This window comes from Coffea arabica, chromosome 5e (genome assembly GCF_036785885.1).
Source record: "Coffea arabica cultivar ET-39 chromosome 5e, Coffea Arabica ET-39 HiFi, whole genome shotgun sequence".
NCBI classification, from domain to species: domain Eukaryota; kingdom Viridiplantae; phylum Streptophyta; class Magnoliopsida; order Gentianales; family Rubiaceae; genus Coffea; species Coffea arabica.
In genome coordinates this window covers 52,300,824-52,353,879 of record NC_092318.1, presented here as the reverse complement: position 1 = coordinate 52,353,879, position 53,056 = coordinate 52,300,824, and the positions used below count along the sequence as shown (strand labels likewise).

The window sequence follows — 53,056 nt, the reverse complement described above, 5'->3', positions numbered from 1 at the left end:
GTAACGCGTTATGTGGGTGAATCTAAGATGGTAGAAAAGCAGAAACACGAGAGAATAATTTAACCAACGGCTCAAGGGCTGATGGCCACCACCATTATTTTTAAGGTTTGGTGGGGTGGCCACCAATTGCTTGTTACTGTATTTAAGTGGTTTAAATTATAACTGTCAAATAAATTCATTTAACTAAATTTACCTATAGCCGTCCATGAATAGATGAATATGTGTATCCTAAATTTTTGTATATGGATATAAATAGATTACCCAATAATACACATTTATTAAATGGATAGTATTGGATTACCCATCAAACTCAATTAACCTATTTAGAATTGTCTTCCCACAAACCTCCTCTCTTCCCCCCATCCATTTTTTTTTTCAAAATTTTCATTTTGTCATGATGTTAATTACTTTTGTTTCATTATTATTATTATTATTTGGTATTATCTTATCATTTTATTTTCTCTTAGTTTGTTAATTTGCTCATTTTTCAGTATTACCAATTTATGACAAGTTTTAGCCTCTTTTCTTATTTTTTTTCAAAATAAAATTTTAAATTTACATACGAAAAAATGCTAGAGGTTCAAAATTTTTGGATTAAGTTTTTATGTTAACTTTTATACTATTTAGTTCAAATTTTTATATTCTTGTTGTTTAATTATTAAATAGTACTATATAATTTTGCGACATAGAGTACGAATGGGAAAAAATTGATAAGTAGGCTTATTCAGCATTATAAATAAATATTTAAAACTAATGATGGGTACAAATGATGATATAAATTGATAACTTAGTTTGCAAAAATGAATTTACAAAAAGTTTAAATAAATGGGTTAGAAATGGGTAATTGGGTTACTCAATTCATTTTTTGACTTATCCATTTATATTCATTTAATTAACTGGGTATAAATTGGTTAATTTACTCATACCCATTACCCATTTTACTCAACCCAAACCCGTCCAAATCACCCATTTTGACACCTCTAGTTTAAATTCATACGGATGCATAATCCACTCATTTGATTCGACGATGGTTCAGTTTTCATTGACCAAATTGGGGCATTTCCCTTAAAATAGGTTTTAAAAAAAAAAAAGAAACACGAGAGAATAATTTGGTCATGGTCTTTAACAGGTCCAATACGTTACTTGGTCTGTATATAAATGCATTTTTGCACTTTTCAGTGCTGTCAACGTTCATCCGATTTGAGGCCTTTCTTAGGATAAGATTTTGAGACTTGCTTTCTAGATGGGATTAAAGCTCATCCCACATTACTTACTTTGTACTAGCATATATCATGCATGTGTCAGTGGAACATTATTCAAGAAAGATGACTTCTACTTTTAGTAGTCACTGATCATATCATGACAAAAGGTATATGATTTTAATGAAACTCCGAAATAGAGTCTGAATTTTTTTTTTTCGTACGAGTGAAAAAGAGGCAACATATATAATGCCTTAAGCAAAGCAAGAGCTTTCATATTTCAAATACGCTCACAGGCGAATGCAGATCAGCATTACTCACGAAATCGGACAGGAGAATGCATTCGCCTGTCCAAATCAGTGTGTTTGGACAGGAGATTATTTATCCAAATATATTTACTTATAGTATCATTATAATTTTTTTATTTTGTCAATTATCTTTTTATCTCATATACATCACATCACAAAAAGTGTTACAGTAAAAATATCTCAAATAATTTACAATCCAAACACACTATAATACTTATGTCAATTACTAATCTTGCTATAGAGTTTTTTTTTCATTACTATTTTTATTTTACCACCCAACCCATACATTTGAGTTGATTTTCCTTGTAATTTACCTTTTTCCCCGGGGACTTAGCATGGGTAGTGCTAGTTTTTGGATGGCATACCTATCAGGATAATGCACCTCTACATTAGAATAGTAGATTAATACTAATTCAGCGGTGGCTTATTCAAGCTCTGAAATCAAACCTCCTCCGGAAGAAGTCGAGTAAAGTCTGGAGGCTTCATGAAATTTCAGATCTCATAAATTTTAGAAAAAGCCCTCGAAATTAAGCGACTTTTCCTAACTTCGTTGCAACATCTTGAAAGGATAAATAGAATTAAAGTAGAAGAAAGAAGAATAAATCAAAAGGCAAAAGCTCGTGGAGGAGAAAGCACCGGAAGGATATAGTAGAAAGGTATGTATGTATTATGTTCTTATCCCTATCTTTATATCGATTTGTGAACTTGGAAAGTTCGAAGAAGAAAGGTCAAGACTCCATGTATGCACGAGTACATGAAGTTATTACAGCTAAATAATTCTCCTGGAATGATGAACCATGCATTCTTGCACAAACCAACTTGGCCTTGTTTGGACAGTCATTTTCCGTCGAAAAATTGCATCGTTTTTCGTGATCACATTTTTCTATTACTTTTTTTCATCACATATATTAAATCGATATAGTAATTTTTCTACAAAAAATCTTAAAAAATGCAATCCAACCACACAACTAAACCCCTTCCCCACACCCCACCACCCCCCCCCTCCCCTCCCCAACAACAAAACCACCACAAAAACCAATAAAAGTATAAACATGGCACTTAGCCATGGGAAAAGAGAATCAGATTTCATGCCTCCTGTAAATAAAGATTATTATTCGAAGGTCATGATTTGTATCTTTCCAGATACAAATCATGTTTAAAGTAGACAACCGTGGCATTCCATCATTAAGATAATGGACCTAAACCAAAAAGCCAACCGTTCTTTTCATTCGTACCTATCACTTGTTTAGTCGTCTCAGAGATTTTTGATAAAGGCAAACCAGTCACGTCCACTTCGACCCCGCACGCACATTCATTCTCACGCGTATATACAAATACAATCAATCAAAAAAACTAATTAATATTTTAGTGTTTAGCATCACAGGCATTTTTCAAATTGGGAGGTAGTAGTAGTACTACACTTTCTTTTTTCCCCTGGATATATAAATAAATATAAAAGTCTCTTTAATACGCCAGCCAAGATGATGAGGACATTATTATTATTTCCTTGATAGTAGTACTCCCTCCGTCCCGTTTTATTAGTCTTGTTTTCCTTTTTCGTCTGTCCCAAATTGTAGTCCACTTTCCCATTAAGAAATGTAGTAATCTTTCAAATTGTCTAAAATACCCTTATTAAATATCTTGTTATTAATACATTGTTACTCCCTCCGTCCCGAAAAGTTTGTCACTTTTCGGGACTCCAACTTATTATCAACAGTGCTCAATTTTTGAAAAATTCATCCGTGTTTTCCATATTACCCTTCGTTTAAACACAAAAGCTGCAGAATGGATGGTCAAAATGTGATAGTGGGGGTCCATATGTTTATTGATTGGCATGTGGCTTATTCTAATTTGAAGTAGAGTGTGAAGCCACGGACAGCAATCATTTCACGTTGGTTGGTGCGTGCAAAACCATCAACTAAACTGGAAAAGTTGCAAGTCTTGACGGAAGACTTTTTGGCCATAATAACACCTGCTTTTTAGTCAGGTGAGACAGGGGTAAGTATGGAAATTATTGATAAAGTTTACAACCATTTTTGGTAAGTGACAAATATTTTGGGACAAACCCAAATAGAAAGCATGACACTTTCAATGGGACGGAGGGAGTATTAAATACTAACCCACTACATTGAATATATTGAGCTTTTCCAATACATAGATAAATGAAAAGTCTATCTTTGTTATTTTGGCACTATTGGCGGTAATTGATACAATCAGGGTGCACTATTGGCGGTAACTGATATTTATTGGCACCATTAGTTGTAACTGATATTAATTGGCACTCTTCGTGATTAGCATAAGGGTATTTTAGGAAATTATTAATCTAAATTTATGTTTCCAACCAAATTAATTACACTTTCTTAATCTGTGTGAAAAAAAAACCAAGACTAACAAAACGAGACGGAGGGAGTATTAGTTATTTACAACCAGGCCTAATAATGCTTCTTTTTCGTCTGCTAGAGCTAGACCCACTCAAAATCCATTTTTTTCTGGACGGAATCCCTATCACGCGTTCATGATGATTATGCTTCTTTAAGCGGATCACAGGTGGTTAGCAGTTGATCAAACACTAATTGCCTGTTGCACTAATCATTTCGGTGTCATCACATTCATAGCCCCCTTTTTATCTAGGGAGAGCAACGATGGATATTAATTAATAAAATATCTCTAAGGATTAAGGTTCTGCCTTTAAAGTTAGATACTGGCCTACTTTTTAAATACTTGGCCATCTGATTTTCCTATCCTCTCGCAATAAAAGTGCATGTTGATAAGAGTTTATTTTACGTATTTTTAAGTGCATTTTATTAGTTAATTTTGAGTTGATTATTTAGTTTTATAAATAAAATAAAGAGGTTTTTGGTAAAATTATATATTTTTGGTAAAAGTGGATAATATTGCATTTCTATTGATTTTAATGGTAAAAACTTCATTTTTATGCAGGAATGATGATTCAATCACCAAAGGATGTCAAATGAGGTAAAAAATAGAGATTTGGTGATGAATTCAAGTGGCAACAAGAAGAATGAAGTGAAAAACGTTCAAGTGAGGAAATGCAATACAAGTCAGTTTTGACACTCTTCAGTATTTTGACCATATCTGGAGCTACACTTATCGGATTGAGATGATCTTTATACCATTTTAAAGCTAAGAAAGAGACCTACAATTCATATGAAGACATCGAAATCCATTTCTGCCATCTTCATGGGCAAAACGTTGGAATACAGAAGCTGCATTCTGTGGTCGGAAGTTAAAACAGAGGTTTGAACAGGTGACAGTATTTCGATCATATCTCAGGCTACAAAGCTCCGATTTGGATGATTCTTGAAGCATTGGAAAGCTAACTCAAAGGGCTACAACTTTTGTGTTTTGCACAAAAGCTAGTTTGGCCTTTATCAATGAGAAAATCACAGTTGAAATAAGGCCAGAGTGAAAACGCGAGTATACAAAACGCGAGTTATGCCGCGTTTTGTGTAGGCGCGTTTTATAGCCGAAATTCTGCAATTTGACTCAGCCAATTCTCTTGTGTTCACACCACTTTCCAGCTATAAGATGCAAGGGAATTCGGTGCACATGCTTCAGAAGACAAAAGGGCAAGAAAAGTGGCTTATTTTCAAGTCAAAAATATTGATTTTTGACTATGCTAACAAAGTGGAGATTTGGGAATCAAAGGATAGAATTTGACTTGGAAAAATGGAGCCTTTGAGTAGTTTTTATGCAGAGACATTGAGAGAGGTCTGGACATCCATTCGTAGCTTAGCTTCTTACAGAAGAACATATTCTCTCTACCTAGGACTTGCAAGGGGCAATTGGGATTTGATCTTGTAATCATCTAAGTTCAAGACAAAGGAGATTTTTGGAAGGGTTCACCATATCTTGGCTAAGACTTTCTTTACTCTGTTTGTATTTGTAATTCATGATGATTTACATTAATGAAGTTATGAGTGTTTTATCATTCATGAGTAGCTAATTTTCTTTATCTAGGGAGTAGATGAAACTTATGGCCAAATGATATGAATTGATTGTTATTCATTCTTATTATATGTTGTATTAACTTGTCTACTTGTGTATGCTTGATTACTTGTTGTTGCTTGATCACCAATAGCAGGTTTATAGTTGTTTTTATTCATTAAGAAATGGTAAAAATAATGGAATGACACAAGTAGAACTTGAGTTGTATATTCATGAGAATAGAAATACATTCAAGTGGATGAAATCTGCATTTCATGTGTGAATAAGAACAGATTTAGTATTTACCAAGAAATTAGGACAAACTAATCTGTTTTAACCCATTATTATCATGAGAATGTGATTTTAGTATTTCTGGAAATGAATCCTTGGTTAAACAAGAGCAGTAACAAGTGTTGAATTAATTCATTTTAGATCTTTTGTGTCATAAGTGGAATCTACATCCCTAGATCTTAATATTTAGTGAATTCTACTCCTATTGTGAAATTGCATTTATCTATTTAAGAATTTTTGTAGTTGAATTAAAATCTGAAGTTTCTGCTCAAATTAATTGTGAGTCTAAATAATAGAGTAAATTAGTATCTAATAATTGTTTTAAATTGCTCCTCGTGGGATCGACCCGATACACATCTCGTACTACAATTGCGACCTGTATACTTGCAGTCCAACGGGTGTAAATTCTGAATTAAACTTGCACTTAAAGTAAAAACCCGTCAAGTTTTTGGCGCCGTTGCCGGGGAGCGGCAATATTAGAGCCTAATCAACTCTATTAATTTAGACAGATTTATTTTTATTAGTTGAGCTGATTATATTTAATCTTATATTGTAATCAGTTTTTGATAATTGAAATTGCATAATATCTCTTATTTCTGTTTGTAGTGTATGCACCGGGCGTCTCAGGAAGTTACACCTTTCGATCCAGAAATTGAGAGGACACTACGTAGACAAAGGAGGCACACACAACAGCAGGAGGAGCAAGAGATTTGGCAACCTATAGAGGAAATCTCAATAGATCTACCATTTGAGGAAGAAATGGCTGAAAATGAAGCAAATAGGCGAGTTCTACGAGATTTTGCTCTACCGGGAACACAAGGATCTCAAACGAGCATAGCAAGGCCTACGGTAAATGCTAACAACTTTGAGATTAAGCCATCACTTATCCAAATGGTTCAACAATCTCAATTTGGAGGTAATGCTGTAGAAGATCCTAATACACACTTAGCTACATTCTTGGAAATTTGTGATACAATTAAAATGAATGGAGTTAGTGATGATGCTATAAGGCTAAGATTATTCCCATTTTCATTGAGAGATAAGGCCAAACTTTGGCTACACTCTCATGCTCCTAATACTTTCACCGGATGGGATGATTTATCAAGAGCATTCTTAAATAAGTATTTTCCACCAGGAAAGACTGCTAAGCTTAGAATGGATATCACTAGTTTTAGTCAATTGGAGGGAGAATCATTATATGAGACATGGGAAAGGTTTAGAGATTTGCTCCGGAAATGTCCACACCATGGACTACTTGAATGGCTGATTATACAAACCTTTTATAATGGTTTATCTTTCTCCACTAAAACTATTATTGATGCAGCCGCAGGTGGAGCTTTAATGGGTAAATCACCCCAAGAAGCTCAGAATTTGATAGAAGAAATGGCCGCAAATAACTACCAATGGGCCAATGAAAGAGGTAATACGAGACGTCACGCAGGTATGATCGAAATAGACACTCTCAATATGTTGAGTGCCCAAATGAATAACGTGATGAAGTTATTGAGTAGACAAGGTGGAGTTGGTCCAAATTCATCTAATGCTCACGTAGCTTGTTGCTCTTTCTGTGGAGGTGAACATGATATTAATGAGTGTGTTGATTCTGAGCAGGTACAATTTGTCAATAATTACAACCGAAATACTCCAAATAATCCCTATTCGAATACTTACAATCCGGGGTGGAGAAATCATCCAAACTTTGGATGGAAAGATCAAGGCAATCAACAAAGGCCAACCAATCCGCCGGAATTTCAACCAAGGTAACCACAGGCTGAAACTAAACCAAGTTGGGAGATCGCGGTGGAAAAACTTGCTAAGGTGACTTCGGATAGATTCGGGCGAGTTGAGGGGCGGTTGGACCAATTAGCTGGGTTGTACAGAAACTTGGAGGTTCAAATTGGTCAAATTGCCAATGTGATCAACAATAGAAACCCTGGTGAATTACCAAGTAAGACCGAAGTGAATCCGAGAGAGCATGTCAATGCAATCATTCTTAGAAGCGGTAAAACGGTTGAGGGATTCGATTTTGAAAATTCAGGTGGTGAAAAAGACAAGAAGCAAGCAATTGAAGGGGAGCAAGAAAGTCAAAATGATCATGTTATCATTGATATTGATGCACTTCATCCCAAATTAAATTCTAATGTGATACCTTTTCCTCACAGGTTGAAGAAAGATGGACAGGATCGGGAGTTTGAAAAGTTCTTCAAAATGTTTAAACAATTGCACATTAACATTCCTTTCATTGATGCTATAACACATATTCCCTCTTATGCACGTTTCTTGAAAGACATCATGTCAAAGAAGAGGAAAATTGTAGATAATGAGATGATAGCATTAACGGAAGAGTGTAGTGCATTGATTAAAAATAAACTCCCTCCTAAATTGAAAGATCCGGGAAGTTTTTCTATTCCTTGCACTATTGGTCAATTGCATTTTTCTAATGCTTTATGTGATTTAGGTGCAAGTGTGTCACTTATGCCGTTATCGGTTGCCCGGAGATTGGGACTTCAAGAGCTAAAAGCTACCAATATTACATTGCAATTGACGGATCCGTCAATCACACGTCCCATGGGTATTTTGGAAAATGTGCTCATAAATGTAAGACAATCTATAATACCTGTGGATTTTGTTGTCTTAAATATTGAAGAAGATGTGAGAATGCCAATTATTCTAGGACGACCGTTTTTAGCCACTGCACGAACTATAATTGATTTAGAAAAAGGTAAGCTTATATTACGGGTTAATGGTGAGGAATTGGAATTCAATTTGGATAATAAAGAAGGGAATATAGAGCCTACTGCTCTTGTTTCTAATATGCCATATGATGAAAAGGTTAACCAAGAAAGGACCGAAGAAGTTAAATTTATAAATGTCCTTGGTACTAACTTTCATGGTGTAGGAACAAAGGAGGAGAAGATAAGGATGGAAGTTGGCTTAATAAATTCGCCATTCCATGAAGAAAATGGTGAAAAGTTGAGCCAATTCAGAAAAGGCAAGCAAAATCCACTCCAAGGTGAAGTTGAGCCTCTCTATGACAAGTCTAATATTCCTCCTTGGCATTTGAGGAAATTGGACTATGAAGATCAATGCATGGTTCACCACATGGTGGATTGGCTCGGGAGTTTCGACCCATGGGGAGAAAATCTCTCTCTAATGCTCTAAAGTGATTCAACTTTTTCAGTCGAGCCAACGACTATAAACAAAAGCGCTAATTAGGAGGCAACCCAATATTTAGGTTATATTTGTTAACTTGGTGTGATTTTATGGTTTGAATCAATGTTTTAGCTAAATTGTTGTTTTTGTAATGTAGGGTTGGCAATTGAAGGCAAGGATGACCAATTGAGTACAAAAAAGGCGAACTTTGATCAAACAACTCAACCCCTCGATTTGCGTTAAAGGTGTTTTTGATTCATTATAAAGGGGTAAAATGCATGTTTTTAATGTTTTACATTTGTTCCAGCCATTAAAATTGGCAAACAAATGATCTATGATGCATTTTGAGTCATTGGGGTACCTTTTGTAATTTTTCAAAAGTTGAAATTCTGCTAAAAATCGAAGCAGAAAACGCGTTTTCAAAGAAAACGCGACTACAAGTCGCGTTTCTCGGAATCGCGTTTTCAATTATGCACCTGCAGAACAGAAAACGCGCCTAAAAAACGCGACCTAAAGTCGCGTTTTAATGGAAGTCGCGTTTTAAAGCCTGGATCAAGACTCAAAAACGCGACTTCTGAAACGCGACTCGAAGTCGCGTTTTCCAACACAGTCGCGTTTTCAGTCCTGCAAGATTTGTGCAGGAAACGCGACTTCAAAAACGCGAGTTGAAGGCGCGTTTTTAGTCGCGTTTTCTGTGTCTGAATATAGCATTCAGAAACGCGATTTCAGCTTCAAATTTTTTTCCTCTCAATTTTTCCAGCCGCGTTTTTCCTTCTTCTCTTCTACCCAACTCACAAATCTTCATTTATACTCCATAATCTTGCTAGAAATCATCACCCCAACACCTTTTGAGCTTCATATACCCTTTTTAACCGATTAAAATTCAAGAAAAACACCTCAAATCAGGTTTTTGAGGGATTGAAAGTTAGGGTTCTTAAACTCTAATTTCTTCAATTGGAGGTCAATTGGAGGTTATTTCATAGGGCTTTTTGCATTTTTAGCATCACCAAACATCCTTCTATGTGATTGAGGTAAGTTTCTTCATCAAATCTTTTGATTTTAGAAGTTCATATTTTTTATCCTGAGCTATCTGACATCTTTTAATTTCGAAAATTTGATGAGGTTCATGGCTATTTGTGATTTTATTCATGATTATTATGATTGTTTAAGCATGTTTAAATGTTTAAATGTAGCAATTTATTGGTTTTCAAGTACTTTAAAATTCACAATTGCTATATTTAGATGAAATTGGAAAAAGAAACTAGGATGTTTTTGAGCCATCGGTGATGTTAAATTATGGTTAAAAATGGTAATTTGATGATGTTTAAACATGTGCATTGTGTATAGTGAGTAATTTGGTTGATTTGGTGAGTTAATTGGCTTAATTTTTGCCTAAGCATGATTATAACTAAAAGCATATTATTATTCAAATTCTCAATAGTTATAATCATAATTGTTGCTAATTTCACTGATTGGGTTATAATTATTGCATATCTTGTTTCAATTGGTGATTTTGAGTAATTTTTGGGCATAAATTTTGGTTCTGCTTATTTGGTCTTATATATTAGTTATTGGACGTGTTATCACTTGAAGGAATAAATGGGAGATTATTTGGATCATTTTAGGATATTCATGGCTAAATTTTTAATTGTGTCCAATTACATGTGGTTAATTGCAATATTTTCTAATAGGTACTATGCCAAGGGGAAGACGTGTGATAACCTCGTCCTCTAGTAGTGAGGAGATGGAGGTTAATGAAGAGATGGAGGTGACTGAAGAGGAGAATTCACCTTCTCCTCCACCAATTAACCGTCGACCTGGTGAGGGCACCTCCCGTGGAGCGGAAAAATCGGTATTTGACAGTGCTAGGTTCAACACTCGCAGGAATCAGGAGTGGCATGAGGCGCGTGCTAATTTGGAGTTTTTGTTTGAGATGCACGTCAGTCCACCAGTTGAGATGATGTACAACATCTCAGAGGCTTTTGCTCAGCTAGGATGTGCTCCGATTCTCACCCTTCCAAACCATTACTACCCAGACTTGGTGCGCGAGTTTTACGCCAACATTGAAAGTAAGGCGCGCCATAGTGGAGAAATAGTTGAGTCCTGGGTGCGTGGAAGACGAATCACCTTGTCACGGCAAGATTTGGCTGCTATTTTGGGGTGTATGGATGACGGACGTCCAGTAGACTTGAAGAAGGAGTTTGTTCCCCCGAATAGGAAGTGGGATCCCTCATTGGCCATGGCTAGGTTTGGTCTCGAGTACCAACCTTTTCGCTCTACCAGAAAGGAGACCATATTGGCGAATGTATTCGAACCTCGTCATCGTCTTATCATTTAAATGATGGCTCACAATGTCATCCCAAAGAAGACGGGGCACACGAAGGTCCGCAAGAGCGATATCTACTTCTTGGATTACATGTTCCATAACCGGACATCTCCATATGCTCGGATTTCATTGCCTAACATCATCATCAGCCAAATTAGGTCTACGGCGAGGCGTAAGACAACTTCCTTCAAACTTTCATTTCCTCGTCTACTGACTTTAATCTTCCCCCGTTTTGAAGTTCTGTTGGAAGGCATGCGGCGGGAGTATGTTCCACCACGTGCTGAGATGACTATCACTACTCTTCGCCGCCTTGGTATTGGCATGGGAGACATTCCACGCCCGGTTCAGGAGCGGAGACAAAAGGCTAGACATGGTCGCGATGGAGCTGGACCATCTACTGCAGCACAACCTCCTCCTCCGCCACAAACCAACTGGCAGCGGCTCTTTGATCATTTAGATGACATCGATCATCGCTTAGCCAGAATGGATACTCGCCTGGACCGAATTGAAGATCATTTAGGCACACACCCACCTCCCATCAATGATGATGAAGATGACGATGAAGAGGATGATTGAGGCTGTCCTTTGGCTGGCTTTTCTTTTGTTTGCTTGTTATTTTTATCTTGTGTTTGAAAAAATGTTAACTTACATTCCTTATTTTGAATATTGGAACTTGTGGCAGTAACTAGTAGATCGTTGACTGTAGATGGTTGAGCGGTCGATGACTCATGATTCAAGGCTTCACTGGACCGCAGTCATCTCACTTGGGGAGTCACTTATTCCTTTCTTTTGTTTCTTTTCTTTTCTTTCCTTACACATTGAGGACAATGTGTATTTTAAGTATGGGGGGAGAAATATGTGTAGTATTTGTGGTTTTAGTTGTGTTCGATATAATTCTTGTGCTTAAATTGTGTTTCTTGTGGTTGCTGGCAGGAAGTTTTAGTCCACTTTTAAGGGGAGACTCTGTCAAAATTTTTCCAAAACCTTATACACATATATGTTATTAACTATAATAAATAAATAAAATGTTGTCACTTATCCTTTTAAAATAAATATATGCGGTTTTGATACTTCTTTTCTCATGGAATTTGGAAATGATTTTTATGTGATTATAATTTTTACATCTATAGGAAAGTATATCTAGTAAAGTGGATAAAATTATGCCTACATTTTGTATATTTGATGAAAATTCTTCTTTTTATCTAATTTTATAAGATAAGAAATTAATATGGTTAATAAGTGTCATACTTTTCTCATGATTATTCTTAGAGAGAATTTTATTATATGTATATATATCAAAAAAAAAAGGGTTATTCTACTCCAATAATTCTCATACCGAGTAACCGGGGGTTGGCATCTACAAATGTCGACATTCGCGTAAAAAGGTACTTGAATTAAGAGTATGCAAAGCAACTTGAGTATGTGAAATGTTGAGTAACCGGGGATCTGCATCTAAAAATGTTGATCTTCGCGTCAAAAGGCATTTTTCACAACTTAAGTAATATTTAACCCTTAAAATATATAAATAAATAATAATAATAAATAAATAAATAAAAAGTAAATTAAATCCCTCTTTAAGAAAAATAAGAAGTTGATCATGAGATTAGTTAGCATCTTTATTGACTATAGGAGTTGCTTGCTTGCGAAATTAGATAAAATAAGAAGTTGAGTTGAATTGGTAAAATTATAGTATACTTGGCTCTTCTTTGCTTGATATTATGAGTACTTGAACTTAATGGAAAGATCACATAAGGGTTATTTACCTTGATTCAAGGAAATGGAGTTGAAATACTACATATGTTTATTTTCAATTTTTTTTGGATCATTGATAGTTAGAATTTTATATTGCTTGAGGACAAGCAATGATTCAAGTGTGGGGGTATTTGATAAGAGTTTATTTTACGTATTTTTAAGTGCATTTTATTAGTTAATTTTGAGTCGATTATTTAGTTTTATAAATAAAATAAAGAGGTTTTTGGTAAAATTATATATTTTTGGTAAAAGTGGATAATATTGCATTTCTATTGATTTTAATGGTAAAAACTTCATTTTTATGCAGGAATGATGATTCAATCACCAAAGGATGTCAAATGAGGTAAAAAATAGAGATTTGGTGATGAATTCAAGTGGCAACAAGAAGAATGAAGTGAAAAACGTTCAAGTGAGGAAATGCAATACAAGTCAGTTTTGACACTCTTCAGTATTTTGACCATATCTGGAGCTACACGTATCGGATTGAGGTGATCTTTATACCATTTTAAAGCTAAGAAAGAGACCTACAATTCGTATGAAGACATCGAAATCCATTTCTGCCATCTTCATGGGCAAAACGTTGGAATACAGAAGCTGCATTCTGTGGTCGGAAGTTAAAACAGAGGTTTGAACAGGTGACAGTATTTCGATCATATCTCAGGCTACAAAGCTCCGATTTGAATGATTCTTGAAGCATTGGAAAGCTAACTCAAAGGGCTACAACTTTTGTGTTTTGCACAAAAGCTAGTTTGGCCTTTATCAATGAGAAAATCGCAGTTGAAATAAGGCCAGAGTGAAAACGCGAGTATACAAAACGCGAGTTATGCCGCGTTTTGTGTAGGCGCGTTTTATAGCCGAAATTCTGCAATTTGACTCAGCCAATTCTCTTGTGTTCACACCACTTTCCAGCTATAAGATGCAAGGGAATTCGGTGCACATGCTTCAGAAGACAAAAGGGCAAGAAAAGTGGCTTATTTTCAAGTCAAAAATATTGATTTTTGACTATGCTAACAAAGTGGAGATTTGGGAATCAAAGGATAGAATTTGACTTGGAAAAATGGAGCCTTTGAGTAGTTTTTATGCAGAGACATTGAGAGAGGTCTGGACATCCATTCGTAGCTTAGCTTCTTACAGAAGAACATATTCTCTCTACCTAGGACTTGCAAGGGGCAATTGGGATTTGATCTTGTAATCATCTAAGTTCAAGACAAAGGAGATTTTTGGAAGGGTTCACCATATCTTGGCTAAGACTTTCTTTACTCTGTTTGTATTTGTAATTCATGATGATTTACATTAATGAAGTTATGAGTGTTTTATCATTCATGAGTAGTTAATTTTCTTTATCTAGGGAGTAGATGAAACTTATGGCCAAATGATATGAATTGATTGTTATTCATTCTTATTATATGTTGTATTAACTTGTCTACTTGTGTATGCTTGATTACTTGTTGTTGCTTGATCACCAATAGCAGGTTTATAGTTGTTTTTATTCATTAAGAAATGGTAAAAATAATGGAATGACACAAGTAGAACTTGAGTTGTATATTCATGAGAATAGAAATACATTCAAGTGGATGAAATCTGCATTTCATGTGTGAATAAGAACAGATTTAGTATTTACCAAGAGATTAGGACAAACTAATCTGTTTTAACCCATTATTATCATGAGAATGTGATTTTGGTATTTCTGGAAATGAATCCTTGGTTAAACAAGAGCAGTAACAAGTGTTGAATTAATTCATTTTAGATCTTTTGTGTCATAAGTGGAATCTACATCCCTAGATCTTAATATTTAGTGAATTCTACTCCTATTGTGAAATTGCATTTATCTATTTAAGAATTTTTGTAGTTGAATTAAAATCTGAAGTTTCTGCTCAAATTAATTGTGAGTCTAAATAATAGAGTAAATTAGTATCTAATAATTGTTTTAAATTGCTCCTCGTGGGATCGACCCGATACACATCTCGTACTACAATTGCGACCTGTATACTTGCAGTCCAACGGGTGTAAATTCGGAATTAAACTTGCACTTAAAGTAAAAACCCGTCACATGTTTAATTTTAAAGCCTGGATACTTAATTACAGAACTGAACAGAGAGTCCGATTGGATATGGACGAGTAAATCTCAATTCCTGCGGGACGATACTTGGTTCTTCTTCCCCTGTGTAGATGGCGGTTGAATAGCTCCTGAGTTCTACGCTCCGCCTCACATCTTTTCCCAAGCTGGTTAGTTTGTGAAGTGGATTTGCTATAAAGTTAGCTGAAATTAATGGTAGAGTAGGGTTACTTGCTAATGTCCTGATTTATCTGTGTGTTAGGTAATTTGATCTGAGGCATTAGAGATGTGGTGAAGGATTTTTGTTTTATACTGGTTTCTTTCGCAACGGATCTTCTGTCCCACACTCTATGTCATTTTCTGTCTCACTTTTTATTATATTGCTACATCTCCTATATAAATATCATGTTTTAGTTCTTTTTTGTTTTCTTAAGATCCAATAACTATTAATTTAATATAAAATAAATACAACAGCTTCAAAAAAGCAATATATATAGTAGAAAATTAAAAAATACAGCAGAAATTTCACAAAAAATGTCATTTTTTATAAATTTTGATTTTGTGAGCTTGTCAAATTTTTTATATTACTCAGTTAATAGTTATTGGATCTTAAAGAAACAAAAAAGAACTAAAACATAATATTTATGTAGGATAAATAGCAATATAATAAAAAGTTGGACAGAGAATGACATAAGGTGCAAGACAGAAGATCCGTTAGCTGTTTGGTTTCACATGTAAGAAGGAAGAAGAATGTTGCTGCTCATTTATTGTCACATTTGTCTTTGTCACTTGAGGGAAGCCACGTTTGGTTTGCAAACATCCCAAAAGAGATTATTATGTGCGCTGGAAATGCGGATTTACTTTAATGAAGTTCAGTTTCATTATCAAAAAAAAGAATGAAGAAGTAATAGATCAATGTGATTCTTATTATTCGTGTTACTGCGATTTGCAACACCCTCGTCCTCTTTAGATCAGGAATAATGACTTACGTAATCTTTTTAAAGAAAACATTCTACATGCATTTCACGAGTAAACAAGACGCTCTTTTCCATGCAAACCAGTGGGCCGGGAGGGTGACCACCAGTATACGTGTTTATAATAGAGCTAAAATTTCAATCTGGATTGTTGTATATCCTTACATTTAAATTGTTGTTTTATATTTCCAATTAATATTATACTAGTTGCATTTAAATTTTAAAAAAAAGGTTGAATTTTCTTTTCAGAAATTTGAAGAAGGTGACATGGACAAATGTTCAAACTTTGCAAAGAATCTTCCATGAGGAAGTTACAAAATTATGGGAATAGAGGGTCAGAAAATTGAGAGGGGGGCAAATAAGACGGAAAAATAAAAACAGTATAAAATTACAAGCTCATTCTACAATTTCCTAAAATTTGAGGAGTGCAATTATCCACTCTCTGATTGTATAGCTCTATCGAGTTTTTACTCTCAATTGTACAGTTTTTGTGACGGCTCCACCTCCTCCTAGGGCGTACTCGCCCCACCTCCTCTTAAGGCGAATCAAAGGGTTCGGCGGACCCTTTGGTTCGCCTTAAGAGAATATGGGGCCGTTACAGTTTTGATAATCTATAAAAATTATTTATCGTTTCGAAAAGAAAAAAAAGATACCACGTGGTTCTGTCATTGACTGAAACAAATTTATCCTTTATAGGAGAGCCAAATTTTTATGAACTACTTTCATAGCCAATAAGAATGGAACATGGATAACCTTACAGTGATTAATAATTAAGTTTGCATAATCATATGAACCAGGGGTCCATTGGAAAAATCAACTCGCTCCCACATAAAATTGAAATTGTGTATTGTTAGCCCAAAAGGGCGAAAAAAAAAAGAATAAAGAATGTTGTGGGTACCGCGACTTTGAAAGTCAATTACTCCTAATCACTAATTTTCTAAATTTATCATCGTTTTATCTCACCATTTCTATACTTTAAAATTTTTTAATTCTAATTATTAGACACTTTCAATATTTTTTTAAAAATAGCTATAAAACTATAAATTAATCATTGATAGATTTCTAGATATCTACGTAACTTTCGAAATTACGTCATGGATGTTACAATCGAATTAAGCAATTAATGGGTGGGGATTTTGCTAAGTGGCTTTCCAGCTGGTCAGGGGCCGCTACCCTTTCTATTTCTTTGAAATTGTTTGAATAAAAGCGGCGAGGCAGTAGTCCAGTCAGTCATACAATACCGCGTGACACGGCGTCAGGTCAAAGTAGTCAAAATAGAGGAGATTCTCAACCCCCACGTGTCCGTCTTATTTAATTCCATTCCATTCCTATGTTACTCCTATCTTAGGTTTACCGTCAACAGATCCCGGTTTATTTATCGGATCTAATCCCGACGTCACGTGGTCGTCATCCTCGCGTTTATATTACACGGCTTGGCCTCAGCGCGGCTTTGTTGTCTACCCAGTCACCCCACACATCACCTCCCCGTTCGCAGCAGCCAGCAGCGCGTCCGCTTCTTCTCGATGCAGTAAACTTTTTCATTTTCCCCTCCTTTCTTTTATCTTTTTATTTTCTACTATAAATTCTTTTTTTTTCGCACAATCCTAGGGAGAAGAAAATTATTTAGGGAGATTTTACAGCCCGTTCTTAATATTATACCCTAAAGTGAAGTTCACCGTTGGATGATGAAATTCATTATCATCATTAGAGCTATACTATATTGAGGGAATGATACTGAAAAAGACCATAGAATTTTCTAATTATTCAAAGCAAGAAAAGTGCAAATTAATTTACATTAGAAATGTAGAAATATGCTTACATTTTTTATTAAATTAATTACTTACACAAAGTTACATGATAACTTATAATTTATTAACTTGAAACTTGATAACCTAATGGAACTTTGTTGTATTTACCAATTCCCAAAAAATAAGTTAATTAGATAGGTAATATCGTGCACGTAAGGATGATATTTAACATAAAAGAGTTTTATCAAAACTTTTATATATGTTACTAAATTGAAATTTGAATAACCTGGTTGCCAAAAGGTACCACCACATGCACTGATCATTAAAAAAATGATTGCAAATAACAACAACAGTATTAAAAGATGTCATTATAGTGTTTAGATGCCATCCATATAACAATAATTGTGGAGGCAGAAAATCATACAATAAAAGTTTGAAGATTGTTTTCAAATAATTGCAAGTTAATAAAACTAAAAAAATGTTATTTTATTATCTATATCTATATGTATTGAGGAAGGGGTTTTTATCAGAAACCCTCTCAATGGCTTCTAAATTTCTCATTCTTTTTTCTAAATTTTTGTATTTATTTTAATACATAAAAAGTAGTGGATTATAATCAACCATATCACCAATCAAATTTAAAATTTAAAACATTCCCACTATCTACTTCATAAACCGTTTATACTTTGTTATTTATACTTTAAATCCTTTTTACTCATTAATTAAAAACAAATGCTCATTCGTATGCTATTTTTATACAATGTTACATTTTTATAATTAAGAAATATTTATCCCCAAACTAACCCTATAACATCCCCTATAAATGAGCTTTGCAAATTACAATTACGTTTCAAAAAAATCACAAATGTGCAACTACATGTAAAGTTGAGGGAGTAAAGTGCAACTAAATGTAAAGTTAAGGGGTTTACTATATTTAACCCTACAAAAAATCCCAAGAACGGAACAAGTAGTGGGTTATAGATTTTTGTATTTATTTTAATACATAAAAAGTAGTGGGTTATAACCAACCCTATCACCAATCAAATTTAAAATTTAAAACATTCCCACTATCTACTTCATAAACCCTTTATACTTTGTTATTCTTTTTTCTATATTTTTGTATTTATTTTAATACATAAAAAGTAGTGGATTATAATCAACCATATCACCAATCAAATTTAAAATTTAAAACATTAATACTATCTACTTCATAAACCGTTTATACTTTATTATTTATACTTTAAATCCTTTTTACTCCTTAATTAAAGACAAAGGCTCATTCGTATGCTATTTTAATACAATGTTACATTTTTATAATTAAGAAATATTTATCCTCAAATTAACCCTATAACCACCCATACAAATGAGTTTTGTAAATTACAATTACATTTTTAAAAAATCACAAATGTTCAACTACATGTAAAGTTGAGGGGGTACAGTGGAACTATATGTAAAGTTAAGGGATTTACTATATTTAACCCTAAAAAAAATCTCAAAAAACGGAACAAGTAGTAGGTTATAGATTTTTGTATTTATTTTAATACATAAAAAGTAGTGGGTTATAACCAACCCTATCACCCATCAAATTTAAAATTTAAAACATTCTCACTATCTATTTCATAAACCGTTTATACTTTGTTATTTATATTTTAAATCTTTTTTACTCTTTAATTAAAGACAAATGCTCATTCGTATGCTATTTTAATACAATGTTACATTTTTATAATTAAAAAATATTTATCCCCAAACTAACCCTATAACCACCCCTACAAATGAGCTTTGTAAATTACAATTACGTTTTAAAAAAATCACAAATGTGCAACTACATGTAAAGTTGAGGGGGTACAGTGGAACTATATATAAAGTTAAGGGGTTTACTATATTTAACCCTAAAAAAAAATCTCAAGAACGGAACAAGTAGTGGGTTATAGATTTTTGTATTTATTTTAATACATAAAAAGTAGTGGGTTATAACCAACCCTATCACCAATCAAATTTAAAATTTAAAACATTCTCACTATCCACTTCATAAACCGTTTATACTTTGTTATTTATATTTTAAATCTTTTTTACTCTTTAATTAAAGACAAATGCTCATTCGTATGCTATTTTAATACAATGTTACATTTTTATAATTAAGAAATATTTATCCCCAAACTAACCCTATAACCACCCCTTCAAATGAGCTTTACAAATTACAATCACGTTTCAAAAAAATCACAAACGTGCAACTAAAGGTAAAGTGCAACTAAATGTAAAGTTGAGGGGGAAAGTGCAGCTAAATGTAAAGTTAAGGGATTTACTATATTTAACCATAGAAAAAATCTCAAGAACGGAACAAGTAGTGGATTATAGATTTTTGTATTTATTTTAATACATAAAGAGTAGTGGGTTATAACCAACCCTATCACCAATCAAATTTAAAATTTAAAACATTCCCACTGTCTATTCCATAAACCGTTTATACTTTGTTATTTATACTTTAAATTCTTTTTACTCCTTAATTAAAGACAAATGCTCATTCGTATGCTATTTTAATACAATGTTACATTTTTATAATTAAGAAATATTTATCCCCAAACTAACCCTATAACCATCCCTACAAATGAGCTTTGCAAATTACAATCACGTTTCAAAAAAATCACAAATGTATAACTAAATGTAAAGTTGAGGGGGTAAAGTGCAGCTAAATATAAAATTAAGGGGCTTAATATATTTAACCCTGAAAAAAAATTCCAAGAACGGAACAAGTAGTGAGTTATAGATTTTTGTATTTATCAAATCGAATGCATAATATTTGTAAGTATTTCATTTTAACAACATTCAATTACATTCATTTTTGTTCATATATCATTCATTTTCTAAAATAAATTTCTATTATTTTTTTAGGATCTATTTTCCGAAAAAAGGCAGTTTTTGAATGATATGCACATTCTATCATATTTCAAACTATTGTTAAACAGATATTACATTTTAATTGTGTTGGTACAATTTTTAAACTTTTTTTATTCACCATTTTATTTTTACTTTTTCAATAATGTCAGCACCGTGCGTAGCACGGGTATTCACACTAGTTTAGATGCTATTCATATATCCATGATTATAGGAGCAAAAAGATCATAGGATAAAAAGTCATAACAAATTCATCAACATATATGGTCAACTTTGATAGACAAAAAGAAGATATCAAAGCCCACTGTGATAGGCAAAATTCGGAGGGTAGACATTTGTAATGTACATATTGTTATTGTGATAAAGATTTTTGAATTGTTATAAAGATGTTTTGACTGTAATAAAATAAAAAAATAATATAATGCTCTAAGTAATTAGTACAATGAAATAATTTTTTCCTAAGTGAAATCAACAGCCAAAATCTTCTTTTGATTGGAAATAATTTATTGGACTAACCGTGAACACATTTAAACCGCAAAAAGAAAAAAAAAGAAGGGAAAAAAAATCATGTTTGCATGAGGTTCCTTCTGAAAGATTCTCATATGTTTGGCTGCCGCACACTAGCCATGAGGAGCGCGTGGCTCTATCCAAACCAAAAACCAAAAGGACATGAGTTGCTTGAGGGCGCTGAGAATGTTCGCCAAAGGCGAACGTGTGGTCGGCGTAACTAACGGTTCAATCATCGTCATCAATTCCGTCAAAATTCAACTCCCCTAGTCTCCGTTACCGTTAAAGAGACCGCGGGCCCAGCTCCCTCGTCAGCTAACAGGTCACAGGTCACAACTGCCTCGCAAGTCGCACTTTCCTTTCCTCCTTATATATAAAATCTTCAATCTTCGCTCGTTCTTTCGATACTCTTCAGCTTCCTAAGCCCACAAAAATCCCATCTTTTGACTGCCGAGAAATTTACGTATTCAAAATATTTAAGATCCTATCACCTGAACACCGAGCTAGAGAAGAAGAAGGCTAGAGAAAGAGGTTGACGTCTTCATTTCAAGCCTAAGTAATCCTCAGGTACTTAATTCCGTTTTTTAATTGAAGTCAAGGTTCATTTTGTTGATCTTTTGAGGCGGGCTGTGGTTGAAAGGAATTTCCTGTTTTATATTTGTTGTGTTGATGGTAAAGTTTTGTCTTTTATTTTGTTGTTCTTCAAGGTTGAATGTTGAGCAACATTTAAAACAAAGGGGGAGGGAGGAGGGAGGGGGAGAGAGAGAGAGAGAGATTGAATTCAAAGGGTTGATTATCGTGTTTTCTTTTCTCCTTCATTTACTTGTATAGAAAATTCTTACCAGGGGATTGAGGAGACTTGCTTTTATTAGTCAAGCAGTTGAATTAGGCTTCTTTGAATACATGGTGTTCTCTTCTTCAGCTCAAGTCAATGGGGAAAATTTGCCACTTTAGAATTCCTTCTTTAGTTTCTTGGATATTTCTTTTCGTTTATTGAAGGCAGGGAGTTATAGGGAGGGTAGATGGTTTATAAAGTAGTTGAGAAGAAAAGATATAAATGAAGAGGAAAAAAGCTAGCTTATTTACTTATCTCTGTCTTCATTGTTTTAGTGGAACACCATCAAATTATTAGGAACTCCCAGTTTATTGCTGCTGGTGTCAAAAAGTAGGTTCTTGTTTATGTTATGGGGTTCTTTTTTGTAGTGTAATTGAAAATATTTTCATGAGTATATGCTTGTTCAGATTGTATTCTACGAGCCATGAGGAGTGTTTCTTTCTTTTTAGCTGGTTTTGGTTAATGAAATTCTGTGCATGATTGTTGTTTTCTTTATCCTTTTTCTTGAGATGATGCAGAAGATTGCCAAAAAGGTAATTCTGACCTGCACATCAAACCCATGGAAAAACGTAATCTTAGAAAACTGTATAGTTTGATCTGTGGTGATCTATGAAGACAAGGATTAGGAGCTAAAGGAAGGAAATGATATGTTTTGACTCAGGTCTCTATGTTTTGTTCATGGGGTCAGAGAGATGTGTTAATTTACTTTTGCCATAGATCATTTTGAGGCTAGGATTACTTGAAGGCGTATTGCTTCAACAATTTGGTGCAAGGAATAAATTCTACATTTTTGTTAACTGCCTTTATTTTTTTTTGTAAATCCCTGTGATGAATAGTAATATGGTGATTAAGATTTTATTGTCATCATTCTTATGTTGGTACCAGTTTGGACAGAGCTTTTTAAATTGATTATTGCAATAGATGGGCATGATGTAACAAATTTGTTCAGGCAAAAGGAGAACTGCTGTACTACATGTTGAGCAAATTATTCTGTTTAAATACTTCACTAGTATCAACAACAGTTTAGCTTTATCTGTTAAATAAGGCTATAACAGCAAATTTATTGCTTTTTGTGACTTTGCAGGTCCTTCGCTGTGTGCTAAAGACTGACTCCTTCACCGGACATAATCTGCTGTTCTTTGTCTTTGATAAAGGAACCAGAGAGTTTTCTTGTCCACCGTCCATGTTATTTTAATTGGTAAATAAAACAGCTGATGCCACTTATCTAGTATGGATTCACATCAATTTTTTGGATATAGCGTTGCTGGTGCAGACATATCATACCCTTCTTATTCCACTGCCCCTTCAGTGCCAAATAGACTCTACGGCTCACTGAAATTTGAGTTAAGGAACTCACCTAATTCACCTTTCTTGTCTCATTTTGATTCTGAGACTCTTACCACACAGAGTGACGGTCAAGAACAGCATAGTTCAACAGAAAATCTTTCTGAAGCCAGTCCATCCTGTAATTCTTCATTAAATTATACCAGTAGTTGCTACCAGCAGTTAAGCTCATCTCCGGATTCCAGTCAAGAAAAACCTCAAATCTCTTCTGGTGGAACTACTCTTTTTCAGAATCCAAATAATGGTCATAACATAAAGTACACTTTGCAGCAACTGGAGACTGCTCTAATGGGACCAGATGAAGAAGCAACAACATCAGCTCCCTCTGTAGGGGAAAATAAACGCCCACAAGCATCAGGCCAGAAATCCAGGGCCTGGAGCCAGGAAAATCAACCCCTGGGATCGCAATTAATTCATTCCCAGCCGTCTTATGCCTTGCACCTGGGGAAATCAGGAAATGAACTTCCTATGGAGAAGCGTCTGAGAGCGATTGAAGAATTGTCCCTGAAGGGTATCCCTCCAACTAATCTTAAACAATTGTTGATGGAATGTGCTCGAGCATTTTATGAAAATGAGCTAGAGAACTTTGAGAAATTGGTTGAAACAGCACGTGGTGCTGTAAGCATCACTGGTGAGCCAATTCAGCGTCTTGGTGCTTACATGCTTGAAGGGCTAATAGCAAGGAAAGAGGCATCGGGAACCAACATTTACCGGACTCTGAGATGCAAGGAGCCAGAAGGCAAGGACTTGCTTTCATACATGCATATTCTGTATGAAATATGTCCTTACTTGAAATTTGGCTATATGGCTGCAAATGGTGCCATTGCAGAAGCATGTAGAAACGAAGATCGCATCCACATTGTGGACTTCCAAATTGCTCAGGGCACACAATGGATGACTCTCTTACAAGCACTTGCTGCAAGGCCTAGTGGTGCTCCTCATGTGCGTATTACTGGCATTGATGACCCAGTTTCTCAGTATGCACGCGGAGAAGGTTTGGCAGCAGTAGGCAAACGCTTGGCAGCCATTTCTGAAAAGTTCAATATTCCAGTGGAGTTCCATGCAGTGCCAGTTTTCGCTCCAGAGGTTACAAGGGATATGCTGTGTATAAGGCCTGGTGAAGCTCTGGCTGTGAACTTCCCCCTGCAGCTCCATCACACACCTGATGAGAGTGTTGATGTGACCAATCCAAGAGATGGGCTTCTCAGAATGGTGAAGGCACTTAATCCCAAGGTCGTCACCCTGGTGGAACAAGAATCAAAGACGAATACTGCTCCATTTCTCCCCAGGTTTTGGGAAACTCTAGAATACTATTCGGCAATATTTGAGTCGATAGATGTCACTATGCCAAGGGACAGGAAGGAGCGAATTAATGTGGAGCAACACTGTTTGGCCAGGGATATAGTGAATATTATAGCTTGCGAAGGAAAGGAAAGGGTTGAACGCCATGAGCTCTTTGGAAAGTGGAAATCCAGATTTACGATGGCTGGGTTTCGGCAATATCCTCTGAGTTCCTATGTCAATTCAGTGATAAGAGGCCTGTTAAGGTGTTACTCAGAACACTATACACTAGTGGAGGCTGATGGCGCTATGCTGCTGGGGTGGAAAGACAGGAATCTGATTTCTGCGTCTGCTTGGCACTGATTCTTAGAATTCGGAAAGAGCACGATGGAGAGGTAGATATAGAAACAACTGGTTTCTGTTTTTCTGGTTCATAGGATGGGCAATTACATAGTTACTGTAGCCATGATAGCTTTAGGCATAATTTCATTTAGTTATGTTGTGCAATATTGTTGTAAAACGTCATGTTGGAGATACAGGTGGGTCATTTCATATTCTCCCCTTTTTAAGTGCTATTTTCTTCTGTTCAGTACAGATGTTAGAATTGTCTTTTGCTGTTGAGCTGTAAGAACTTGATGATGCTGGCTTTAACAATGAGCTCTCCACAATCCTAGGTACAACACAACTTTTTACAGTGGATTAGCAAATTCTGCTGTGGGTCAGAGTATGTGTAAGGTATGACCGTGCGAGTAGAAGCACATAATTTGTTGGACACTAATAAATAAAAGCATCCACGAGGGTGGGTAAGTTCAAGATTAATCCAACCATATTAGTTTCCTTCCCCTGTTGAAAACTGAAAATCCCACGGGTCCACTTGGTCAAAGTTAATCTTGGGTATTCAATAGGTTGATTAAGTGAGGTAGCTTAGGCGCGCTTCCGGTCTACCCGAGCTTTGTTCGAACTTGAAAGGTTGAAATCATCACAAAATGGAAATTCTAGGCGACTCCGGAGTTTTAACACTTGGTTTGTTAGTCACTCAGTTGTGGATTTGTCAACAAGAGAAGAGGGATGGGAGGAAGGACTTTATTTTTCTTGTTTTGGGGACGAAAAGAATTTGTTAAAAGGGAGACAGATTTGGGCAGATGGCAATTGGATGTTCTCTCTAGATTAGAGAGAAAGTTGGTGGAAGGATATGTAATTTTACATTGAGCAAAACTAAAAGAATCCATCTCAAGTTAGCTAATCTTTTTTTGACACGTTACTGAAGACAGAGATCTCATCCGACTCAAACATCCTATGTGAGTAGTTGGCCAGCCAGTCTGTGTCTCCTTTTGATCGAGTGGACTCTCGTGGGATTACTTTGATTGGACTTTGCACTAACTCCAGAACCAAAGATAATAGGATGATTTCACCAAGTTTCATCATTGTCCGGACTCCGGATGATAACAGGAATGATGGTTGGCCTGTAGTGTTAGAGGGCAAAGTTACGATAGAATATGATGACACAAAGGGCAGAGTGTAACATTGATTCACCCGTCATTACACTACTATTATTGACCTCAAGACTAATGTGTGGGAGATCTGCACACTCTACAAAAATTCATACATGTTGGACCTTTTAGTTGGGTGGTCTTACTCTAACGATCTAACCCAGCACTACACGTTTCTTTCAAATTTTTTTTTTTTTTTTAAAAAAAAAAGGGGCGGTCGTTTACCATTTCTAGTGTTCGAGCAACTAATAAAAGAAAATCATGCCAAAATTCTTTAGTATACCTGAATTCATTTTCAACAGAATTGATTTTATGCTCTAATAGTAAATATGTAGAAAATTCATTAAGATAAAATACATAAATAAATAATTACTTGGTAGTAGTTTGTCACTATAATTCGTAGTTGCTGATAAAAATTAAGGTTTACTAAATATGTTGATAAACAAAATAATAAGAAATACATATTAGTTGGAAAAAGAATATTTTAGAAATTGGAAGTGAATAGATATCAAAGGTAATTTAGAAGGAGTAACAGAAAAAAAGTTGACACCAATCCCTCCCTCTCCCTTTATATATATATAAGTGCTAATGGCACATGCGAAGTGTGTGCAATTCAAAAATACATTTTTGCGAATCCATTTTATATAAAATTTTCATTACTAAAGCAAATTGTGGTATTTTAACCTTTTTTCGATCAAATAATGATTACTTTAGTAGTTATAATGCTTAGAATTAGTCATTCTATCAACATGTATTTAGATGAGTTATGGTTAAAGGCAGTTATTTTAGCAATTTAGGTAAGTGATAAGTGATTTTCATGAGGGTAAAGTTGAAGGTATATAAAGTGACAAAAAATGTTTACCATATCCCCTTCTCTCCCTTTATATATATACATATATATATATATATATATATATATATATATATATATATATATATATATATATTATAGATAGTATAGATTATTATTTTTCAAACTAGTTAACCAAGTACTACACAAGTACCTTTTTTTTTTTCAATACTTGTTAACGATACTTTAGAATTCTTAATCATTGGTGACCTTGTATAATCATGAACCGACTATAGCAAATGTTGAAGAAAACGAAAGTATAGGGGGGGATATAAGTAAAACTTCTAAAGTGAAACAAAATAATAAAAGAGGTTGATGGAACATACCTTCAAGTAATTTATTCTGGTAATTGAAGTTCTTTCTTTCATTGTATCTGGATCAAGATGACATGAACTGACATGCTGAAGTTAATCAAACTTGTTTTGTTTCATGGTAACTGTGTAGTCCCTTTCCAATTACAGTTTTTCCCTTTTTTCTTCTTGTATTTGTAAAACTTTCACGCCCGGTTATTTTTCTGCCTCGTGGGGTCAGTGGGGGAGCCACATATGGCTGAGGATGGGCAATTGCCCCCCTCAACTTTGGTAAAATCATAAAATAGCCTTAGGAAATTTGAGAAATTTTTGAATTACATTATTATATTTGCCCCCCCTCCTCCTAAATTTTGTAAAATCACCTTTTATAGTTGGATTACCCCATAACTACTAAGATATCATAATGATTATCTTTTGTTATCATAATTGATCCATTTGGATGGAAAGTTATTTGAAAAATTATATTTACTATAGCAATTTTTTTTTAATGTGAAGTATGTGAGATACAAAAAAAAAAATAAAATTGGAAAACGTGTTTTCTAATTTATTTTTTTTTTATGTTCCTAACTCAAATAAGTAGAATGATCTTATTACCAAATTAAAGTCACAAAATTAGATTTAATGGTAACAAATGTGTCTATCAAATAGCATTATTATCTTATTAGACATGAAAATTGCACATTGCATCCCCTGACTTAGGGTTTTGGTTCTATTGCGATCGATCATCGTGTGTGTGTGACAAATCCTAAATGTCCAAGTCGTTTAATCACACTAGGTTTAGGGCTATTAACCCTAATTGTTTTAAATTATTGAGGAGTAGGCATGATTTGTGACTCAGTCAGGTTAATTTTGTGGATCTTCTTCCACCATCCTCTGTGACAAACTTATATTGCCAAAATGTCGAAGTTGTTAAATCTTTGGAAAGAATTACAAAAAATAAAAGGAAATTTTTTTTTTAAGAAGAGAGAAATGCAAAAAGGGGAAGTGAGAAATGCAATTTCCAATAGAGATTTAATGGAGTAAAAAGGAGAAGGCATAAAGCCATAAACACTGGCTGCAGGCCACCCAAGTACTTGGGGGGACATTTTTGCATGGCCGGTGGCTGCAGGCCCCCCGAGTATGTGGTCATCCGTTTATAAAGAGACGGCAGCATTGGCATCGCTTAATTTTGAAAGTAACACGTCCGCGAACAAAAATTTTGTTTTGACACATGAAAGCAACGACTCTGTTCGGATTGGGAGTTTTTCATTGAACCACTAGTATATATCAAATATAATGGGAGTTTTTCATTTTGGATCCGGTTGAAATCTTCGCCCCATTCCCCAACCGCCACAATATCAAATTCCTACCACGTGTCCTGACTTTTAAGGTTTCTCAAGTGACACTCTAGTCTTAGCGGTGATGAGCCAGATTATTCCTTAACAGAGGCGGCGAATGCAACATAAATTATCTTCATTTCTCTCGACTATTGAATAAGACCCATTGGTTGCCCATGATTCACATGGTGCACACAAAAATCCCAATCTTTTTCCTGGCAGATCCTATCCTATCAACAGGGCTGAGCCCACCTGTCACAAATCAATCTGCCAGCACAAGATGCAGAGGTCGCAGAGTTTAAAGGAAATTGGGACACGTGGTGCGGATGAGGCTCCATATTGGGCTGGAGAATGGCGCCGAGGTTGTCGTCCATTTTTAATTGGGCCAAAAGATTTCCCAATGATGGACCCACACCATATGGTGGTCCAAATGGAAAAGAATCTGTTCAACTTCAACCAACTACCTGGCAGGCAGTTTGATGGGGATGTTGCCGGCCCACTGAAACGTTGGAAATTTTTGGATCACCGAAATTTTCTTCTGCAGGGGTTTGTTTGAACAGGGAACTTAAAATCAGTTAAGCCGAAATACGCTTTTTGCCTCATTTATTTAAGCTTTGCTTCCGTAAATTTTTTTGTGGCCATTCAGGAATTACGAACCAATGATCTAAATCTCACCTACTCATGTCATGTAATCTCATCATTAGCGAAAGATTTTGCAACGTGACCAATAGCTCATTTAGTAGTTTAACTTTTTAACTTTCCTTTTCTTTTTTTTTTTTTTCAGAAAAAAAAAAGTCGGTCTCTAAATTTTTATTCTAGCTAATTTTTAATTTTTAAAAGTTGTATTCTAAATTGCAAGCAAGCCTTCGCTTAAGAACAGAAGGAAATTCCGTTGACTCAATATCTGGTCGATGTCTCATTTTCAATTTAATTAGTCTTTCAATTTGGATCCATCATCAAATCATGACGCACATGCTTAAATTTTTAAGAGAAAAAAAAAAATCGTACATTCTTGTTCGTAATTCATTATAAATGGCCGCTTACAAGGACTGCATTCGTCTCTATAAATAGCGGAGTAGAGAGAGCATAAAAGCTGCATTGCCGGAACTTTGCAGTGTGCCGGGAAGTTTTACTTAAATAAACTCCAAGCATTTCTTATTAAAATCGATTATGGAGGTTGTCGTTGAAAAAGTACCAGTTCCCCGTCGCTCTGCCAATTTTCATCCAAGCGTTTGGGGAGATCATTTTCTTGCCTATGCTTCTCAGCATAAGGTGATAGCATTAGCATATGATTTCCAGCTCTTCTTGTGGCAGTTATTTTCATGATCTTGCGAATCACAAAACTTATTTCTGGAACTGGTTTTTTTTTTTTTTTTTTCTTTTTGCTTTTTTGAAGGAAAAATTCTTCGAAGCAGAGGGAGAGCTTCAACGGCTAAGAGAAGAGGTTAGAAAGATGTTGACTGAAACTCCTGACGAGTTTCCTGGAAAGCTAGACATGATAGACACCATTCAGCGTCTTGGGGTGTCGTACCATTTTGAGAGCGAAATCGAGGCATCATTGCAGAAGATTTTCGATGCCTACAGTGAGTTGAATCACAAAGATGGCAATGATCTCCACACCATCGCTCTTCGTTTCCGATTACTCAGACAAAAAGGTTTTCGTGCCTCTTGTGGTAAGTAAATCGACCTTTATAACACATATAGTAGATGTAAATCATGTTCACAAATTGCCATGCACTTTAGCATGCATGTACCAGGACGTGCTACGCCAACACCAGAGGCTATCATTTCTTGATAAAATAAACGACATGCACCGTTACTTTTTTCAACAGACGTGTTCGACAAATTCAAGAACCCGGAAGGAGATTTTAAGGAATCTCTGGCGAGCAATGTCCTTGGAATGTTGAGCTTGTACGAAGCAGCAAACTTTGGAGTGCACGGGGAGAAGGTTTTGGACGAAGCGCTGAAATTTACTTCAAATAACCTCGAATCCATGGTTCCAAGCTTGAGCAATTTTCTTGCTGCACAAGTTGTTCAAGCTCTTAAGCTGCCGATCCAGAAAACTTTGACAAGGCTGGGAGCGAGGCAGTACATATCTCTCTACCAACAGCATGAATCACATGATAAATTGTTGCTAAAATTTGCAAAATTGGATTTTAACAAATTGCAGAAGTTGCATCAGAAGGAACTAAGCGGTCTAACAAAGTAAGTAAATGATTGCATATATGCTAATACTTAGCTTAAAAGAAAAAAAAAAAAAGGGGGGGGGGGGATCAGGGCAAGGCTGACGGTCCCACAAAATACTGATGGGTGCTACAATAATTATTAAAAAAAATTTCTAAATGATTAATATTCTACGATGGGTGCCACAATAAATATTCTAACAAATTTTCTAAATGATTATTCACATGTCCAATTGGTAGTGAGTAAAAAGAAACTTCTACCCTGATTTTTTACACATTTCAGGTGGTGGAAAGGCTTAGATGTTGCAACCAACTTACCATTTGCAAGGGACCGATTGGTGGAGTGCTACTTTTGGATTTTGGGAGTGTATTTTGAGCCCAAATATTGCTTCGCTAGAGAAGTGCTAACAAAAGTAATCTCCATCACTTCCATTATTGACGACATTTATGATGTCTATGCCACTGTGGATGAATTTTAATCGTTTTCACAGATGCGATAGAACGGTACTTTTAACTTTTTGTTTGTTTGTTTTTTTTTTCACCTTTCAAATCTTCTTTAGTTTAAACCTTTCAATAGATATGAAGTACGTATAGGCTCCAGTCCTAAGTCCCTTTGCAATTTTTGTAACAATAATTTGTTCTGGTGGCCTGCATGAAATGATACCCAGGTGGCACATCACTGAATTGGATCGATTACCATCTTATATGAAACACTGTTACCGTGCCTTGCTGGATATCTACAAAGAATTCGAGGAAAAATTGGCCAAGGAAGGCAAGTCAGATAGAGTCAATTATTCAAAATTAGAGGTAATATGATTGGATTAACGCTTCACAGTCAATGCATGTGAAGTCGTACTCTACATGTGGGGTTTCAATATGAGAGCCATATATTTGTTAGATGGTCTATTCGCAGGGTATATTACATATTTGTCGTTTGATTGTTGGAACATCTTCCAGATGAAAAAGTTAGCCAAAGGATATCTTCAAGAGGCCATATGGTTTCACAATGGCTATGTCCCAAAAGTTGAGGAGCACATGAAGGTTACACTTGTCACAGCAGGATACATGATGCTAGCAACAACTTCCATGGTTGGAATGGGAGATTCTTTGACTGCACAAACCTTTGATTGGGTAACAAACGAACCATTAATCGTCAGAGCTGCATCAGTCATTGGTAGATTAATGGACGACATGGCCGGACACGAGGTTTATATCAAATAATTTACGATTGTCCCGATGCATACAGGTCTCACAAATATATACGGGCTACTAATTAATACTATCTTTCTCATGTGGTGCAGCTTGAGCAGGAAGGAGGACATGTGGCCACGGCTGTTGAGTGTTACGTGAATGAATATGGGGTTACAAAGCGAGAGGCATTTGACGAGTTTAACAAACAGGTAGCCAATGCTTGGAAAGATATTAATGGAGAATGCCTCAATTCAAATGCAGTGCCTATGGCCGTTCTTGAGCGAGTTGTGAACCTTGCAAAGGTCATAAATCTGTTATACAAAGAAGGAGATTGGTATACCCATTCTGCGACCAAGCTCAAGGACACCATTACCGCTGCGCTTATAGATCCAATCCCAATGTGAAAGGCTTTTTCGTGTTCTGGCTTTTGGTTGAAAAAGCTTTCTATTAATAAGATAAGATGCTTGTTCGTAAGTGAAGATCAGATGGTGAAACTTCAGCAGTTAGTTTTACTTCATAATAATATTACTATGTTGGGCCTCATTTCTTGCTAAAGTCAAATGCTACTTGCTGAAACACACACACAATAAACATGTTAGAGCTCAATTAAGTGGTTGGGCCACATTTTTAGCCCGCCAAACGGGCCGAGAGCAAGCCCGCATAAATTAGAGGACAGACCAAACTCTCTTAAGGACATGCGACATTGGATTATTCATGACAATGTCATATCTAAGCCTGCGTATGATTGATGTGGCTCTTTTATATGTCATCGTCCTTTAATGCCCAATCCAATATGATTGATGTAGCTCTTGTGTTTGGATTCTGCAGTATAAGATCTTATGTTTCATTCTTTCTTTTTTTTCAACAAACGTTGATAACTTTATTATATAAGGTCTTATGTTTCATTCTATGATTCATTTTCCCGTCCACAATGTCTCTCGTATTGACGAATATCTCATTCCTCTTCTCTTTCTTTCTTTTCAATGAGAGACGAGAAATCAGACAAAAGATCCGTTGCTTGCGATAATATTTACTAGTATTCTATGGAAGGGAGGTTTACCCATAGCCATAGGTTGCTATTCCAATATGCGTGTATGCTTCTCTGCCATGTAATGTAAGCCACTTAACCTGAACAGACTATAGATTAGGCGTGAACCAACAACTTTGTCTGCAAACTAATTCATCAAATCAACCACCGCATTAAATTTGTAACGAATGGTTCTGAGACAAACTCGATTGTTATCCTACGAAGAAAGACGCGTCTCTTCATACTGCTTCCGCGACTCGGATAACAAACAATAGTACTATATGCTTCTTCGAGCTATTAGACTTTTGTCTATTTCGAAATTGGACCGCATTCACGGGGGTGATTGTTTTTGGTTAGCATCGAAGTCCATCACATGAAATCATGGCTATACACGTGGCGTACAGCTGGACGCCGAACCAGATGACCAAGTTGCTGCGGTTGTTCAAAGTAGGCCCCCACCTCGTCAATCGTAATTATAACACGTACGGACGTCACAAACACTAATCCTGTATTCCAATCTTCTGTAGCATTACCTCCCAAGAATTCCGCTTTTATAGCCTGTGTCCGGTCCAGTTCAAACTAATAATACAACAGTAGTGTAATAATACATGAATCTTGTTCCAGTACATTGAAGCATCTCCCAGCTGTTGATTTGACACTCTTTCTATCATTTCCCCACTCTATTCTATTCATCCTTCTCACGTCAAAAATTGCGGTTGCAAATTGATATATTAACTTGGCTGTTCCTGACAAAACTTACTAAACTCGCTGATTAAAACAAAAAAAAAAAAGCATTATTAATCACTTCTTGTTCCAAAAATAGAATCCAAGAAAGGAAAAAAAAAAAAAAAAAGAATCCGAGTCAGGGATGTGCTGTCATAATTTAGTATAGCAGTACATCTGTATCTATAATTGATGTAATGTCAGAGTTTAGCATATGGTACATCTGTATCGCCAGCCTTGGAAAAATCTTTTGTATTTTTTAAAAAATAGTTTAAAGAGGTATTTCAAAAAAATTATCTCAAATAATAATAATGTATTATACAAACACACTCATAAATCACGTAAATGAGTTTCGTTATGTGCTGTCAGAATTCAGTAGAATATATTTTACGTAAATGAGCTTCTGAAAAGCAGTTTGTATCTTTTTTTTTTTTCTTCTAAATAGTTCAAGGAGAGATTTCAAATTTTATAAAAGGGAAAATGAAAAAATTTGTGTTTGGATTGCATTTTTCATGATTTTTCATGAAAAAATTACTGTAACGATTTGATGTATGTGAGAAAAAAAGTTAATAGAGAAATGTGATTATGGAAAAGAATGTAATTTTTCGACGGATTAAAAATGACGTTCCGCGGTCAGGATTAATCTTCAAGAAAATGAAAACTCAAACACTTGCAGACTGCATCATGCGCATCACCAGACCAGATCCTGATTGTGAATCGGGGTCGTGGACCACGTTGTCTACTACCGAGTTTCCGCTGACTTTCTGGGCGGAGGGCCAGAAAAAAAAGAGAGAGAGAGAGACAAAGATTTTTTTCAACCATATCGACGGTGAGATCATAGTCCACGTTGACAACATGACAGACCCGCTAGCATCCAGCAAAATCATATATATACAAAGGCAACAAATTCGTGGAGTCTCATCAATTCCGGAGTCCCACAATCAAGCTCTCCGAGCCATCCCGGCCAGAAAGCCAAAAAGCTACCGGTCTGTCCTTTGCAAAGTATGACAGAAGCGGCGTCGCGGGATCCCAACGTCCCGGACCTCCAGACCCCTTTCCTCCCCCGGGGGAAAGACGCCGACGGCGGAGACTATCGCAAACATGAAAAGCTATGCATAGATGACATGTTACAAAAATACTGCGGGGAGTTTGGGTTCTGGCAATTAAGACACTTCATCCTGGCAAGCTTGGCATGGGCTCTGGAAGCTTTTCACACCATGGTCATGATCTTCGCCGACCGTGAACCGGGGTGGCGGTGCTTGGACGGCGCCGCCGGTTCAGGATGTTATCCTGAAGCTAAAAGTGTGTGCGAGCTCGAGCCGGGTTCGTGGGAATGGATCGGTGGGCCGGGGACCTCGACGGTGGCCGAGTTCGGGTTGGTTTGTGGACAGAAATACAAGGTTGGATTGGTTCAAGCATTGTTTTTCGGAGGCTGCATGATTGGTGAGTCCTTTTTAACTCTTAAATTTACCCGATCTTTTCGTTTCTTGCACTTTTTTTTTTTTTTGGGTTAAATAGATCTTTTTCCTTGTCTAATCTGCCTGGCACACGAGCATGCTCCTTAGTTGTCATTCGTTCTTTGTTTTGGTTGGTGATTTGGTGCAGCTGCACAAGATCATTTTGTTGGTTTTTGGGGCTCTTAGGTGATGGATTGCATTTTTCTGAATTTTTTTTTTTTTTAGAAAAATTACTGTGTAGCAATTTGAGACAGGTTTGATGAAAAATTGATGGAAAAATGTATTAAAAAAAAAGAAGAAAGGAATTATTCATTAGAAAAGCAAGGCCTAAATCATCTAATCATCAGATTAAATGATAACTGAAATGAATCAAATTTTAATTCAGGAAGTGTGAAGCAAAATGATCTAGGTGATACGTTTATATCTGCATACTCGTCTTAAACGTTGAGAGAACTTGTATGTTGAAGAACAAGATCATTTTCAGGGCGTTTTAGAGTTTAATAATTATTTTAGGATTTCTGGTCTTCAAAGAGTGTGCCAATCACTGCTAAATGTGCAGGAATGGAATTTTGCATGACAGAGGAGGTGCACGTATGTAATGGTTTGCTGGTCACAACTTACATGTCTTTATGGCTATTGAGATTTTACATCTGTTATCCATCATGTTTTGTGAAACTTCTTTTAGTCTTCATCATATGTTATGTTTAATCATGTTTTGTTCCAAAACGACCAGTCTTAATCTTCTTCATGCTTTACTCAAGATCAAAGTCCATTGTAGTATCTGTGAATTAAAGATAGTGAGTGGTCCTAGAAAAGTACAGAATCCGCTCTGCACACACACTACTAATCTCTGGCTTATCAAATTTCGGATCTGTCTATACAAGAATGCGCTCTGCACCATTACAATATGGAGGGAGTGGTGGTCATTGTTATCAGTATCACACTCTGTCTTTCGAATGCCTTCCTCTTTAGTACTATTATTCTGTCGTCTGTCATTTTTGTCCGCTCTGGATCCGCTTATGCTTACAGCCTTTGACGGTTGTCTTCACTTTCTAGAGTCAGAATTGGTATGCTGCTTGACGATGATCCGATTAGACTACTCCGAGACAAAATTGATGTGTGGCTGGCTCATATTTGCTAGTGGCCACATGAAAAATACGTAGAACGTCCCGAGTAATTTTAGGATTTTAATAATACGACTAATTAATAAGTGCAGGATTGCAATTAATATACTTCTAAATTGGGCTCTTATTCTGCCAGCCAAACAACGTCTAACGGTAGAGTTCAAATACTACTCACTATCTTCCTAAGTAAAATCAAGATCAGAGTGACGAACCAGTTTGTAGTTTCGTGTTTGTATTTTTAATCCACAAGGCAAGGCATCGTGATAAATATGACAAGACAAGCGAGAGAAGGCAAATGCTTTAGTCAGACTTCTCGCTCAAATTTTTTTTGTCCTTTTGATACCCTACCCACCGACTACTATAGCCAAAAACGAGCCTGGGATTCAGCTGTTTGTTCTTTGTAACATGGGAACATATCATCATGGTTGTTTCTTGGGTGGGAGTGCATATGATGATGATGTTCTGACTCCTTGGGGTGCCATCCACACGGAAATAGCTCCACCGACTTAGAAAAAGTAAAAGACGTCTTTCTTTCGAGGGCTTCTACAAATTAATAACCTTTCACTTTTGGCTGGAAAAAGATTGTTGAGCATGCGTGGGCCGAGGTGAATGAATATAAAGGGGGGCTTCCTTTTTCTTTTGGGCGTCTTGGTCCACTATCCAAAAGCAATGACTGATTCTCATCTCAAACTCACAAGAAATGCTATATATTTTCATTACTTTGGAAGATTCTCTTTATGAGTGTGCCTTGATCTCTATCACCGTCATGGGGCTCTCAGTAAGACAGTTCTACAGGCGCCTCTACTCCTTTTTTCTTTTTCCAACGAAAATAAACTTTCTTTTGAGCAAATACGTAACTTTTGCTGTTTTTTTTTTTTTTTTTTTATCAATACGATAGTTTCTTATACTACGGGCAGGGGAGGGGAGAGGAGGATCCGAAGAGATCCTTGAGTAATTTGAAAGGGACTGAACCATCATCGGATCAGATGGGTGCATTATACATCCGTCTGAAATTTTTAAGTAAGGTCACATTTAATTGTGGCAAACCTTGCCTTTCATCCCATCAAGTTTTAATGTATTGGTGATGGCCACCAGTCCAAAGGCTGTGATGGTTACGTAACTTTTGCGGCCTGCCTACTCTTTTTCTGAATTTCTGGTTTTAGCATGGAACCTTCGGTTGATGTTTGACTTACTAATGATGGTACCTATCAATCACTTGCTTTATAATTTTTAGGAAGTGGAATTTGAACTTGATAATCCTAGAGATATCCATTTTGCGCAAATTTATCTGGTTCCGCCGCTATACAATCTGTTTTCATTTTGGTTGCTCCATCTATTATTGCTGAATACAGCCAAAAAAAAAAAAAAAAGTACAACGAAACCTGAGCTATGCATTAAATCCAAATAATTTGAGACAAATTTTCGGCTAAAACTTGTTTTCTGGCAATCTTTCTGAAATACGTATATGGATAAATGACAGGAGAAATTAATTTGAGTTTCGGAACCCAATTATCAGTCCAAACTATAATATCAAATTGGTGTTTAATATTGAAAATGTGAACACTACTAATAGCGTTTCATTGCGTCAAATACATCATCGCAGGGGCTGGAGTATTTGGCCATCTATCAGACTCCAGATTAGGAAGAAAAGGCTCTCTAATTGTTGTTTGCATCTTAAATGGCATTTTCGGTTGCCTAACAGCACTCTCTCCTGGCTACCGGACTTATGTGCTGTTGCGGGTTCTTACCGGCTTCAGCACTGGTGGCGCTGGCCTCTGCTCCTTCGTCCTTTCCACCGAACCCATTGGCCCAACAAAGCGTGGCATCGCCGGAATGTCAACCTTCTATTTCTTCTCGGGCGGCATTGCCGTTCTCTCCGGTATAGCCTACATTTTCCAATCGTGGAGAAATCTCTATATAGCTTCATCCATACCTTCGGTTGTTTTCCTGGCGATCCTATGCCCTTTTGTCTCCGAATCCCCTAGATGGTGCCTCATCAGAGGCAAGTTGAGCAAAGCCATGAAAATAATGACCAACGTAGCTAAATCAAACGGAAAGCACCTCCCTGATGGAGTCATCCTTGCCCTCGACGATGATGTCTACAACCATGAAAGTAAGGTTCGGAGTGATGGTAAAACTGATTCGGGATCGAAGGAAGCCGTAACAGGTTCTGTGGTAGACGTTGTTCGGTTCCCAGTCACAAGAGTCCGCTTATTTCTGGCGGTGGCTATTAATTTTACGTGCTCTGTGGTCTACTACGGCCTGAGCCTAAATGTAGTCAACCTGGGAACCAATCTTTACCTTGGTGTTCTCCTAAATGCGGTGGCAGAGCTGCCTGCTTATTTCCTAACAGCAATCCTGTTGGATAGATTCGGGCGAAAGCCGTTAGCCATTGGCACACAATGGTTCAGCGGCTTATTTTGCGTGATAGGGTGCCTGTTCAAGTGGTTTGGAACATTGGAAGTGGTTCAAATGATTTGCGGGGTTTTGGGGATATTTGGGATGGCTGGAACATACAACTTGTTATTTATCTACACCGTTGAACTGTTCCCGACAGTGGTCAGAAATGCAGCGCTTGGTTGTGCAACTCAGGCAGCGCAAATGGGAGCTATATTGTCACCATTTGTGGTGGTTTTGGGTGGGGGTTTGCCTTTCGCAGTGTTTGGTGCATGTGGGATTTTGGGAGGAGTGTTAGCATATGGGCTTCCAGAAACCTTAAACAAGCCATTGTACGATACGATGACTGGAATGGAAGATGGAGAACGAGAAGGCACGGTTGTTTAAGGTACTAAAAATTCGTGAATGAGCAGTCAGGGAACTGAAATTGTTCTCTCTCGAAGGAATTATTACAACATGATACTATCAAGTATTGCCAACCCTTTGTGTGTGTGTGTGTGTGTTTTTTTTTTTTTTTTGGGTGTTATTTCCCTCTGTTTTGAGGTGGAGAGCTATTGATGGCATTGTTGATTACAGGTTTTTGTTAGTGGGCCTCTATGTATCTCTGTCTTTTAACAGTCACTCATTTGAAAAGACCAAAACAATTGCTTTCAGCACAGTGCATCTAGTCAGTGCACGGAACAAAAGATTTACAAGCAATTGGCTCTTGAGATTGGTTATTAGACGTTAATAGCTCAATAATCATAATAATGTTAAAGAAGTGAGAGCAAGATCTTGGTTTTGGCTTTTTGTCTAATGCGCTCTTTGGTCTCGTATCAGAAAAAATGCTTTCTTGTGAGGGGTCAGAAAAGTGAAAATGAAGGAGGACTGCATACTTCCACTTACAACTGTTTTGTCCAATCCTTGTCGTTATCATTTAGAAAAAGAAAAGAAAAGTTTATGTAGCTAAAATTAAAAAGCAGCAGAAACTTTAATAAAGGAATTTCACTGAATCAGGGCCTTAGCTGCTCCCAAGTGAAAGGTCCCTCGCAAGGACAACTTGAGGCACTGGAACAGAGGCATTTTTTATCTACCATTTGCAGTAACTCTCTTTCTCAAACCGTTGAAACATACATAACAAAACCCCTCTTTTTAATCTTATGAATGTTAGAAAACTTTTGAAGGATATTGTTAACCTTTCTTTAAGTTAAGTAATCCTTGTTAAGATTAGTAGGTAGGATATTGATTGTATACGAGTTAGCCCCCCCAGTGATGTGAGTTGTCTTGTGTAACATATTACCAATTGACTAAATAATTTTACCTTTGAAAATACGAGTTGCTAGCGAAGGTAAACTTGAATTCGATCTTTTTTTTCAAGTGTTGCTGTCAATATCGTGATTAGTATTCCTTAAATAAAAACCATTAGTAATACCTAAACTCAATATGGTATCAATACATAAAGAAGAAAAAGAAACTCTAGATAATAAAATTTTTTTCTTGGCTTTGTTTGTTTGCCCTGCAGCGGACTCTATCATCAGTGCATCACCTCTGGTGGTTGCTTGGATCACATTTGGATGGATGGATGGAGGAGAGGACCTCAAGACGCTGACATAAATGATCGAAGGACAGACGGAGACTCCCTCAAATGGGAAATTCTTAAACCCAAAAAAACGTAACATCAAAAACGATTTTTAATTTTTTTGAGACAGGCTTTTAAGTTTTAACAACCCTTCCTTTCCTTCAAAAGAAAAAAAAAAAAGGTTTTAACAACCTTCCATATCCTATTCATTCCACTGATTTTTGAGGTCAAACTAATCTCAAAGTATTACTAATACAACACAAATATACATATCTTCTTATCCAGACATGATGTTTCTGCGTAGTGAATATATTTACACGCGAATTTCGTAGTCGACGAAGCCCCGAACGGAGATTGAGAAGAAACAAGAAAGAGGAGTCCGTCGTCCATTCAGAACATGAAGGGTGCTGGTGAAAACGTTGGCATCACTGCATGCACTGCCGGTCGCCTGAAACTTCCAAAACAACAAAAGTTAAATGAAAAAAAAACATCAATGAAACGTCCGGTTCCGGCCTCAATTTTTTGACACTGTAATTCCTTGAGTTACTAAATTGCTTGTGAAAATGACACGTGTATCAAACACATTCCAGGCCTCTGTAACTGCAGGCCATTTTCCTTTTTCACATAAAACAACAAAAGCCATCTATCTCTGCTCTAGTTGGATTTATTTAGGACAGAAGTGTGGTTGATTGTATTTAGGCCGCCTAACTGGTTAGCATTTTTATGACGCAAAATAGAGAATCATCATCATCATCATCATATGGTCAAATTCTGTTGCTTCCCCCCCCCCCACCCCCCCCCCCCCCCCCCACACACACACACACACACAAAGGGGAGGGGTGTGTGTAAATTATGATGGTGCATTTGGGTGACGCGTGTGTGTGTGTGTTGAAGAATCCCGCGCTTCCTGTGACTTCTCTTCTGCTAGATCGATCGATGTATAGATGATCTTCCACACAGACACAGCTGTAGTCTAGGATTAAATTGGTAACAGTACCAACTCCTTTTTACCTAATATTTAGCATTAAAATTATAGAGAACACACACGAAAGTGTGTTTATCAAGGGAAAACAGAGCAGTAGTCCGTATATGGAAGCTCTTCCATCATCTTCTTCTTTTCTTTTTCTAAGTAAGGCATCTTAAATCAGTCATATTGCTGGGAATCCGACAGAATCCTCAATTAGCAAGTATCGATTATAAGAGCAATCACGTACTAGTACGTTTTATATCATCTAGCGTTATGAATTGGACGACAATTTCGAAGAGAGTTGACCGCGGCCGGGAATCTTTTTGGGCATGGTGGTACTACGAAGCAAAGTACAAAAAGATATGCAAAACAATTTATAATTCCAGGATCTTATGGAAAGCAGAAACAGGGGTTAATTTTAAAAAAAAAAAAAAAAAACCCAGAAAAAGGTTAAGGAAATTAGAATCCGATGCCAAAAGTACGAGGTATCAAAAAGCACCTGACATCTTCTCGAGGACAATGGGAACGAGGTCTAGCCGCTGACGTAATCTTCCTTTTAAGACTCCGCTCAGATGATGGTGATGATGATGATGATGATTGGACGACGGTGATAGGCACCTCTTGATGATCATGATGATGACGATGATGATCAATTTTGTTCCTCTCATGTAAAACGTTGTCTTCACAAATCGAAGACAAGGATGGCCGCCATTCCCCGCCGGAAGAGGAATTACGACCAGACCTTCCCGTCCCCGTCGCCCTGCCTCGCTTCCGCCCTCTGATCCCGCATGTTTCGGAGCCAGGCGGTGGCGCCGAAGCCACCAACAACCTTGCTTCTTCCTTGACCGTCGATGTTGAAGAGCATGAACCACAACATGCCATGAATTCCCGTAGGAACCTCATAACTTCACACACACACACACACACACACACACAAACACGTAAATCAAGAAAAATATACTCTACTATTCCCACTGCCGCTACTAACAGGAATTGAATTTGAAGGTCCTAATATAAAGGAAAAAAAATATCAGTATTAAAAAAGAAATAGTGTTAGTGTGCGACCGTGTGTGTTAAAAGTATGCCACTGGGGGCTTTGTGATTGTCGTCACAAAGATTCATATGGACATTGGTTTCTATCCATTTTTTTCCCCCTTTTGTGTGTTGGGTGTGTGTGTGTATGTATGTGTGTGTTGGGTGCGTATAATGACATGTACAAGTGGGAGGTTTTATAAGAAGAAGAAGAAGGAGATATGAGATATGGGGAGGGGCATAAAGGGGTGGTTGTGGCTTAATGGCAATTACGAACATCAATTGCTTTGTCCTTCCTGGCTGCGTCTCCATCCTCAATCCACGTACTTGGATTTTGTTAACATTTGGCCACTTCACTTCACTTCATTGATTTTTTGTTTTACGATTATGTCCTTCCTTTACTGTTGGAGGTCCCATTCATTTGTCCATCCATGGCTAAGGTGTTTGCTAGCTATTCACTTTTATTTATTTATTTATTTATAGGCTGGAGGTGAAAAATCAGAAGTAAATTAGCTTTTTTAAGTACTAGTAATATGATAGATCAATGAAGAACGAGTATAGGAATCAGTTGGTCGCAGATAGATCCCGGTATTAATTGAATCGAAGTTCGTTGGGCTGTCTTGTCAGTTGTCATCGCCTGAAGAAATTAGTACTCCGAGTAAACGCTTCCATTTCCCCCGCGGGGTTTTCTATCCCACGTCGGATTGGGGGTGGGTTGTTTGGGTAGATAAATCCCTCGCAGGACTTCAAAAGTTGCCGACTTTTAAAATTATTGTGAGGATTAGATTTATTTGTCAAAAAAAATCTTACTTTCGTAAGAGAATTTAGGAAAAAGAAAATCAGCTCAGTGGGCTTGGGGGGTAGTTATCCCTTAGGAGCAGGGCACTCTGTGGGATTTTCTATCCCATATCGGATTGGGGGAGTGCGTTGTTTGGGTAGATAAATCCCTCGCAGGATTTCAAAAGTTGCCGGCTTTTGAAGTTACTGCGGGAATTAGGTTTATTTGCCGAAAAAAATCTTACTTTCGTAAGAAAATGTGGGAAAAAGTAAACGCTTCCATTTCTTTGGGCTGACTTCCACCTCAGCATTCTCAATTGGGTCACTCACTACCCATCCCTCAAAGAAAGAAACAAGTCGGTATCGAAAATTTAATTGCGAGAACGACCAATCCACCCCACAAAAATCAGAGGAGGAGTATACGTGTATTAGTTGTGAAATCTAATCAATTTATTTATTTTCTGGGGTTCGTTGGATGCGCAGGCAAATAGCAATATTCAAGTTTAACTGCCTCATCCTCAGGGAAGGGAAGGACAAAGGACAAAGGACAAACCCCACCTACTTTTAGCGACCACAACCGTACAGCCGTCCGCTAGAACTAGCCACCAGGCGTAATAAAACTTTTCTTTAGCTCCACACGGAACATATTTAATAAAAACACCAAAAAGCCAGGGCTGACCAGTCGACAAATTAATAAGTTTCCTTGTGTTCCTCATTTCATTTCTCGCAGAAAGAACCTTCATTTTTATAGCTAAAGAAGTGACCATCCATTCGACAGTACATATGTCGATCTTATGCTGATGAATCAAGTCAGATTGTGGACTTAATGTCAAAGGACAGTTGTGGGAAAGCTATCTATCAGAGCCTAGCAAAATATTAATTGCTGCCATTGCGCCACCTCCACAACACTTCAACACCTGACAATATTGCATGTCCGGTTCCTGTCCTGGAAAATAATAATGCATGCACTTATTTAGAAAATATCGCCCAGCTTAGTAACTTTCAGGGCTTTGAATGGTCTTCCAATTTGCTTCTGCAACAGGGCAAAGAATTCCAATGCCATTTCTTAATCGCCCACTGAAACAGTAGTGGTCCATCATCTGCCAACTGGTCTACTATTTTCAGATGCCGGACAAATTTGGAATCCAATGTCGTGCCTGCCCCAAGAATACTCCCAAACCATTTCCTTTAGATCCAAACAAACTATGCAATCCTGTGAATTGCATACTCGTAGAATCAACATGCGAAAGAAGCATAAGACACGTTCACACCACACAAAAAGAATGAACTGAACTGAAACTGCGGCAGTTAGGCCACAATTTTAAGGTGGTGGACCTACAGACGTTTCTAAGAAGCCAAAAATACCTCCCAACATATAATAAGCTCGTTCAGCTACTGATGGACGATATTTACTGGTGCAAAAACTACATTGGAGGAGTTGCAAAGCCAATTCTCCACAGCCACCTTGAAGGGGACAGGGAAAACAAATCGATCCTTTCTCCTTTTTTTTTTTTTTTTTTTTTTTGGAGGTATAAGCCACAGGTGTCCTATTTGCGACTAATCCTATCCAAGTCGGATCTATCCCTTTACAGAAAAAAGATTTTTCAACGTTGTTCTTTTCATTTTTATGGATTTCGAACATGATACCTCATCATTAAACCCTTTTCACTTGCATCAACATCCGTTGGCATTGATCTCTCCCGTTGGAGGTATAAGAAAATGATTGTCCAGGCAAAATTAGCAAATCAGTTTATCACGAGTATAAACTGAGATAAACTACCTTTCCAACAAACTTCACCCCGCACTTAAATCTGGAAATTGTAACAGGGACAAAAACATATCATAAGAAACAAGGAAATTCTATGGTCCCGAGTACTAGCATCTCTTTCGCAGCTAGCATGCACTTTAAACCGTGTCAATTATGAAAAATTAGATTTTAATTGTGACAAGAAATGTTCCAATTCGGACAAATCTAGATATCAACAAACATATAGTTATCGGTAAACTTAATATCTGTTTGCGGAGGGGGAAAAAATTGATCTCTGCATCACACGATTTCCAACAGAGGTGAAACAGATTATGCAGAGCTATTGGCCCAAGAAGCATTAGCGTGCTGGGTCGCCTATAAAGTTGCAAGCAATCAGACACCCATGTAACGGCCCAAAACGGGAGACTGTTAGTGCCCTCCACAATTGAAACCAAAAATCCAGCATCAAATTTAACCCATCAACCACTTAGAACATGAAGTGATACTCCAACGTCACGCATCTTTACAGATGTTGATTCTTTGCGGTCATCTATGCTTAGAGATAATTCACACCAATATTCCACATAAGATAACAAAATAACTTTTTGGCAGAGTGCATGTCTAACCAAATGAAGCTTAATGTATAAGAACACTTCTGATTTACCCCCTTTCCCTATAAAAGACAAACACTTCTGATTTACCCCCTTTCCCTATAAAAGACAAGCTTTCTAGAATTTAACTAGATTAGGCCATAAATAAGTACCAAGCTCATCAGCCAAATAGCAAAAAGGTAAAAATGCAACTCCAAAAGCCTGTGAGTAGTGATGCCAAGTAGCAGTATAAACCAATATGCAATGCAAATTGTATTCTCCTAAGCTACATTGTTACAAGCTTAAGCAAAAAATGACCTCATCCAGTCGTCCAATTCAATAGTCAATATATATGACCAGTCAAAGTACGTAACTTTACTTGATCGGCAGTTTTAATTAAACCGAATGGAGACTATATCTCTTCGACACGGCATAAGATCAACATTCCCTCTGTATCAATCCAGAACAGTGCTATGTTTGAATTAACGGATTCTTCAACTCTGGAAACGTGTGTTATTGACACCACGGGGGAACGAATTTTGAGGTGGCGGCAGAGTATTTCTTGGTCTTGCATATTCAGCGAAGATAACCCAGCCATCCAAAAACTACAAAAAGTAGATATTACAAAAGAAAAAAAATGAGACAAACATGTACAAGAAAAACTTTATCCTTCAAAATCCTTATCTAGAATCAGCAAGCTCTGTCAAATGGATAGCTAAAAGTTGGCCAAAGAACATCTGCTAGTTTGGATCAAGAATGCAGAATGTGATTATATTTTTGGCTTTGCTTTATCAATTACACCTTTGCAGTAACCAATGTAGGCATGCAATCACTGCGCCAGGAGCTCAAGTTGAACGACAAAAAACAAACAAATGAATAGGCTCAAAAGTAAGTAGGCCAAAGTTTCAGTGACCAAAAGCCCGCTTGTGGAATATTTAATCCCTGAACTTATCCATCGGTCAATGTAAAGGGAGCCAGAATATATTGTTGAATTATGGGGCACCAAACATGGTGTTGCTTTTTCTTAAAAACAAAAACCAATCCCAGATAATCCAAACTAACCTTGCCATCCATGCCCTCTATACCGGCAGCAGCATCTTCTAAGGATCCATATCTAACAAAACCAAATCCCTTTGAAAAACCAGATGCACGATCAGTTACCACTTTTGCTGAAAAAGGCAAGTAAATGCATGTTAATCTTCCATGTGGGATATTCTAAACCCCAGTTCTCCACTAGCGTGAAAAGAAAACATACCATCAACCACTTGACCAAACTTCTCAAAGGCGGTTCTGAGACCTTCAGTGGTTGTACGTTTGCTGAGACCTGAGAGCATTAAAGAAACAATAAATCATACCTTTACTGAGGCGTAGAAAGACACACAAACACAAACACACGCAAAGATGAGCAACATAATTCATCAAATCATTAAAACTAAAATGAGAAAAAAAAAAGGCAGTCCAGAAGCATCATGCATCTGTACCACACAATAATAACAAATTTGACGAGCCTCCACCCTCTCTTCCAAACTAAAAGAGGGAAAATCTTATTCTGGGAAAGGCAGAAGGACTCGACAATACAATACATGCAGACAGGAAAAGGAGAAGAAAAACTACATCCAGTTATAAAAGCACCTTAGAATCTTAAAAACACATTGAAAAAAGTCAGACTTTGCTCAATGGACAGTTTGAGGGTCAAGGCTCAAAAAAGAGGCAGGAGTTGATACATTTAACCAGAATTTGAGGGACAAGGCACAAAAGAAAAAGAAGTTTTAAAATACGAAACACAACTGCCAAAAACCAGATGTGGCTATAAAAGGAGACAATTGCATATTCAGTCCAAGTTTGCACAGATCATAAACTTATCAATATTGTCAGAATAAAAGCTTCAGACAACACAAGAACAAAAGATGGGAGCTTTGGAACAAAATTCACTGGAAATGCTATCGAAATTTGTCAGGCAAATTGTCTGCCAATTCAGACAGTAGACTATAAGCCAACTACAAACACTAGCTAGGCTGCACCAAATTATTTCTCATGGAAGTTTAACCAAGACTAAATTCAATTTTTCAAGGGCCTAGTTTCTAACCAACTTATCAGCTTCAACCGAAAATATTCATTTGGACACCTTAAATTCCTTGTTGCATCACAGAAAAGAACAAATTACTACAACATAAGCAGGCTAGGCCCCAAAAAAAAGTTGAAAATCAACGAATGAATTAGGCAAATAGCAACAACAAAAAGGTTCCAATCTTTCAAATCCAACAGCCCCTTAATCCAACAATCAGCTGTTCTTAAATTACCCTGGTTTCAATAATTTCTTAGCAAGTAAAACTAAACCCATTAACGGGTGCAGAACGATAAATCAGACAATGATATAGTAAGGAGAGAAATGGAAGAAGAAAAAAAGACTCATATTCAACAGAAATTGAAGAGGGAATCTTGCCGGAGACGAAGAGATTGGTGGAGGGCTCAGCAGGAGGAGGTTTCTCCGTTTGAGACTGCGGTAGATTGAATGGAAAGGTTGATGTGGAAAATAAAAGGGACCTCAGACCCCTCGGCGACGCAGCCGTGGCCGCCGTCGCAGCTGTCTTCGCCGCCGCTCTCAACGCCATCTCGATTTTTGGGGGGTTTAAGCTCTGCTAATACCCTGATACAGTCACTAGACAGGGTTTTAGCACGGCCCATGAGGTTTGGGGAAATGATGAGTTTTATAGTCATTACGACGCCGGCTGGCAGATGCAGCAGTCTTTGGAATATATATATATATATTTTTAACAGTCTGTGGATTAAAAATTAATATCCAAAAAATCTTCTAATGGGCCATAAATGAACTTCAAGAACACCCTTTTAGGCCCAGTAAGAGAATGTTTGTGGTGAAGGCCCACTTTATATTTTCCCCTTTCTAAGCATTAATAATTTGCAACTCATTGTTTATGGAATTATTTTTCTCTGATTTTTGTAGGTAAAGTAAATTTTCTTATGCAGCTTCACAAGATAACATAATTTTGATCTTTAAAGAGATCGGTTTGCATCTGTAAGAAAATAATACACAACTGTAATATCCCTATGAGGAGAACGTTTACATCTCTTATGATAAAAATTTGTAAGAGTTGTGAAATTTGTAAATTGTACCCAAAAAAAAAATTGCAATTTGTTCTCCTGCCCGAATCTCGTAAAATCATTAAATCAATCGCTTCTCCTAATGGAACAGTTCTGCCATCCCCTTTGCAAAGCCTAACAAAGAACATATGGAGATGAAATTCAAATTGCCTGTATTTCGAGTTTCGACCTACTAATAGCAAATACCTTCAGTTGCAACTTCAGAATGACTGAAATGGGTATGAATACCATAAAAATACTCATCACCGACGCTCCGTAATTCCGATGCGCAAGTCAAGGACATCAAGGTAATATAGAGAAGAGCTATCTTTAGTAGAAAGAACAGCTCTAACAAGCTTCAATGACGGTGAAGGATAGCCAAGATGACCGCACTAAGACACGATTTGAAGTATAGGTGACTATTGCTTCCGAAAAAAAAAGTATCCAGCCGAGAATTATGGTAAAGGAGGAAACTAAGAATCGATATCTTCAATTAATTGACGTTTTAAAGGACTTCAATTAGACCAAAAGTACCAAATTCAGTTCTTTTTCATCTCGAATACAAAACAATCCGGTTGTCTCCTTGTCAACCAAATGGATGCTATAGTTCAATCCGGGATTCATCATCTTCTTCATCATCGAAAATTAGTGCTGCTGAAACCATTTGAAGGACCATTTTGAGTTGGTGGAGAAGGATTTCTTGGTCTTGCATACTCTGCGAAGATAACCCAGCCATCCAGAAACTACAGAATAGAAGTTAAAAGAGAGCAATTGTAAGTAAACTACACATCAGCAGGAAAATATTTGTCATTCAACTAGAAGCCTAATTGACTTTGGACTGAGAACAAAAAGAGCCTTAACTAACTGCATGCTCTGTCTGCCAAGCGAATTCTTGAAATAACAACCTTAATAGAAAAAGTTCAGTATTGAACTCCATCCTTTTTTCGGTTACCTTTTTTCCCCTCTTGTGTCCTGCTTTAGACTCCAGCTTGCTATTCCTTTTCAACAAGGGTAGCTTAAGGCATTTTGTTCAATGTACACTCTAACAGCAATAGCAGCATCTTAGAAGTGCTCTTGTGCTTTGTTCTGGGAAAGTGTCTTATTCCTGTTACTTAAATTGTTGAATTATTGATGTTACGTGAATAGTAGAATTATCTAGAACTTCTTGAAGAAAACCGTATCCTAAACGTCACTACCATCACTTTCAACAACCATTCCCACTCTTTCACTTGATTGCTACTTTCTCTTCTTACTAATTTTCTTTGCATTTTGCAGCACCAGGGCCACCACTTGGCCAGACCATCAACATAGCAAATCTAGACACCACTTGAAGTAGCAAACACAAGTAAAAACCCAAGAGAAACAAATGAAATAACAGTTCACACTGTTTAGGAGATTCAATGTGTTTCTAATTAATTTTTCCTACCCTAATCAATTATCACCTATGACGGCAAGCACATCCAAGAATCAGATCCAAGGTGAGGAATGAAGATTTCTAATAAAGGAAAATGTCAACTGTAGCTATACCATAGTAAACTTGCTCAACAAGGAAACATTTTATACAATAGAAGAAGTGCTCTAAGTGAAAACATTCAGGAAATTTCTTACTGCTTCAATCGCTTCTCTCATCTCCAAATTAGAGATCCTATGATAATATTATCACCAACAGAACCCTTTCCATTTATTTTGATTCATAATTCATTCATCCATAGTTTCAAAGAAAAAAAAATCCCTAGTCCATAAGACGTGTGTAACTTTTTCTCCACTTCCAAAACCATCCTTGACAAGGCTTCTTCCTCTACTTAATAAACACATCCAAGCAAAATGGGATGCTTACAAAAAGATAAAAGTCCAGTTCTACCAGAGAATGTTGGATCATATTTTTGGCTACAACACAAGGAATTCTCTGTGAAATTAAAACAAAAAGTGCTTATATTGTGTCAACTGACCTGGCCATCCATGCCCTTAATACCAGCCTCAGCTTCTTGTAAAGTTGCATATCTAACAAAACCAAAACCTTTTGAAAATCCAGACACTCGATCACAGACCACTTTTGCTGCAAAAGGCAAAGAAATATATCATGCTCTGTGTGAGGCTATTACGCAGAACCAATTGTCTAACAACCTGAAATCCAAACTTACCATCGACCACATTTCCAAACTTCTCAAAGGCACCTCGGAGACCCTCATTAGTTGTACGTTTGCTGAGTCCTGGAAGTGTATAATATTGTCATGCATTTCAGACTCTCCAGCATATCACAGCACAATTAGATGAAACACAACAGCGGATTCTGGTTATCATCGGAAAACGAAATCGATTGACCTGAAATGCATCCTAAGTATCCACATTGCCTATCATTTGATCCTACTATCAAAAGGATAGCCAGCTACAACACATAAAATTTCCAAAGAGTTAAAGAAAAAATTAAACAAAAACAAGGGAAGAATGCCGATTGATTGATCTCATCTGCAGTTAATTAACTATAGTATCTCCAATTAATAACTTGATTATTTACATTTGACTGCGGCATGAGATAGGAGTTTTGTCCGTGAGCATGAACCTAAGAAACAACATTATTAGTAAAATTAATATTGAAAATCATGAATGACGCATATAAATGGAAGCTCTGGTATATAAATTGTAAAGTACAAGCTCTGCTTAATCATTTCTGAGAAAGTAAAAGGGGAAAAAATAAGGGCATTAAACAAACAGTAATAATACTTTAATGCTTAACTAAATAAGTAAAGAAGCAAAGTTAATTTGGCAAATGACAAGAGATAAAGAGTAGCTACCGGAAACGAAGAGATTGGTGGAGGGTTCAGCAGGAGGCGGCTTCTGAGCAGGGGACGGTTGATTAAATGGGAATCTTGACGTCGAGAATAGAAGAGCCCTAAAACCGGTGCTAGGCGCCGCGGCGGCCTTCAACTTGATAGCTGCTGCCTTCATCGCCATCAGAGGTTTGGGCCGGGGTTTAAGCTCTGATTTCGACTGATTTCTCAAATGAATATGATGAGCAGCAGGGCTTTAGCCAGATTTCTGGCTTTTATTATCACGTTACGACGTCGGACTGATATGGTAACAAAACACAATTCTGCAGATTTCTGGCTTTTTTTTTTCACTTTCCTGCGGTTGCGCGAAGGTGGATCAGTGAGAAGTAGACTTTAGAAACCTTCATATGGGCCAAATGCAGATTTGGGCGGCCAAATGCAGATTTGGGCTGCCAACACTTATCAGAGTACCATACAGCATTAAATTAGAAAACTAGGGAGAATCAACTTTCGTAATGTATTTACTCTCTTCATTTTTGTGCCCAAGTTTTGTAGAAAATCACTATTTGATTATAAGTAAATCTTATATATATTGACAGTATATACACTATTATTATTGAATCTACGACATATATGCAAAAGTTGAATTTTAAATTCAAATATTATATATTTGTCATTTATCCAACGCTGACAGTATATATACTGTCAGTGTAGGAAAGATTAATCTTTTGATTACTATTATTGGTGTCATTACTATTATTATGACAATTTTAAATAAGTTTTTCATTGATCTTAAAACGTGATTTACCATCGAAAACATGACTTGTTATGAACTTTTACAATTAAGTAATCTGCTATATTTTCTGACCTCATGTGGTCGCATTTTTATTTACCTGAGAGGTTCAATAGGGAATTTTACGTTTTATGAATGTCGATGTTGTGAAAATCGTAAGAGGATTCTCACCCTCCAATCTTCGTCCCGTTGAGTGCAAAATCGGTCCGAGACAGGCTTCAATGGTTTTTTGCCTTGACATTTTTTTTTTTTATAAAAAAACTCATTCGTTTCATTTTCTCTTCAGGTGGAAGCGGGCCATTGGTTGGACCTTTGTAATGACAAGTTCTAAGGACACACACCTGCAATTTAGGAACAATTATTTTGCATATGAAAGAATCATTTGATAGGAGATTGTAACAGTTAATGGGCGGTTATGTGCAGTTTGGATGGTTAAGGTGAAAATCAGTTGTGGAAAAGTTGGTTGATAATATGGGCAACACATATGATTTTTACATAGTAAAGGTAAAATTAAGTAATTATAAGGGCAAAGTTGAAATTATAAAAAGTGACAGAAAATGTTTATACCAAACTCATGGCTCTTCCTTCATACTCAGTATAAATAATTTACAGACAAGTTTAGCAATACTTGCATTTTATAGCATGAGACTGAATGTCGTATCACTTGGTACCTTTTTTTTTTTTTTTTTTTTTCTTCTTTCTTGGACTAATATCACTTTGCCCCTCTCAATTAAAATAATAGGCACTTTACCTACTTCAAATATTCTGTTTAGGCAAGGATTTTCTTTGAAAATGCAAAAAAAAAAGAAAAAAAAAGTGCAATGCTTAAATATGTTAACGATTTTACCCTTGTGTGTTTCATAAATAACTATAATTCAATAAGAACATTTATTGAGAAAAATGGATAGCTTAGATGTGTTGATAATTTTACCCTTATGTTGTTGATAAATAATGTACCTTTGTGCTATTGATAAATAATGGTGATTTATAAAAGGACATCTATTAAGGAATAGAAGCTGTATTTAGCACTGAAGTTTTCGTC

General features: G+C 36.6%; 5 protein-coding genes and 1 non-coding gene across 11 annotated transcripts; 3 read left to right on the top strand and 3 right to left on the bottom strand.

Annotated features, from left to right (window-relative positions):
• Positions 1-6,892: 6,892 nt before the first annotated feature.
• Positions 6,893-6,999, bottom strand: LOC113743105 (small nucleolar RNA R71). The gene has a single exon (XR_003460991.2). It is a non-coding gene; the product is annotated as a small nucleolar RNA R71 (small nucleolar RNA).
• A 14,547-nt stretch (positions 7,000-21,546) lies between these two features.
• LOC113691015 (chitin-inducible gibberellin-responsive protein 1) lies at positions 21,547-25,203 on the top strand. 2 transcript variants are annotated; one of them, XM_027209181.2, is made up of 2 exons: positions 21,547-21,721; positions 23,074-25,203. In XM_027209181.2, exon 2 carries the CDS (start codon positions 23,220-23,222, stop codon positions 24,975-24,977), a length of 1,758 nt encoding a protein of 585 aa, XP_027064982.2. In that variant the 5' UTR covers positions 21,547-21,721; positions 23,074-23,219; the 3' UTR covers positions 24,978-25,203. The 2 variants fall into 2 exon arrangements, with proteins under 2 accessions (XP_027064982.2, XP_071905347.1); XM_072049246.1 differs by lacking the exon at positions 21,547-21,721 and adding an exon at positions 21,905-22,319.
• Positions 25,204-29,671: 4,468 nt separating this feature from the next.
• Positions 29,672-32,498, top strand: LOC113723134 ((-)-germacrene D synthase). The gene is given in 8 exon segments (XM_072049245.1): positions 29,672-29,853; positions 29,978-30,254; positions 30,414-30,786; positions 31,048-31,237; positions 31,240-31,268; positions 31,433-31,571; positions 31,722-31,970; positions 32,066-32,498. Coding segments are annotated over 8 exon segments (1,653 nt in total). The 5' UTR covers positions 29,672-29,751; the 3' UTR covers positions 32,360-32,498.
• Positions 32,499-34,397: 1,899 nt separating this feature from the next.
• LOC113690599 (organic cation/carnitine transporter 4-like) lies at positions 34,398-39,443 on the top strand. Of its 2 annotated transcripts, none has more exons than XM_027208592.2 (2): positions 34,398-35,148; positions 37,890-39,443. In XM_027208592.2, the coding sequence occupies exons 1-2, from the start codon at positions 34,710-34,712 to the stop codon at positions 39,068-39,070; spliced, it is 1,620 nt and encodes a 539-aa protein (XP_027064393.2). In that variant the 5' UTR covers positions 34,398-34,709; the 3' UTR covers positions 39,071-39,443. The 2 variants fall into 2 exon arrangements, 1 of the variants encoding a protein (XP_027064393.2); XR_011814560.1 differs by lacking the exon at positions 37,890-39,443 and adding an exon at positions 35,722-36,119 and having other exon boundaries at positions 35,010-35,148.
• Positions 39,444-40,335: 892 nt separating this feature from the next.
• On the bottom strand, positions 40,336-42,464 carry LOC113691037 (uncharacterized). Of its 2 annotated transcripts, none has more exons than XM_027209207.2 (2): positions 41,708-42,464; positions 40,336-40,695 (listed from the first exon to the last, which is right to left on the bottom strand). In XM_027209207.2, exons 1-2 carry the CDS (start codon positions 42,109-42,111, stop codon positions 40,632-40,634), a joined length of 468 nt encoding a protein of 155 aa, XP_027065008.2. In that variant the 5' UTR covers positions 42,112-42,464; the 3' UTR covers positions 40,336-40,631. The 2 variants fall into 2 exon arrangements, with proteins under 2 accessions (XP_027065008.2, XP_027065009.2); XM_027209208.2 differs by having other exon boundaries at positions 40,336-40,689; positions 41,708-42,449.
• A 3,119-nt stretch (positions 42,465-45,583) lies between these two features.
• Positions 45,584-51,590, bottom strand: LOC113688984 (organelle RRM domain-containing protein 2, mitochondrial). 3 transcript variants are annotated; one of them, XM_072049244.1, is made up of 4 exons: positions 51,246-51,590; positions 46,610-46,678; positions 46,417-46,523; positions 45,584-45,959 (listed from the first exon to the last, which is right to left on the bottom strand). In XM_072049244.1, the coding sequence occupies exons 1-4, from the start codon at positions 51,403-51,405 to the stop codon at positions 45,849-45,851; spliced, it is 447 nt and encodes a 148-aa protein (XP_071905345.1). In that variant the 5' UTR covers positions 51,406-51,590; the 3' UTR covers positions 45,584-45,848. The 3 variants fall into 3 exon arrangements, with proteins under 3 accessions (XP_071905345.1, XP_027063217.2, XP_027062614.2); XM_027207416.2 differs by lacking the exon at positions 51,246-51,590 and adding an exon at positions 47,798-48,059; XM_027206813.2 differs by lacking the exons at positions 45,584-45,959; positions 46,417-46,523; positions 46,610-46,678 and adding exons at positions 48,915-49,196; positions 50,403-50,509; positions 50,595-50,663 and having other exon boundaries at positions 51,246-51,589.
• Positions 51,591-53,056: the final 1,466 nt, after the last annotated feature.

Bases quoted from the DNA above. Each gene is read 5' to 3' on its own strand.
- LOC113690599 (XM_027208592.2), top strand. From the start codon at position 34,710: ATGACAGAAGCGGCGTCGCGGGATCCCAACGTCCCGGACCTCCAGACC. The intron at 35,149-37,889 runs GTGAGTCCTTTT...ACATCATCGCAG, and splicing joins TTTCGGAGGCTGCATGATTG to GGGCTGGAGTATTTGGCCAT.
- LOC113691037 (XM_027209207.2), bottom strand. From the start codon at position 42,111: ATGAGGTTCCTACGGGAATTCATGGCATGTTGTGGTTCATGCTCTTCA. The intron at 40,696-41,707 runs GTGCTTTTTGAT...TTGTTTTGGAAG, and splicing joins TGTCCTCGAGAAGATGTCAG to TTTCAGGCGACCGGCAGTGC.
- LOC113688984 (XM_027207416.2), bottom strand. From the start codon at position 47,966: ATGGCGTTGAGAGCGGCGGCGAAGACAGCTGCGACGGCGGCCACGGCT. The intron at 46,679-47,797 runs GCAAGATTCCCT...TAATGCTCTCAG, and splicing joins CACCAATCTCTTCGTCTCCG to GTCTCAGCAAACGTACAACC. The intron at 45,960-46,416 runs GTTAGTTTGGAT...TACTTTTTGTAG, and splicing joins TAGAGGGCATGGATGGCAAG to TTTTTGGATGGCTGGGTTAT.
- LOC113691015 (XM_027209181.2), top strand. From the start codon at position 23,220: ATGGATTCACATCAATTTTTTGGATATAGCGTTGCTGGTGCAGACATA.